This window comes from Rhinichthys klamathensis, unplaced genomic scaffold, assembly GCF_029890125.1.
Source record: "Rhinichthys klamathensis goyatoka isolate OS25496 unplaced genomic scaffold, OSU_Roscu_1.1 h1tg000436l_1, whole genome shotgun sequence".
NCBI classification, from domain to species: Eukaryota; Metazoa; Chordata; class Actinopteri; order Cypriniformes; family Leuciscidae; genus Rhinichthys; species Rhinichthys klamathensis.
The window spans coordinates 1,208,484-1,280,572 of NW_026606932.1; the positions used below are offsets into that span (position 1 = coordinate 1,208,484).

Consider the following 72,089-nt stretch of genomic DNA (forward strand, 5'->3'; position numbering starts at 1 on the left):
ATAAAAACGGTTAGTTCCAGTCCTTTATCCTGATTGGGCTGTGTTTTATTCACGATAAAACACGGCTATGACCACTTCCCCCTACGGTTCAATGTATCACTGGTGGTGGTTGGGGAGAGATCCCCTGATGAACAGTAGCTGCTAGTACTTATGGAAGCGCTAGGCCTCATTCATTCATTCATTCATTCATACACAACACCACTAGCAACCACTCTTAGCAACGTAAACATGTTTGTTCTCAATGATATTGTTCATTGAAGCTTATAGAGTAGAGTATTGTGCGAGATCGAGTAAGTGAATGTACCTTCATTAAGTAGATATAGCACTTTCCTTCAGGTCAGTCCTATATTCGTAATAAAAAAAATCTGTTTGAATGTCTGCTGCAATATACTGTATAGGGGTTTTCCGTTCCCTGACATGCTATCCACTTGTCAGTTGCGTCTTGCTTCTCCATGTTCACAATTTGTCCTTTCAATATAAAAGTCTTCTCTACTGACTGACTCACTCATAAATACAGTATTTGCCGCCATCTAATGGCGAACTAATGTAACTTCTGCTGCTGTTCATGGCTAGGGACTATTTTTTTCCAGCGGAAGGAAGGCTTTTAGTGATTTTACTTCATGAAAGTTGCACTAATACATATTTTTTGGCTTTAAAATTTGTATTGTGTGGTGACCGTTTTATAAAAGCAATAAGGTACTTGAGGCTCAGCCTCTCGTACCTTATTGCTTACTTATCTGCTCAACTTTCATATCGTGTGTTTGTTACTGTAGCTGTGTTGACGATCTTTCCTGCATGCTGAGTGACCACTCTCCCCTTGTTATATCTCTGTTATTACCTGACAAATTGAGATGCAAATATAGATCTCTAATCTCCTTAATCAGCTTGAATTTTGTATGTTCATTGAAGAACAAATTGATATTTTCACTCACACAAATAAACCTTCCTGTGCCAATAAATGTTTTTATGGGAAATCTTAAAAGTCTATCTAAGGGGACAGTACACTGCATACATCAAAGTGCCAGGAAACCAATGGAACACCAAACTGAAAGACATTGAATTTGAAATTTTGAGAAAATGTACCAGAAAAAACATCAAATGCCTTGTTGTCACGTGTCTGTCCTGTCTTGTATGGGCTATATGCACGCATAACTTCCGCGTTTGATGCAAGGATGCTCTTGCGTTTCCGGTTGGGGAGATTTAAAGCGGAGGAAAACCGAGGAAAACGGGATTATGGCAGAGTCTTCAAAATGTACTGTCCTCTCGTCTTTGAAACGAAACTTTAATACGTTTAGATGTAATTTTATATATAGTTATGTTTATTTAATATAATAAACAAAGAAGCATAAACAAAACGAGGGGTGTCTGTTTTGTCTGTTTTTGTGACTAACGTTTCTTTAGTATAGCAATAGAGTATAAAAACCAATATAAATTCTCGGTATAGCATTGGACTCTACGATCGGCGGAAGTAATCCAGCATCCTTAGACCTTCACCGGAAATACCGCCGTGCATAGAGCCCATTGCACTTGGGTGTCTTTGTTATGTTGGGCCATGTGCTCTCGTTATTGTTTGATCCCTCCCCCTTGTTACCTGATTAGTGTTTGAGTTTTTCCACCTGTTCCCTCTTGATTTGTTCCCTTTTTAAGTCTCCTCTTGTTTGCAGTCTTTGTCGGATCGTTGTCATATGTTTTCCCAGTCTCCGTGTGATGGTCTTCGTGTTCAGAGTCAGTGTTTGTTCTTCAAGTTCAGTTCAGTTTTGTTTAGTGATGGCAAGATGAGGCTTCCTGAACCACTGAGACCTCGCAGCCCATTGCTTCAACCAAAGGTTCATTACTCGAAGCTTCATTCAGCATTCCTCACTAGTGACACCTAGCTACTGTGCAAAGAAATTGCAGGCAAATTAATTCATTCTGAACCAATGACCCGCCCCCCTCCCGCAATGTTTTATTTATTTATCTTCTTCTAAATATGAGTTAATGTCTCTGTAACCTTTCATTTGCAATAATAAATAGATCTGTGCAGACATTTGTCCATTGCCTGGGTATGAAATAAAACGTGTAGGCCTATATTTCTCTGTCTGCATTTACTTGTACAGAGACAACTGTCACACACACAGTTAATTAATTATTCCAAAAAATATTGGATAGGGACAGTATGAACAAAAAAAGTGACTGTGTTGAGTGCAGTGCTTATGGTGGAGGGACTCGAGGAAGTGTAATAAAGTAAACTGCAGTAAACACCACAGATTGGGGTGGATGATGGAAGGATTGCAATAGATTTTTATTGAGAAAATTAATTTTTTGAAGTGTGTTGGGGTTTAGACAATTCCTCTTCTTGGACAAAACCTCACCAGCCTTGGAAAAATATCCTTTCACAAGGAACAGAGGAACATAAAATGTCAGTGCCAGCGGGTATAAATGAAAATATTGATGCTTCTGTTGAGCCCAGACAGGGGAGGATTTCCTCTTTCTTCCTGGCTCCATTACCATAAAAAAGGAAGATCTCATAAAAAGCAAACAAATCCAAAAGGGCAATCCAAATTAAAAAGCAGTCCAGTCCAGATCCAAAAATCTAAGCTACCAAAAATCCAAAGCAATCCAAATAATCTTATCTAATTAATATAACAAGACTATAATATAGCTACTATAATTAATAATAACAATTATTCATTATTATTAATAACTATTCTAACCTGATATAATGTAATAATATACAGCCCTAACACATATGACACAATAACAACAATGAGAGTTCTCTAACTCTGACTCTCTGACACGCTACAAGTGCTTACTACTCCTGCAACACCCACAAGGTGGTGCGAGTTTCGAACCCCCTTTATCCAGAAGCGACACTCAGACCGAACCGATGACGTATCCACACAAACCGAGGCCTCGTTTGTCATCAGTCACGTGATGTTCACGTTAACAACACAAGCCTCGAATCGCGGCTTCATCTGGCACGCCCATTTTTTCTCGACACAAGCTCCGATGCCTCGGTTCAAATGTCACATCACTAGTTTTGTTTAATGTCTCATTTATTGTGTTTTCCCCCTTGTGAGTTTTTGCTTTGTGTTTTGTTTTCTTTTGTTAATAAATCATCCGTTGCTGCATTTGAGTCCTCCTCTCCACTTTTTGTAACTGTAACGGGACACTTGTATAGAAATCTAATCAACAAGAAAAGGGATTATAACACACTACATATCAGGCAGAGAGGGCCATCATAAGATCAAAGCAACGTTACTATGACCTTGGGGAGAAAGCCTTAAAGGGATGCTCCACCCAAAAATGAAAATTCTGTCATAATTTACCCACCCTCAAGTTGTTGCAAACCTGTATGAGTTTCTTTCTTCTGCTGAACACAAAGGAAGATATTTTGAAGAATGATTGGAACCAAACGGTTATTTGGCACCATTGACTTCCATAGTAGAAAAAAATATAAGTCAATGGTGCCAAAGTTCCTATCGTTCTTCAAAATATCTTCCTTTGTGTTCAGCAGAAGAAAGAAACTCATACAGGTTTGCAACAACTTGAGGGTGAGTAAATTATGACAGAATTTTCATTTTTGTGTGGAGTATCCCTTTAAAGTGGACCAAAACAGGCAAATGATAAATTCCATAGATATTGGTAATAACATTTCCTATAACCCTATAGAGAGTTTTATAGAGAACTTTGCACATCCCAAGTGAGAGAAGATGTGTCCCAAATGGAAGCTCTTATCTCCTCTGTTGACATACCATTCTTATCTGAAGAAAATAGACATAGCTTGGATAAACCATTTTCTGTTTCCAAACTGAAATAAGCTATACAATTATTGCGTAATAAATCACATGGGGAGAATGGCTTTCCCCCTGAATTTTACAATAAATTTAGAGATTAGCTTAATCTCACTTCTCAATACGGACTATAAAATAGTAACTAAAATGATAGCTAGGAGACTAGAAAATGTCCGACCTATATTGGTGAAACCAGACCAAACAGGCTTCGTTAATAGGTTGTCCTCAGGCTTTTTAATATAATACATACTTATGATTTCCTGCATTTGTCTGCGATTTCGCAAAACCTGTTGGCGAGTGAAAATCGTGCAATGTGAACTCGGCATTACCTTGATCTTCAAATTCAAAAAGTTTTCCCCCCCCTCGGCTCTGATACTGTTATTCCAGATATACTGTGGTTATCAGAGGATAATAATTGTATTTAGAAAAGCTAACATACTGGTTAAGAAATAAAAGCAAAACATTTTACAGAGTTTGGGAACCCTTCCTTGTTTATATGGAAAAAATTTCTATAGACCAGATATAGCTAAGTTTTTTCAATACATTGACATTGCACTGTATTGTCTTTTTGTCTTATACCATTTTATTATTACCCTGTGTCATCTTGGCTATTTGCTTATAGATGCCACACCTTTGTAACACCTTTGTATTTTTATTTATCTATTTTCCTTTCTGTCTAGTCCTGTGTCTTTTTCTTTGCCTTGTTTAGTGTGATGTATAACCGTTCAGAGCAACAAAAAAAAAGGGGGGGGGGGGGAGAGGGGGGGGGGGTTTACACTGTATAAGGCACTGTGAAAATACCCATTTTTAACATTTTGTACTGTACCAATTTTTGTTTAATGGAACCATGAACTTGACATATTGGACAATACAGATGAATCCATAGCGAAGTCCTGCTATGAACCCTCAGCCCATTTCTTGCGTCTCTTGGTCTTGTTCAATTTGACACGGAGATGATGAAATGCAAAGTTTTAATAATGTTTTTACTGCATTCATTTTTGGTACAGGATGGCTCTTTCTGTACTGTCAAGTCTAAGGATCAATTGAAAATTTGATCATATTCAATGCACACTGAAAATGACAGAATCAGCACTGTATAGACACAATGCTATACAGACAGGTTAATGAAGCATCATGTCATTTAAGGTGGAATGAAAGGCTTGAATAGCTATAAGTAGCTGGATTAAGCCTTGTGAGAGCATGTGTTGAAAGGTCAATGTCAGCTTGAATCATGGAACGAAGTTCAACGAACACATGTTTGTTTTGACGTGCATCATAATCCACATCTGTGTTTGTTTTTTGACCTTTGATCACATTTCTCAAAAGACTTTTTCTCAATCCTACTGGAGGTCCCCATTCCTATACATTTTTATGTCTGCTATGACGTGAGCTTTTTTTAGATAGGAAAGAAATTCTCATTCATCTGTTATATTATATTATCAAAAAGTATATTCATTAAATAATAATATATATATTAACAAATATTTGCATAAACATGGTAACATTAGGAACTGTATCTAAAATGTATTGGCGGGTATATGAATTTAACACTGGAAAAAAATGACATTTATTTCTTTTAATTGATATTGTTTGCTGGAATCTGGCATGCACCAGTGACAGGGCGACACACAGGAAAATGCATAATTTAGATCAGTTTATTGTTGAATATCAGGTCCTCTCAAAGTAAATGTCAATTTGATCAAATACTGTATGTCTAAGGCTTTAATCACCATGAAATCAAAATTAAAAAATATATATATATATATGTAATATTGCAGTATGTATTATAAATTATTTATCTGTGCACATCTTTTTTTTTATTTAAATAATGTGCCTTTGTAAATTTTAATCAAAATAACTTCTCTTTTCTGATGAGATGTTTATGATGACATGAGATCACTGCAATAGCAAACCACAACCATCCAACGATCCACTAAATGTTTTCTTGCTTGAGAACCCTTTTCACTCGGATACATACATCACAATAGGGACTATAGAACAATAAGCTTAGGAGAATGTATTTTAACATAAAAGTCTTACAGACTTCACCTTTAATTTTATATGCAGGGTTACATTTGAACTTGATCACGTCTAATGGTGCAACACTTAAATATTTAGCATTTCATAAATTGAAGATTGCAGTCTCCCAGGAGAGAGGGTTTCTTCACCATGGCCTGAAATGGGTCTGTCAGATATGAAGATATAAAAATGCGCAGTTTTAGAGGAGCAGGGCTGTGAAACGCACTGTTTTAACCGATTCAAACAAATGCAAGGATTCAGGCAATACAGCATGTCGTTCATCCAGAAGATTAGATTTTTCCTTAAGCGGCAGATTTCTAGAGTTCAGGTGTCTTTGAGTGGATTTCTATGGCGGCCGCGGACACGTGAGTAAGTTGGAGCCAGCTGTGAAGTTTTGTAAAAATTAACTGCTGTTGTTTCCACTGTGCTCTTTCTTTAGCTCACCTGCTGTCATGCTTTCCAGAGCGGCCCCCATGGCTGGGGTCACTGCGCACAAGATCAGTAAACACATCACCTTCTTCGCCAGTGACGTCGATGGGACTCCTACGGCTAGCTTTTCACCTGGTCACCCTAAACCTATATTGCTGTTACTGCCGTGGCTGGGCTCCAGACCGCAAGCCATTGCCAAGTACTGTGAGATTTACTTTCGCACAGGCTTTGATGTACTCGTTGTGGAAAGCGAAGTGAGCCAGTTCTTGTGGCCCCGTTGGGGGTTGGAGTACAGTGGCCGTGTGCTGGAATTATTAGAAAGCGAGCGCTTCTCACAGCGCCCCCTACTGGTCCATGCTTTCTCCATAGGGGGATATACGTTTTCTCAGGTGCTTGTGCATGTGGCCAAAGATACCCAGCGTTACCAAGGCCTGACAAATAGGATCAGGGGTCATATCTACGACAGCCTGGTCACGGGATCACTGGACCATATGGCCAACGGTATGTACAGAGATTGCAATGTAAAGTATGTTCATATATAATCCTTTCAGTCTGCACTGCTAACACTTTGCGTTTGGGGTGGATGGTATGATCAGAATTAGGGCTGGGCGGTATGACGGTATATATCCTTACCGCGGTAGAAAATGTCAACCGTAACAGATTTTTTTAGTCCGTGTATACCGTGACATGTAAATAAGTGGGCGTGGTTAACTCCTGTGCAGCGTGCGTGAGACTGAAACACTGAGAATTGTCAAAGAAACATGGAGAAAGCAGATCAAGAGGATCCACAAAGGAATTACGTTTTCTAAAGCGTTGTTGTTAAGGTGATATTTTCGGGGGGAAAGGCGCAGCAGTCAACTAGAGCAGTGCAGCACCCGTAGAGTTTAGAGGAGTGCACGTTCCCAACGGGGAAAGCATGAAGCTTACTTGATAACAACATTTCATATATCAATATCGTAACGAATAACCTTAACTTAAATAACCTTAAATAATGTATAGTTATCTCCATCTTTCCATCTCTTATGTATAGTTACTTTTTAAACTCGAAAATCGCATTCAGCATGACATGCAAGCGGTTGCCGTGGTAATAAACAACCTGCTTGTTAAAGCGAATGTATAATCCTGTATCTGAGGCAAAATTACTAAATATGCAGCGAGTTATATATTTCTAACTCCAAACAATTGGCCACTGAACCAGCTGATAAAATCTTCCTTTGATTCGATCCGTGATTACAACTTGACACAAATTAACCGATCGCATTTTACTGATGCAAAAGATCAGCACTGCACTGAGAGGGAGCGCGGTGTTCACCTGGCTATGGTCAAATAATGACGCAGTTACAAGGTGTGTATAATTTAAACTCACTAACAATATATTTAACAATACTAAACAGTATAATTAGTCAACACTAACAGTAGCTGCTGTTCGGTTTCCATACTGCTGCTCTCCTTCTAGTCACTTCTGAACTTGATGAACTTGACACTTCTGAACTCCTCTTGATTAAAGCTCAGGGTGACGGGTTGCCAGATATCACAAAAAGAGCTAAACAAGCCCCATAAAAACGCAGTATAATAAGCAGACATGGCAAAAATGTACAGGGGAACAGGAACACATTTAAACATAACTAGTATTACTAATATCCTACAAAATTAAAAGGAAGTAACTAATTTATTATGAATAGAATAGTTCAATATAAAATATTCATATATTATAAACTGATTGATGAAGTAAAGCAATGCATGAGATTGAAAAATTATTCAGCAACACTTTATTTAAAGTTTAATTGCACCTATGAGTTGTATTTAATATCAATCAGTTGTGGGCAGTTCATTTAAAAGTTTATGAGTGTTTTGTTTACTATATTTAGCTATCAAAATAGTTAACCAAAGAAATAATTTACCAAATAAAAGAAAAAGAAAAATCAAACAAGGTGAAGTACTTCATTTCTAAAGTATTTGGGTTTATTTATTATACAAAGCCCTTTTTGTCGATTTTTCGAGAATAACTACATATACTGTATAAATAACTATATCGTGAAATATATCGTTACCGTGAAATAAAATTAATCATACCGTGAAACACAATTTTGGTCATACCGCCCACCCCTAATCAGAATCTTGCATCATGTTATGACTATTTTTATATTATGTATATTTTATATTATTTGTGCTGTAAATTCAAGTGGTAATGTTAAACATTCAAACTCTACAGTTGTACAAACAAATCTTTCACTTTTATTTCATGTATAATAAATGACATAATAGCTACATAAATGCATGGTATCTACTACAATATTACAGATGTGTAAGGAATCTGCTTGGGTCTGATCAATGGGGAATTTGCATGTCATAATTAATAATTAATAACTAATAATTATTCATACAGATTTGGATCAGCCCGGTCTTACCTGTTAATAAATCTCCCATTAAGGGAGGCTTTGTCATTTTACCTGCGCAGGTGTATCCCCACAATTAATCACAAATGAATTGTAACTAATTATACAAACCACGTTTTACAAGACAGGTAAAATTAATTAGCTCAATTAATTTATAGAGTTGTGAAAACAAATTCTGTGGCCACAAGAATTAGCTTTCTTGCTCTATAAAGTTTACACATACCCGTCTGAGGTATTTCTGTAAAGAGCACGTAACGTTATCGAAGCATATCAGTGACTTGGGTTATGAGCAACAGGCAATGAGTCAATCAAAAGGATATAATGTATTTAATGAAGCTGAACTACTTAAGCATTTTCTACAATGATACATGTATTTACAAACATTAAACACAAACTAAGACGACGCGGGGCGTTTAGACAATTGGTATGTAAACACGAGTTGGAGAGAGAGAGAGAAAGGGAGAAAGTTGGTGAGAGAGCGAGGGAGAGAGACAGAGCTGGTAAATTGTAAACCTCGACATCAACCTTCTGAAACAACACGAAAACACCATTGTAAGGCTTCTTAGAAGCTGTAACGGGAATGATACTTGCAAGGAATATGAGTTCTGTGTGTGTCGCGGGCTCCTTGCGCGGTCCGGTCGGCCCGCATGTTGAACGAAGGTCCTGTCCTGCTTGCGCGCGTCGTGTGGAGCGCAGCCGCAGCGTTTTTGCACGGCCCGTCCCGGCGCGTGCATGGTTGGCCGCTTGCGCGTGGCCCCTTTGTTCCATGGGGGATCACGTGGCGTTCGTTGGCATTCGGGGCGAGTGTTTGAAAGGCTTAAAGTCTTTGAGGTGACGTTACCCGAGGAAATAGTTCGGCAAAGTCCATTTCCTTTCCTGGGAGACGAACTCGGGAGTAAGTTAAAGAAGAGACGAACTTTAGACGAACAAAAGAAAAGATCCATGGTGGGATCAGATCTCCATGAGGAGATCGCTTGCATCACATGTTTCTCTGAGACGGTCAGACTGCAAGAGGACGTCCAGAGGGAGGTTCAGTCCTCTTTAGGGGAACTGGAGTCCACACCTCTGAGGTGCGAAATGGCCAATGACATTCAACAGAACTTTTGGCGGCCAAATTCTCTTTGTCTTGTCAAAGTTGAACTATGGCCGTGTCCGCCTCTTTTATGACCAGTCAGAATTTGTCAGAATCATTCCACAAGATGATAAAAACATAGAAAACATACATTTTACTGTAATCTTCTGTATCTGACCAAATCAGTTGGAACGAGATAGTTAAAACGGTACCAAACACAACATTTACACATAATTGGAATATGAAGATACATCTTAATACATAATACACACTCTCAAGAGTTTCACTGATACGCTAGGAGATCATTTCTAAACTACCATGGACTGGGAAACACACAGACATACAGGAATATATCGTATACAATTGGTAATGGCTCGTTTTATGCGTGTAATGTGTCAGAGTTCTGTTATCTCTCTTGCAGAGATGGGGGAAGGGCAAGGAATGTCTCAAGCATTTTATGACTCTGGCCATTCCTGAGACAGAGTGTGTGTGTGTGTGTGTTGCATTCAGTCTTTTTGGGTCTTTAGCAAGATGTATTTAGTTATTCAGATTCACCCTTTTTGCCCAGTCCTTACAGTCCCCCTTTTTGTCTGATGAAGTCCCTGTGTGGACTTAATCGGACAACAATCATCACAATGGACGGATGGCGGGTGAATCATGACTCATGCAGCAGGTGGTTATTAGGGCTGAGGATTCAGCTCTATGAGGTTCGAAGCTGCCTCTGGCCTGGTCTCTGACTTGGCACCCCCTTTTTGCGGGTTTCGTCCGAAACCTTTCGTGAGCTTGGCTGAAGATGTTTGTATCTCGTTGAGTCTCCTGTATAGGATGAAGGTCAAGCCCAGTGTCAGGGTGTGTCTGACTACCATAGAGGTACACCGTGCAGTGTCGGCTGCGGTCCAGGCTTGGACAACAGGTGGGGTAGTCAGAATGGGTAGTCGAGACACAGCTTGGAGAGCTGTGTCGATAGGAGCAATGTCAATTAGCTGGGATCACCCCCCCTTTCGCAAACCACAACTCCCGTTCTGGAGTTAGAGTGAGTGTGGTACCTGGAGAAGGATGGGATTTCCAGTTTTAATTTGTACTCTTTGCATGGAAGATGGTACCATGCCAGGTCGTCAAGGTGAAGGATGGCACTTTCCGGTGCTTGGATTCACAGGCTCTAGTGGAGCGAGGTGACACAGGTGTCGGTGTCATTCTGGTCGTAAGTGAGTGCAGCTGTGCGCACAGGAGTGTTAGCGAGCCGCCTGTCACTTACACTCTCTGCTTGGGTCTTGATGCCTTGAGTGCGTAGCTTGGCTTCGGCAGGGCAGCGGGTGTCGCTGATCTGCAGCCCGCAGCTTCCGTCAGTGTTGTCTCTGAGGAGAGGCTTGTTAGGGCAGAGATAGTGAATTTCTTTGGTCAATGTGCACACGTACGGGTTCGGAGCTTAGGACGGCTTTGTGTTGCCGTCGTTGCCGTCAACCCCGTCCGGCGTGTGGATCTTGATGTGAATGTTACTTTTCAAAATCTGACCTTGACAATGTTCTTGAGCCGGTAGATTCGGCTTGACTCTATGATGGGCAAGTTCAAGAGAAAACCCCCCAACTTCTCTGCTTGTAGTCGGCGCAGAGAGGGATGGCACTACCCAGAGAGTAGGAAAGGTGTATTTGTACTCGTGGCGTGGTGATGGCGGACGCCAGCACGGTTTTCACGAGGCTTAAGGGTATCAGGTGCGGTGGAATTCTACCCCTGACGAGGCTGTCGATGGAGGAGTTCACCCCCTGCAGCAGGTTTGTCATCAGGGCTGTTACCAGCTGAGTTTGAGCACAGTCATTCACAGTTCCCTTCAGTGTCTTGTCGATGGTCTGCAGGGATGCACTCTGTTGTGAGTGCTCGTGACAGTCATTTTCTCAAGTTGCTTGAGCATGTGTTCAACCACGGTCTCAGCGTGAGTGCGGGAGTCCTTTGTCCATCGGCACCTACCCAGCTGTATTGTGTTGTTACGCTGGGGTAGTGTGTTCTGTAGGCGTTGTAAGGATCAGGTGGCACATTCACTTTCTGAGTGCGGGTCCGGCAGAAAAGGAGTCCTGGTGCCAGACCTGGTGAGATGTCCGAGTGCGGTTGCCCTCTGGTTGGCTGGAGGCACAGCAGCATCCTGGTAAAAGTGAAAGGGAGAGAGAAAGAGAGAAAGGGAGGAAAAAGTGTCTTGCAAGTGTCTCTGGTGCTGCGGCGTGCAGCGGCATACATTGGCATTACCCCCCTTTTGCACTGTGGCATCACAAGCTGTGGCGCGGTGATGGCATCAGGTGCAGAACGCTGAATGTTGTTTAGTGCACGCAGCATGTGCTTGTCGACGCAGGTTGGCTGAAGGCACCGGTTGTCGGTGGGTGCAGACGGCGGTCGTGGGTGGTTGGAGGGGTAGAGAGGTGGTTGTCTCAAAGTTCATTTGGTTAGTCACAGTCTTTGGTGAGCTGAAAGGTGCAGGGTAGCAAGTTCACATCTCCATTTGGTGCTGAGGCTGTGCCTTTATGGCTGGCTGAGGGAGTTCTTGTGACCTCTGTGACCTGCCAGTTAGGTTCTCTTGACCTGTGTGACTGGAGGGGGAGGGGTTTTTGAACTTGAGCTCAGACATTCAGTTGTTTAGGGTCTATTAAAGGCTCAAAGCGATTTAACAGAACTTGGCCAATCGGAAGTGGGTACGTGATCGGTACACTGGGTGAACGGAAGCTACCTGTTTTGAGCCAAATGTTGTTTTGGCTGTAGGATTGCACGTTCAGCTCACATGTTTGGGACTTGAGAGTTCGTTTTGATGCTCAGCTGTAGCACTGAGTCTTTCAGAGAGTTGGGCTGACATTAGCGTGGTGTTCGAGCTAGTGTCTAGCAGGCCTTCAAGGCTCAAATCAATGTCTCTGGTGGTGGTTAGGTAGAGTTTTCGTGCCACCCTGGCACACTTGTTGTGAGTGATTAATGCGTGGCCCTAAAAGTTCAGAACTACTGCTTAATAGGTTCGTTAAGCATTTAGCATAAAGCTAAGTGTCTCTTGTGTCCTTATCTTAGCTGTGACTGTTAGGCTAAGTTTTGTGTGGTTCCGATGGTGCTTTCTTATTTAAATTCTGCTTATTGTCAATCCTCAGGACTCTAGTAGTGGTGTTGAAGGGTCACAAAACGAGTGCACTGGTTGAAATTAAGCCAAAATAACAAATAAGGGGGTCTGTTTCCTTTCTGGGCCCTATAGGAGATGGAACCACACTCGGACAAGAGAGGCCAAAAAAAAAATTAAATCATATAGATGACCTAATAGACCAGGGAATAGCTGCTTGCTATTATTATCAAGGTCAAAGGAATGAAATAATTAATGAGGAAAATAAAATAAAAATTAAAGCAAAATGGAATAAAATGATCAAACACAGGAATGATCTGAAGTCGAGAATAATCAGTGGCATTAGTGACTAAACTTTGGATTTGCTTTGATCGACACTTTATAGTGGGTTGTAGCGGTTGCATGTTCAAAACCACCTCGTGTGTGTCCCTCCAAAGGTTTAGTCAACATGCAGATGAAAATTCCTATGGTTATACAAATTCTTCTGTAGTTAGTTACGCAGTTTACATGTAGTTAAACTTAAGTTTAATTAACAGGGGCTCTGCGAAGTTGGTCTTCAACGGTTAGCAAGGAGTATTCCTAAACCAGTGAAGGTGAACTTTAGCTAATAAGAATTGCAAACACGGAAAGTGGATAATTAGAAACCCTAACTGGTGTTGAGGAAAGTATTCTAGAATACTTTGCCCTGTGGAACACAGGCGGTGATTAAGGGTTCAAGTAAATGATGCTAGCTGCTAACTGTGGAAGTTATTTCGCTTAGCCTATGCTGTGCGGGAGCTAGGTTAGGTTAGCTTAGCTTAAGTTTGCTTGATGCTAGGCTAGATTTAGCTTAGCCACCCAGGCTGGTTTGTTTACAAAAGTGACATTACGAGTTAACACTTCCTGTGGCAAGTTGTTGTCATGGGAACCAGAGCATGTCAGAACAATTCAACAGTACTTGAAGAATGTCTGTACATTTTACATGAATCACACACGTTTTAACGGGTTAACAGGAGGCGCCTATACTTTGTTTTTCAAGAACTTGATGTTCCATTTAGTAAACTGCAGATGTGTTTTGGCATTTGCTAATTGTACTAATGGAACTTTGCTCTTTACTTTACATGACTTATTCTATTTGTTTACAAAGTAAGGAAATAGAATTGCTGCAAGTCAACGCTTGTCTAAGCGCATGTAGTTACGTCCCTTCTCGTGCATAAATGCTGATTTTTCAGCACGTGACTTGGTTTGATCGCTTAGTAGCTTTCTGCTTGTAGATGCAGCCAAAATTTAGGTGAATTACATCAATCTAGCAACAAATTTTTTTTTCTTTTTTTTTTTTTTCTGAGGGCCTTTACATCGTAGAAAGGGGAGCATCACCCGGGTCTACATAGATAACACCGTTCTGAGTTTTCTTTGTCAGAAACAGGTTTTAGTCATACCGCGATTTGGATTTCCTTTTAACCAAAGCGGAATGGATATCGGTACAGATTACAAGCTGCTGAGATGATACCCTTTTCACACAGACTTACGCTTTAATGCTGAAGTTACTGATACCAGTTGAGAATCTAAGGCTCTTTTACTTGAAGTAGAGATGTCAATTCCCGCTATTGTTTTATCGGCATTTAGACAAGCCAGTGATCGAAACACGTATTGCACGTTTTGTTTTAGTTGGATCGCGATGATCAAGTGCACGCCCGTGGGTTAACGGTAGTTTAGAACTCAGGTGATTTTACTACACTCTGGCGTCAAGGTGACGTATACCCTATTTGGAGCTGGTGTTCTATGTAACTCTTCACTGTCACGGAACCTAATGTTTAGCGGTGCCGATTTACTCAACATCTAGAAACCGTTTGTTTCAAAAGAGTCGTGCATAGTCTGTCGGCCGTTGAGGCTTACATGTCCGTCTAAGATTCCTTTAAATCAGTAAAATTCTAATTTTACATGTGGAAGGCGGGCTTTTTCACCCCCCTTTTCAGCTCTTGTGCGTTGGCTGAAATGTGCGGACCGGTCAGGGGAAACTTGTGGTGTGTGTTTCCCCTTTTCAGGTCATGCTGCAGTCTATAAGAGTGTGGCAACTCTGTGTGATCGGTGCCAAGTTCGTGTTCGAGATCTTGTCTCTGTTGAACGGGCTTGTGGATGGTCGCACGGGCCTCTTTTGAGTTTTTCGCAGGCCGTGCGCTTTCGAGTCTCTTTCAGTTCGGTCTCTGCTCTTTGCAAGAGGCTTCACTTTGTCGGAGTTTCTCGTCGAGTTCCTCTCTGGTTCTTTTCTCTGACTATTCACTTCGGTCTGTGTCGATGAAGGTTAGCCAGGGCAGTTTGAAGTCTTTCCACTTCCTTTTGTAGCTCGGGGTCGTTGTCATCCTCGGCGTTGCAACCTTGTGCTCCAGGGCGATGCGGCTCCTTTGTGGAGGCGTGCTTGCGCGGTGAGCTGGAAAGCGAGGTTTTGACGTGTTTGGCCCAGTCTTTGTCGTGGGAGCTTTGGCCGGGTTGGTGCGACATTAGCGTGTCCACGTCTGCGTCCAGCTGCTCTTTGCTCGGGCTCTGTCACTGGCGGCCTTGGGCAGGAATGGAGGTGTCATGAATCTCAGCCATGTCTCCATGTTGTCCCAGCGGGTTGTGGGACTGTAAGTTCGTCTATGTCTAACGAGCTATAATACCGGCTATGCCGTGTATGAAAATTTTGGTTAACTGATGCAGACAGTTAAATCATTCGGTGGGACAATTTAGGTGGGTCGGTATGGGCCTGAATAAAATTTAACAGGGTGGTAGCTTAGGGGTCACCTGTCTATGCTAACGGCTTGGTTTGTCAAACTATTATTCAGCGTTCCTTGTGGTCTCAGATAGGTTCTGTCTTCTAGGTGAACTGAAAGGAACAGAGCACAACAGAAAAGAGCAGTGGCAAGATAGCGAAGTTTGAAGTAACATGCAACCATTAAAGATGGAAAGTTCTGTAATGAAATGGCGTCAATAGTACACAGGAAGTGTTACAAGGGAAGAGGCCTAAGCCTGCGGTTTGTGGCTCGGAGAGGAGAAGGGAGCCACACGCTTCAATGACCGGGGGAATTCATAGATTCTGTGGCCAATACTAAGTGGATGGGTTTAATACCTTTTTCTAGTTTGCCTGGGGTGAAATGAGGTCATTCCGCTCGAAGTCAGTATCGTGGCTGGTCCTTCTGTCGCCCCAAACACTTGACAGCAGTGTCCCGGGCCTTTCGGTGCACCTGTACCTAGGTGCGCCCTCGCAAGCAACTTGACCTGGAACACAACCGGCGGTGCCGCATTGGTAATGTCGTGTTGCGGGCCGCACGAAGGGAAAGATACAGGAAAGCCCGAGACCCGTGCTCAGTCAGTGCCGGTGACGCAGATCAGACGAACCAGCCCGCCGGACCCCGAGCAGAGCTGACTGTCAAATCGCCACAGCCCGAGAGAGATTTCTACCTACGAACACAAAACAGGATGAAGAACAATTGAACCTCAACGTGAATTAAAGCTCTTTTATCTAAATCAAATTGAGTGTCTTTTTTTTTTTTTTTTTTTTAGAAAAATCAAAGGCAACGGCTTTACTAAAATTATGGTAAAAACAAAGGGAATTATGACAATGTTAACCCCTTGAGCCGCAGGGATCACTGGTGATCCCAAATTTTACATTGTTTACATTGATCGCGTGTTTACAATATCATTTTGTCAAGTAATAAGGTTAACCAATACATTGTTTGAAAGATACGACACTGTATATTCGTCTCGTTATAAGCATTATACAATCAAGATAACTTTGCAACCGGTTTTTGTTATTCTTTATCAACATAAACAATGTGATACAACTATGAAGAGGAGGGGGGGGGGCTTACCTTTTTTGTGTTGTTGAAAAGTAATGCTTGGCAGAATAATGATGACATCGATCTTTTTACCATGGGAAGAGTCCAGTATATGATGTCCATGGTAACGATTTGTCCAAAAATATGCAAACTGTTAAAAATATCCATATAACTTCTATTGTTTACATCCTGAAATTTGCTAATCACGAGGGCGTTGTCCCGTTTATTCGACGAACTATCCACATCTAGCGCATTATTCAATGAAACATAACATATCAGTGTTTTTAGTAGAGTGTCTGGAAATGAATGATATCGGCCCAGAAGATGTCCGATGAAAACTGGCCATGTAATTTTAGAAAGAAGTGAAGGATGTCAGACGCTTTTGGTGACGTATGATCATGCATAATGCAAATATGTGTGGTAAAAAATAAACCAATAGCAATGGAAACTGTTGTGTTGTCATCCAAAGTGAAAGCCTATGCCATGACGAATACGCACATGTGCTGATTTGCATAATCTCGCGTTTATAACATGTTCCTTTGTGAGCGCAACCATTTGCTTCTCTGGAAATTTACGCACACGTGACAGTCATGACGCACAGAGGTCACCTGCTCGCGCTAGCACAGTAGCACTCGCTCTGTGTACATTAGCCTGCTGCAATGCGTTCACGGCGGGGAAAGAAGTTATTTTCTCCTGCTGCTGCATTGGAGGAATTTCTGCGAAGCAGTGATGAAGAAAGCGTGGAATATTCAGAAGAGAGTGCTGTAACGTTATCCAGCGTCGAATTTGAAGAAGAGGATATGTTTTTGGAAGGTCTCGATCAGTTTCAGATCGGTAAGTGTCTAATCATTTTAGTGAGTTTGTATAATATTGCTTTTTCGTTTTGATTTTCTGCACTATTGCGGCTTATAAGTACATTGAAAACAGTGAAAATTCGTTGTGATTCAAGCGCTAAATTAGAAGAAACCCTATACAACATTGAACATATTACTCTATGTAATGTTAGCTATAGGCTATTGTTTTGCGTGTAAGTTAGAACGCAAGACGAAGTTTACAAAACCAAACTTTTCAGAGAAGAAAATTTAATTATATGTGTGTAAGGTAATCAGTTGTGTTAGGTGTATTTCTAATCCTTTTTGTGTAATTCAACAGTGACGAAACTTCAGATGATGCGAGGGTACCAGAGGCCTCTGGACAACAAGCGTCCGTGTGTGGCTGCAGCATCTTCAGCTGCATCCAGAAGTTCAAGAGGAAAGAACGGAAGAAAGAGACAGCCCAGCACTTTGTGGTAAGCAAATAACGTGAAGCAAGTAAAGTAATGTTTAGTGAGATTTAAAAAATAGCATTTGAGGGCATTATTATTGTCTGATTACAGTCTGCATTATTAGCTGGTAGTGTAAATGTGCAATCAGAGCAACAATAGTATGGAGGAGAATTGCTGTATGTGAATTATTTTTGAATATAAAATCTGTAAGCTGGTAGTGTAAATGTGCAATCAGGGCAACAATAGAGTGGGTATGGAGGAGAATTGCTGTATGTGAATTATTTTTGAATATAAAATCTGTAAGCTGGTAGTGTAAATGTGCAATCAGGGCAACAATAGAGTGGGTATGGAGGAGAATTGCTGTAAGCGAATGATCTTTTGAATAAAAAAATCTGTTAGCTGGTAGTGTAAATGTGCAATCAGGGCAACAATAGAGTGGGTATGGAGGAGAATTGCTTTATGTGAATTATTTTTGAATATAAAATCTGTAAGCTGGTAGTGTAAATGTGCAATCAGGGCAACAATAGAGTGGGTGTAGAGGTAGATTGCTGTATGTGAATGATTGTTTGAATTTCAGATTTGAAAAGGCAATAATATTCATTTATGTGTAAGATAATCAGTTATGTTAGGTGTATTTCTAATCCTTTTTGTGTAATTCAACAGTGACGAAACTTCAGATGATGCGAGGGTACCAGAGGCCTCTGGACAACATGAAAGCGTCCGTGTGTGGCTGCAACATCTTCAGCTGCCTCCAGAAGTTCAAGAGGAAAGAACGGAAGAAAGAGACGAGAGCTGACTGGACATCCCACCAAAAGCAAGGTTTTTGACCCTCCTTCTCATACTTTTTGTGGGTGTCACAGTCCTGTGCACATCACCAACGACAGCAGGGCAGGTAGACGCAAATGTAAGGTGTGCCACTGGAATTCTCCTGTGAAGTGTCACAACTGTGATGTAGCTTTCTGCTACCTCCCTAAAAGGAACTGCTTTATGGATTATCATGCACAGAACAACCTCCTAGTGTGACTTCATATTTAGTCCAAAGAATGATAGCACTTTTGCAATAGGGACTGTGAGAGTATATGTACAGGGTGGACGAGTGGGCTTGACAAACCGTCCTTACCTGTGGTAAAACTCTCCTCTATGTGTGCTGGACACTTCTAGTGTGAATGACAACCTCCTGTGACTTTTTAGTCCAGTGCAGAATGGCTAATTTGCAATAGGGATTGTGAGAGTATATGTACCAGGTGAACGAACTACCAGCTAATTGACAAACCATCAACAGAACAGCACTGCCAAACTGTGCAATACTTTGTAAATAGTACATTTGTTTTATTTATTAAAAAAAAAGTTGGGGGGGCTTTTGAGAAATGTGTATCACTGTTGATTGCACTGAACTAAGAAACAGTTGTTTGTAACTATATACAGATGTATAAATAAAAAAAGTTTTATTTGCTAAATAATGTGTCATTCTTAACCATTAAATGGATGGTAGTGAACAAATAAAAGACTTTGTTATATATACTTTTTATAAGCAAGTTGCCAAATGTCACTTTAGGGTCCTTTTGGAGCCTTTTCCAAAAATGCACATAACTGCATTTTTATAAACATTTAGGATGTAAACAATACACCAGAGAAAGTATATAAGTTGTGCTTTGTCGTATTGTAATAAGAAAATATATTGAAATGATCAAAAAAACTTGTTATAGCTCATGGTAAAAGTTGGTTACCAAGTGTCCCTTTGGAGTCTCCAAGTGGCCTTTTTGGGTAGGTGCCCTGACATGCGCTGAAATAAATGCTTGTAAAAAAATCATTTTTGCTTGTATAAACTTCAAATTTGAAACATACATTGTTAAGACCTATGGCTTTAGTTTGCTTGTGTTTCCAGGCCCGTATATTTTTGCCTTAAGCATTTTTCTTTTTCATAAATATTTATTATACAAAAACAAATTCTCGTCCATTGTTTTTGAGCTTATTTATCTCTCTATTAGTAATTGCTCAGAGCAATTTTAAGTCTTTCATAGTAAACTGTCAAGTGTCAGCTTTTAAATGATACCTTGGTTTTGTGTGTAGCCAGAAGGACTAGTTAGCAACAACCATTTTATTATGGGTATGTCATTTTGCACTCGATTGCCAAAACGTGGGGCGAGTAGTAAGGGGTTAATTATCAGAATAACCTAGTCTCCCTTCGGAGGAGAGTTTTAGAGCCGCAGGAAGAGCACAGGAGGAAGCAGGCTGTAGTGGCGCGTTTGGGCCACAAAGGGGTTTGGGCCACTTCCTCTTAGTGGTCAAGCTGGCTGACAGAGAACTTGATTTAAATTGCATTCAAACTCGTTTAAATACGATTCAAATCAAGCGTATTCATAGATGTTAAGTAACTTCTAGAACAGCAAGGAGACAGTTGTAATAAAATCAAATCAGAATTATTAAAAATAATTTGAAAAGGGAAATTTAGAAAAAGCCATAAAACAATTCCCAACGGGCAAGGAGACTTAATTCAAATTAACCTTGAAATCTGTTTGTTTCAAACCAAATTTGAATAAGTGTAGGAAATTAAGGGTTGGCCTTATATTTGATGATCACGACCACAGTGAGGTGTCAGTGGTAGTATCCAACATAAGATCAACTGGGAGAAAGCCATTTCAACACAGAGCGGTCATCAGAAACTGCTAAGACATAATTTTTGAATTTTTAAGTTCAAATGTGGTTTGAACCAAAATCCAAACAAGTGCACACAGTCAAGGCAGGGAAAATCATGTTAGTGAACGAGGCTGTAAATTGCCATGCATTGAAAGTTAGACACACGAGTTCAAAATCTCACTGGTAAACTTTGAAGTTGTGGGAAGAGAAAATTGAAGAAAAGACGCTTTACCGCTAGTGTCCACACGATGGCGCTATTGCGCTCATGGAGGGCGTGGAGGCAATCTGATACTGGAAAACTCAAGGGCGCACCCTAGCGTTTGGCAGTAGTATGGCAACCAGCCCGCTTTCGATTGTCTCGGGGGACATGCGCTGTCTCATTTAAATCTTGACGGATTTCTTTCCGGTGCTATACTTATTTTAAACACATTGGCAGGTTTTCTTCGCTGCGTCGTGCAAAAGGAAACAGGAATTATTCATCTGTTTTTCAACTCCAAATAACATTTATCAAATGGCATTGATTAAAAATGTTTTCAGTTTTGGATTTTTCTATGCTATATTTCACACAAGTGTGTGGCAGGATTTCTTCGCTGCACTACACGTAAATTGTGGACAACAGGAATTAGGCATCTGTTTTTCGGATCCAAATAACATTTATCAAATATTTTCAGTGTTGGATTTTTTTTTTTTTTTTTTTTTGGTGCTATGTTTTACAAGCACATCTAGCAGGATTCGTCGCTGCGTTGTGCGAGAGAAAACAGGAATTATTCATCTGTTTTTCGACTCCCATAACATATATCAAATAGCACCTATGATTAAATATGCTTTAGGTTTTTACAATTGAGTAGCTACGTCAATGTTTTAACCCGGAGTTTATCGTTAATGTAACGATTATAAAATAAGGCCTTTTTAAGAATAGTGAAAGAGCATCGATTCACTAAATCTTGTCTTCACCCTGACAGAAGAACATCGTTCGGACAGGGGAGTTTAACATTAAAAATGTCGTCGTTCAAAAGAGGTTTCTTCGTCTTTTGTGGGACAAATTTAATACTATGAACTGCAGTTTACTTTTAGCGATTAAAAGTGACTAAGATGTTTGAACATTTAGCAGCTTGTTAAATCAGATCGGGAGTTCGCAAGCGTTCACTCCGATGCGCACGTGTAATATTAAATATTACATAAACAATATTAAATAACAATATACACATTAGATTGAATCTGAATTGCTCATAAACAAGTTTGAAATGCCCCAGCCTTCTCCACCATAATATCTGTAAGGAATCTGCTTGGGTCTGATCAATGGGGAATTTGCATGTCATAATTAATAATTAATAACTAATAATTATTCATACAGATTTGGATCAGCCCGGTCTTACCTGTTAATAAATCTCCCATTAAGGGAGGCTTTGTCATTTTACCTGCGCAGGTGTATCCCCACAATTAATCACAAATGAATTGTAACTAATTATACAGACCACGTTTTACAAGACAGGTAAAATTAATTAGCTCAATTAATTTATAGAGTTGTGAAAACAAATTCTGTGGCCACAAGAATTAGCTTTCTTGCTCTATAAAGTTTACACATACCCGTCTGAGGTATTTCTGTAAAGAGCACGTAACGTTATCGAAGCATATCAGTGACTTGGGTTATGAGCAACAGGCAATGAGTCAATCAAAAGGATATAATGTATTTAATGAAGCTGAACTACTTAAGCATTTTCTACAATGATACATGTATTTACAAACATTAAACACAAACTAAGACGACGCGGGGCGTTTAGACAATTGGTATGTAAACACGAGTTGGAGAGAGAGAGAGAAAGGGAGAAAGTTGGTGAGAGAGCGAGGGAGAGAGACAGAGCTGGTAAATTGTAAACCTCGACATCAACCTTCTAAAACAACACGAAAACACCATTGTAAGGCTTCTTAGAAGCTGTAACGGGAATGATACTTGCAAGGAATATGAGTTCTGTGTGTGTCGCGGGCTCCTTGCGCGGTCCGGTCGGCCCGCATGTTGAACGAAGGTCCTGTCCTGCTTGCGCGCGTCGTGTGGAGCGCAGCCGCAGCGTTTTTGCACGGCCCGTCCCGGCGCGTGCATGGTTGGCCGCTTGCGCGTGGCCCCTTTGTTCCATGGGGGATCACGTGGCGTTCGTTGGCATTCGGCGCGAGTGTTTGAAAGGCTTAAAGTCTTTGAGGTGACGTTACCCGAGGAAATAGTTCGGCAAAGTCCATTTCCTTTCCTGGGAGACGAACTCGGGAGTAAGTTAAAGAAGAGACGAACTTTAGACGAACAAAAGAAAAGATCCATGGTGGGATCAGATCTCCATGAGGAGATCGCTTGCATCACATGTTTCTCTGAGACGGTCAGACTGCAAGAGGACGTCCAGAGGGAGGTTCAGTCCTCTTTAGGGGAACTGGAGTCCACACCTCTGAGGTGCGAAATGGCCAATGACATTCAACAGAACTTTTGGCGGCCAAATTCTCTTTGTCTTGTCAAAGTTGAACTATGGCCGTGTCCGCCTCTTTTATGACCAGTCAGAATTTGTCAGAATCATTCCACAAGATGATAAAAACATAGAAAACATACATTTTACTGTAATCTTCTGTATCTGACCAAATCAGTTGGAACGAGATAGTTAAAACGGTACCAAACACAACATTTACACATAATTGGAATATGAAGATACATCTTAATACATAATACACACTCTCAAGAGTTTCACTGATACGCTAGGAGATCATTTCTAAACTACCATGGACTGGGAAACACACAGACATACAGGAATATATCGTATACAATTGGTAATGGCTCGTTTTATGCGTGTAATGTGTCAGAGTTCTGTTATCTCTCTTGCAGAGATGGGGGAAGGGCAAGGAATGTCTCAAGCATTTTATGACTCTGGCCATTCCTGAGACAGAGTGTGTGTGTGTGTGTGTTGCATTCAGTCTTTTTGGGTCTTTAGCAAGATGTATTTAGTTATTCAGATTCACCCTTTTTGCCCAGTCCTTACAGATGTATTACAATTTAAAATAACTGTTTTCTATTTGAATTTATTTTAAAATGTCATTTATTCCTGTGATGGTAAAGCTGAATTTTCAGCATCATTACTCCAGTCTTCAGTGTCACATGATCCTTCAGAAATCATTCTAATGCTGCATTTGAATGAGCTGATTTGCGCAAGATATATTTCTTATTATCAGTTTAAAAAAGTTGTGCTGCTTAATATTCTTTTTATGAATAGAAAGTTCAAAAGAACAGCATTTATTTGAAATCGAAATCTTTTGTAACATTATAACTGTTAGTTTCATGCATTCTTGTTGAATAAAAGTATTAATTGCTTAAAAAAAATACACCATCACACCGCCCAGCCCTATTAGTACACTGTAAATGTGTTGTTTTTCACCCTTCACTTCTTTGTGATTTAATACGTCTGTGTAGGATTGTTGTTCCTGTAGAGCAACTCCCATAACAGATGGTTAACGTACTGGAGAATTAAAGTTGGCACTATGACCAAATGTGGGGTCATGGACTATATAAATCAGTCAACCTCTGCTTATTGTCATGATGCAGCAAGGACGAAGCAGAGAGAGAATCCAAATGCAGCTAGTTTAATAAAATAACAGGTGAAACAAAGGAACACGGAACTCAGGACAGGAACAGTGAAGCAACAACAACGACCGACAAACCACAACTGAAATACAGTGGTATAAATAGACAGGCAAACAAGCTAAACAAGATAACAAGGGGGCGTGGCTAATCAGAAACACATGGGAACAATGATCAGACAATTAACAAGACACATGGCAAACAGGGAATCACATGCCAGACAAGAACAAGGAACAAGACACAAAACCCACACCGTGACATAGCCCCTCCCCTATAGGCGGCTCCCGACGCCCCTTAGTTCAAAAAAAAAATAGTTCAGGAGGGTGGTGAAGCGGAGGTGGTCTTGGGGGAGGGAAGGAGGGTCAAGTCTGTGCAGGGGGCAAGGCAGTTCAGGGGGCCAGGGCGGTGACAGTCTATCGGGCGGCCAGGGCGGAGACGACGACTCCTCGGGCGGCCAGGGCGGAGACGACGACTCCTCGGGCGGCCAGGGCGGAGACGACGACTCCTCGGGCGGCCAGGGCGGAGACGACGACTCCTCGGGCGGCCAGGGCGGAGACGACGACTCCTCGGGCGGCCAGGGCGGAGACGACGACTCCTCGGGCGGCCAGGGCGGAGACGACGACTCCTCGGGCGGCCAGGGCGGAGACGACGACTCCTCGGGCGGCCAGGGCGGCGAAGACACCGGCTCAGGAACAGACGACACCGGCTCAGGAACAGACGACACCGGCTCAGGAACAGACGACACACTCACTGGCTCAGGGGAAGTGACGTGAACAGTCTCCGGATCAGCCATCTTGTCCGTAGACCCTGGCTCGGAGGAAGTGACGTGGACAGTCTCTGGCTGTGCAGACGTGACGTGGACAGCCTCTGGCTCGGCAGGCGTGACGTGAAGGTCTGGCTCGCCAGGCGTGACGTGAAGCGAGGGCTCTGGACTGTACAGAACCAGTGATGAAGGCGGTTCTGTACTGGACTGGACCAATGGCGAAGAGGGCTTTGAGCTGGACAGGTCCCGCGGCGAAGACGGCTCTGGACTGGATAGGACCAGCGGCGAGGGCTCTGGGCTGGACGAGACCAGGGGTGAAGAGGCCTTGGTGCTGGACGGAACCAGCGGCGAAGAAGGCTTGGTGCTGGACGGAACCAGCGGTGAAAAGGGCTTTGCGCTGGACGGAACCAGCGGTGAAGACTTTAAGCTGGGCGGGACCAGCGGCAAAGAAGGCTCTTGCCTGGACGGGACCAGTGGCAAAGAGGGCTTTGGGCTGGACGGGACCAGCGGCGAAGAAGGCTCTTGCCTGGACGGGACCAGTGGCGAAGAGGGCTTTGGACTGGACGGGACCAGCGGCGAAGAGAGCTTTGGACTGGACGAATGGGCCATGATCGCTGTGTGTGTAGCCCACACACACAAGATCGCCGTAATTAGCACTGTATCTTCCAGAGCTGGCTGGACGGTCTCGGGCTGGACGTGGCCGACGTGAAGCTCTGGCTGGACGTGGCTGACGTGAAGCTCTGGCTGGACGTGGCTGGACGGAACCAGTGGCGAATGGGGCCCTGAGCTGGACATCACCAACCCAGGGTCGAAGAGGGGCCAGAGTGGAGAGTGGTGTCGGAACTCCTCTTGACCACCTCCTCTACTGCCGCCTCCACGGGTCCCGCGAAATTTTACCAACCGGGTCCCCTTAAAAGATTGTCCTCTCTCCCGCTCGGTGGCTGGGGAAGAGACACTGGCGAACATACTGCTGGATTCAGTGTTGGTCGGTCGTTTTGTCATGATGCAGCAAGGACGAAGCAGAGAGAGAATCCAAATGCAGCTAGTTTAATAAAATAACAGGTGAAACAAAGTAACACGGAACTCAGGACAGGAACAGTGAAGCAACAACAACGACCGACAAACCACAACTTAAACACAGTGGTATAAATAGACAGGCAAACAAGCTAAACAAGATAACAAGGGGGCGTGGTTAATCAGAAACACATGGGAACAATGATCAGACAATTAACAAGACACATGGCAAACAGGGAATCACATGACAGACAAGAACAAGGAATAAGACACAAAACCCACACCGTGACACTTATAATTATAGGTTACATGACAGTATCATGTTTTTTTGTCAGGTTTGATATCAAACTTGATTAAAAGCAATATACCATCTCATATAAATAAAACTTTACATATCCCTAAAGTTATGATGTAGAAATATCATGCTTGTAAAATAAAAGTTTGGTACTACCTCATCGAAAATATATATTTTTTTACATAATTGTTTATAAAAACCTGCTTGTAAAAACCTTAAAACATTTTGACTCAATCTGGAGATAAACGGTACTTTTTAAAAATGTAAAGTTGGTATGATTTTTTAAATGTTTTTGAAAGAAGCCTCTTATACTCACCAAGGCTAAATTTTTTTGGTCAAAAATACAGTAAAAACTGTAATATTGTGAACAATTCTTACAATTTAAAATAAATGCTCTTTTATGATAAAATGTAATTTATTCCTGTGATGGTAAAGCTGAATTTTCAGCATCATTACTCCAGTCTTCAGTGTCACATGATCCTTGTTGTTTGTTTTCCAGGTCTGGGTAAAACCATATTTCCCCGGCTTGAGGGTCTCGTGAGAACGGCTGGCCTTCTGTACTTCCGTGTCTTTAAACACCAGACGGTTGACTACTTCAACTCGGCTATCAGTATTTTCTGGAACACTCCTGTGATGGCACCTGCTCTCTTCTTTTACGCTGAGAACGATGCAATGTGCGATTACAAGAGCTTGGAGAAGAAGGTGGAGTTATGGAGGAATCGAGGCCTATCTGTCGAAATCAAGAAGTGGAAAGAGTCTATTCATGCAGGTCATCTGCGCACACATCCTCAGGAATACCTGGCCACCCTAGAGAACTTTGTGATGTCTCTCAACATGGTGCCTCTAAAGGCCAAAATGTGAACTCTGAACTGCCATCACCTGCCTCATTAAACATCAGAAATAGCCTGAAGTGCCTGGTTTGACTGTTATATAGACATTCTCTTTAGTTTAAGGTAACAAAATTTGCTTGTTTCTCAAACCTCTTCAGTCTGTTGAAATATTTATGTGACTACATTTAATGAAGACCATAACACTGGCATGTTGAGGATGTGTAATACCACATGCAATCTATTGATATGTGACCAATTTGGTTTGTTGTAATACAATGTGAAGCTCCTGTACTTCGGACCTCAAAATTATTATCTTGAAATACACAACTGTATATCATTATTTTGCTGTAGATATTTATGATAAACAGTAAAAGGTTTAAGAGACCTTTTGCATGTAATGAGTCGTAGCTTATATGACAACTTGACTGAACTTTTAACATCTATAGTATGTTTATTTGAATACACTGACTGTCCATCTTGGATCATTGATCTGTTTGCTTCAAAGGGAAACAGCCTGCTCTTTCAGTTTTCTTTGACTAATTATTTGTTTTCAAATAAAAAAATGACCTAGCTATATCAAATTTGCTACTAAATCTGAATTGAGTGTATATATCATTTGACACAATCCTGGTAAACCTATGCATTGTTGTTTTTTCTAGCAAAGACGCGTGAATAATATAAAGGTTGTGTTCAGGTACCTATACTGAAAATACGGTGAATACAAGTAAAGTCGGACACTTAGGTTTTTGTGTTACATATTTCTGTACTTTTACTCTGTATAGTGTAATGGAGATATTTACCTTTTTAAAATGATATTGTGTGCATGCCTAAGCCATTTGGTATATTTTAAAGCAACGTCCATGACAAATCATCAAAATGTCCTGTTTTACCTGTATTCGCCTTGTTTATCAGTGCAATAATGAAAGTTTTTACTTTTTTTGTTTAAAATCAAATAAATAAATCATTCTGATTAATAATGTATTTTTTTTGTTTGGTGTAGAAGTCTCACAAAAGGGTTGTTTAAGCTGAAACATAATACACAGGCTGCATCCGAAAGCACATACTTCCCTACTATATACAGAGCTGAAAAACAGTATGTGACAAAAGTTGCGCAGTAATTCACAGTACTCAATCTCTGGTGAGTTTATGAAGTGTGCATATGATGGAGACTTTACTATCCCATGAGCCCATGGAAGAGGATTTATGAATAGCATTGAAGATGATCATTTCTGACTAGTTAGAGCAGGGGTGTCCAATCCCAAACCCCAATTAAACACACCTGAACCTTAATCAAGGTCACAGGTGTGTTGAGGCATGTTGGAGCTAAACTCTGCAGGACAGTGACCCTCCAGGACCATGTTTGGACACTCCTAAATTAGAGAACCCATCTGGGCCACTAGCCCCGTCCGTTTCATTCATGCTAATAGCCATTTTCACTTTATGAATTAAAATGTTAGATTTGCAAGTTACCCATCACATTTTTTTCCTGTAATTTCCCATAACAAAATAACCTCATGACCATTTCCTCTAACAATGTTTTCCTATGTCCCATTAAAAGATAAAATATATGTAAAATAACTCGCTTTGTGCTGCTTCGGCCAGAGGCATGAGTGAATGTTATGCATCTGGAGAAATGTGAAAGGCCTTTCAGGCCTGATCATGAGTGCAGGAGGTTGGGTGGTTCAGAGATGATCCGCTCCTCATGACCAGAATCCCTCTCAGTCCCACCAGCAACATGGATGACTTCAGCACGCGCACCAATGGCGCAGACAACACGCTGTTTGGAGAGACTTTAACATGGGTGAGAGAAGCAGCTTTACTTGTTTAAAGTTCTGGTTGGCATGTTTTATTTTGTATATTCAAGAAAAAGTTGTTCCTTCGTTTTAAGTGTTTTTTTTAGCAGCGGTGAAGAAACATGATTTTTTAAAAGATAGGTTTTAATTGCTTTCTTGCTTAAGTTAGACAATCACATGAGCAGGTGTTACATTATGCAGCAGAATTAAAGGGATAAATGAGTATGCACAATATGAACAGGCCTATATGGAAAGATGTAGTAAAAATAAACTAGTTAAATTGACAACTTAAGCGCCTGTATTTGTTCATGTCAACTTTTGTTTTCTTTAAGCACACAGTTCTTAACCTGGCTATAGGTGGACTCGCTTCTCTGTTAGTCCTAGTGAGTATTGATGACTACACACAGACACACACACATGCGTTTGTATGGCTATCTTTGTGAGGACATTCATGCAATCCCTAGCCCTAACCTTCACAACTAAGTGCCTAACCTTAATTCTATCCTTAACCCTAAAACTAGCCCTTTAAAGGGGTGTCAGAACTCAGGAAGTGAAGACTGGCCAAACACTCACACTCCCTTATGTGGACTTTCCATAGACTTAATGGTTTTTATACAAACTGTATTCGATCTCCTAACCATATTCCTGCCCCATCACAGAAAACTTTCTGCATTTTTATAAGCTGTTCTCCTTGTGGGGACTAAAAAAAATGTCCAGCACATTTTGTATCCACAACGTAGGGTTTAACTAACACACACACACACAAAATCTGTTGCTCAATCAATGTTAAAAAACCCATTTTTTTCTTCTGCAATATTACACTATGGGAGTAGTGAAAAGCACATTTTCCTTAAGGTGTGCCTTTAGCCTCGTTGTAACACACACACACACACAGACTTTTCAGTAGTGTTTTGGCTATCTAAATCTTACATAATTAACTAAAGGACCCTTTTATTTATTTTTAAATGTTTTTATGGTGTTGGCCCTACATTTGCATCCAACTGCTAGTTGTACTCTATTTTTTCCTCTTTTTCAGGTAACTATCATCAGTTCATTTGTCTTCCCTACTCCTCCTCCAACAGCATTAAATATCTTCTTTGTTGTCTGCATCATCATGATCTGTACCTCTGTATTGGTGCTGGTAAGTTTATATATACAGTGTGTGTGTGTGTGTATATATGTGTATGTGTACATTATATTAATGTGTATTAATATGTGTATATAATTTATTAAAAATAAGTTTCTGTTTGTTGCAGATTTTCTGGTATCGTCAAGGTGATCTGGATGCAAAGTTCCGTGGTCTGATTTATTATTCCATTGGTCTCATTATCCTCCTCTGTCTGTGTGCCAATCTGTACTTCCATGATGTTGGAAGATGATATGATTCAGGCACACCACTCATACTGAGCACCTTCTTAATTCTCTCAAGCACAAAAGTTGTCAAATGAATATAAAAGGTAGTTTATCATGTCAGAAGGGATTGTTTTGATTGTGTACATAGGTGATCAGATGCATGTTCAAACATATCAGTTTATTTAAACAGTGCACCTTGTATTTTTATGCTGCATATTTGTGTTTATTATTTTCTGTTGCTGTCAAGAGTCATGCTAAATGCTGCAGTATTTCAGTATTAGGCCAACAATAAGTAGAATTTACTCAATTTTTATAAGGCAAGTTTTTGCACTGATATTTTTCAAGTAAATTTCACATTTATGGAAATTAAGTAAATCTACTTAACTAAGCCGAGAAAAATTAATAAAGTGAAAAAGTACATATAACTTGACCTGTTAAATTATATTGAGTAATTTTTACTTACAAATCTGATGTAATTAATATAATTAAGTAAAACTATTTGATATTTTAAATACATTTTACTTGTTTTATGCAGTGCTGGTAATTATTTTAAATTAAATGTTACTCTTATAATGTGACAAAATAATACAGTGACAATGTGCAGTTTAGAGTAATTTATTAAGAAATAAGCATCTAAAAGATCACTTTGGGCACACAATTCAGCTTGTTCGGTCTCTCTCTTTGTCCCTCTCAACCGGTTTACAGCAACGAAGGCACAAAGGACTGAATGCATTTGAGAAATATCCTGAAATTAAGAAAAGAGAAAAAATAAACAATAATCAGTAAACAAACAGCAAATACTTTTAAATTAAAAGTTAATCCATTTGCATTCACATTATTCATTTCACTCATGCCAAATCAAATTAAAAACATTCTGCATGACCTCACTCTCCTAGCCATTTCTTCACATTAATGCACACAGCATGCAGATACATTTATTTATCATGGCTACGAATTAGGAAACTTATGCCTAAGTTTCTAATTTTTCACTTGTCTTGATTTAAATAAGTTTTTTTTTTTACAACTAATTATTGTTATTTACAACGTGGTCACCATTTAGTAAAAGCAGGGATAATTTAATAGATAGTATGCACGATTTAGTAAATGAATGAGGGAATGAATATTGTGCACGAAGGGAACGAAAACCTGCTCACTTTTATGGTGTCTTTTACGCATCTACGGTTGAACATTCCGCTCGAGTTCAAATTTTTCAACTTGCGCGGAAGACGTTCGCGGCAAACGCGTCGCCCAATTTGCGATGCCCGGCGCGAATGATGCGTCTATTTGCGTCTTTGCATTGACTTTGTATGTAATCTAACGTTACTCGCTTAGCGTTCGGCCTATTGTTAATTCGTAGCCACGATATTTCTCATCTATAAAGAAAATTCCACACAAAATAACAAATTAAACGAAAAGATCATGATTTAAGTAACATATTCATGGTTTTTAGGCGTAATTTACTTGTGTAAAACGTAAAGTTTAAAACTGAGGAAAAAATAGGCCTATGGCAGGCTAACGCGTCCAAAGCTAACTTGTCATTAAGAACATTAAACTTTTCAAATGTATAGAATTAAGTGATGAAAACACAATGGCTGATCGTAGTTACATTTACTGAATAAATTACATCTAAAAATCCGTAATATAGGCCTACTGCAGTTTTTAACTGTTGCTTACCTGAGAGCAGATGGAGTGGAGATTGGAAATCCAAATTCCTCAATAACGTTTTCTTCTTTCCGCGCATGCGCAGATTCCTTTCTTCAATGACGTAAATTTTACTTGATTTTTTAAAAATTTGCTTCAAGTACTTAATTAATGCGTGTAAATATGCCAGAGAGTCAGAAGTCAAATTTACTTGTCTGTTGGATGTATAATATTTACAAGTAAAAATTGAGTATATAATTAGGATTTACTTAATATTCTAAAGGTTTCATTTTTACACAATTATTCTTAGCAAAGATACATGATTTTTCCTGTTTTATTTACTTTGCCATAAAATCATTTTTTACAGTGTATAAAATATTGTGATTTTTGTTCTGTGAACAGGTACTAAAGGACGTAGCCCTGACAATGAATAAAATATACACATGTACCATGAATGTTTTGTGGGTTGGAGTGGAGACCATGATTGACATGAGTCTGGTTTTGCTCTTCAAGAAGACCAACTGTTGAATGATTATGCAAAACCACTTTGAACCATCAAACCAAAGTTAGCATGCAATAATACAATTTATACCTACATTTTTGGACTTTTTCAACATCGGGATTTAAAGTAAATAATTATTTGATCGTTTAAGATAAAGTATATATTTTAGGTGCTGTGACAAGTTGTTAATTTTAGGTTTTCAACAATTTATAGCTGTTAAAATAAATACTCGGGTGTTATTCCTCATAGGCTAGTCTTAATTAATAGGCTATAAGATCATGGAAATGATATGCATAATTATACAAGACTTATTAGAAAATGCCGTTTAAAATCCTTTTAGATGCAGCATATCCCACATTACAGAACACCATTCCTAATTTCTTTAAAACGACTGCCATCTAGCGGTGTGCAGATAACAATTGCAAACTCTTTTAATTATTATTAGTGAATGTAAAAGTAACTTTTTGAATATTCATCTTGTTATCCGAGTTACAGATATTTTTATTATTGCATTTATACGATTATATGGTGTGCGAATTATACAATGAATTTGATGGTCACCCTCAAAGTACAGCTACAACCAGAGGTGTAGTGGTAAAAAAAGAGGTGGGTAAACTATAAATTCTGGTGGACCACGACGTTGACACCCGGTAAGGTGGGCCACTGCCTACCGGTGTATGCATAGGTGTATGTGTATCCTGATGACATTGCTATACGGAGGGCTCGACATTAAGCCTTTTCACTTGTAAAAATTGCTCGTCCGGATTTTTTTTTGTGTGTGTGTGTGTTAATTTATTCTGAAACAATATTCTCATTTATTCTGATTATTCTCATCAGTATTCAATCAGCTTTGATATTTAAATCGGGATATTGTAATATCTACACCTTTAAAGGGCATCCCCTCCCCCAATATTATTAAATGTATGCTTCATCTTTCATTTTAAATTCATAAATTTGATCAATACATTCAATTATTTAGAAAAATTCAGACATTATAGGGCTGTTACCCTAGGGGCTGATCAAATTAAACCATTTACACTGAAAAATTACAATTGCATAAAATAATGTTATGAAATTGATTTAAATTTACATATAAGAAACATTGGAAAGAAATTGAATGATCTACTGTTAAACATAACACTAAACCGCCAGTAGGTGGCGGCAGGCGACCATCATAATGAGATGTGTTGAAACAACGTTATATAACGTTTAATGCTAAATGGTTGAAAACCAACCGGTACATGACCCACCTTCAACGTTGAAATATGGTTGAAATAATTACAGTTGTTGTTTCAATGTTGAAACTACGTTGAAATAATGTTTAATGCTAAATGGTTGAAAATGGGTAAAAAAAAACCCACTCATAAATCAACTTTGATTTTTTTGTACAAGATCTAAATGTTGAATCAATTAATGTATGTACAGAATAAATAATTTCTGCCTTTTAAATTATCAATAAGATCATTATTATTATTTTATTATCATTTTACATTTTTATCATGAACCTTCTGATATAAATATTAGGCTTGTTTGAGATGCGCCTTGCCTCGCCTCGCCTGAAATGTAGTCGAGAGTAGGCGGCTGCAGTGAGAGGAGGAGTGAAAAAAGCGCAGGCAAGCCGGACAGATCGCTCTTCTCGCAGTGGATCTGACACCTGTGAGATCAAATAAGGCGGATATCGCGGGATTCACGGGATTCACACTCGTGCACGGTGTTGCTAATAAACTGGATGTATTTTAAGTTTTGTTGCTTGAATATGAAAATAAATATAATGAATAAGACACTCAAAGTACTTATTTAATTCCATTTTAAATAGGCCTATATGTTTATGAATCATTTTTTTTCTTTACAGATATGTGTTTTTATTTTTAATAAAAAAAAAAAAAATTACATCAAATAGATCGCACTGTCTGAGAGTTTGGGGATATCCACACATAATCTATACACATAAAACATGATATCAGAGTTTTAAAATCAAACATTTTAAAAGAGAACAATACATCACGGTTGTTTAAACCAATGAGCATTAAGCTGTGTCGTCAGCAAGTCGTTTCCCATCATGCTTTTGATCAGCGCAGTCGGTGGAGAGCAACTGCGCACGACTGCTGAATCCGACACGTGCGCCTTGCGGTCGCGAGACTTTTTTGACTCACGTCAGCATGACATCAGAGCAAGGCGGACCGCACTCGGACACATTTCTAACCGACATGCATCTCGCGCTGATCACCGGTGATCGGTTCTGCGCAGATTTTGCTCATCTCAAACAAGCCTAGTATAAAACATTGCGCTGCTTTACCTCACTGAAACAATTCCTATTGGTTATTTAACCTTATTTGCTTTGATCATGATTGGTTAATCTGTCTGTCATTCATGAAACTGGCCAATGAAACTGTGCGCGCCATTTTTAAGTTTGAAAATATGACCGTAGACGGGCTTTGATATGACCGTTATCCTGACCGTCTTAAGATCGCGAGAGACTGGCCAAGGGAAGAGCACGAAGGAAAGTGGTCTGCGAGGGCGCGGGATCAAAAAGGTAAGTCTGATTTCACAAATATACGCAAGGTCATGAGTTAAACGCATTATACACTCAATGTGAATTGTGCTAAAATACCTTATCTTCTCTGAAAAGTGTTCCGCACATTCAGCTGACATACTTTAAATAAACGAAAAACTATCCAAAACTATCTTGGGCAATGACAGAATTTTCATTTTTGGGTGAACTATCACTTTAAAGGAACACTCCGACTTTTGGGGACTTTAGCCTATTCACCTTATCCCCCAGAGTTAGATAAACTAAGGCGAAGCACTGCTACTTGGGCGGAGTGATAACCGCAGCACCCGAGACGCGCTCTCTCTCTGCTCCTCACCACGGCTCGTCTCAGGTGCTGCGGTTATCACTCCGCCCAAGTAGCAGTGCTTCGCCTTCAGAGAATATAGTTCCCAGTATTTATACGGTTAAAATATGTCTGTGTCTCATGTGACTTTGTTTTTTGTACACTCTGTGACTATACAAACCACAACATGTAAATAGGAAAATGTTTCCGTTATTTTGTCACTTATTTGGATTAGTATGCTAGCTGCAACCATTTACATCCAGTCTTTGTGCTAAGCTAGGCTAGCGGTGGGTGCGTCAAACAGACTTCTAGCACGCACGGAGATGAGAAAGGTATGTATGGACTTATCTAACTCTGGGGGATAAGGTGAATAGGCTAAAGTCCCAAAAAGTCGGAGTGTTCCTTTAACTACACAACCTGAGTCTGTTCAATAGGTGTTTAAATCACAGCATCAGAGTAGGGATCGACCGATATGGATTTTTTAGTGCCGATACCGATACCGATTTTTTCCCCATCAGCCTTAGCCGATGACCGATACGGGCTGCCGATTTTCTTGAGCCGATATTTGGAGCCGATACATTTTGCTCCCTCAATTTACATCATAAAAATGACATGATGTTAACAAATGTTACAGGTCTCAATTTAATAAAAGTAACATTTATTTAACGTAAAAAAAACAATATTTAACAAATAGTAAAAACATGTGAGGTAGAACAAAAAATAAATACTTAAGCATAAATAAAATAATTATACTATTGCACACAGTAGCAACCAGCATAATAAAGTGCACAGTGCACACTGTACTTCATTTTAAAAGTAACGAACTATTTACTGCCATGGTTTAAATTGTTCTACATAAAATAAAATGAGCATGTCTAGTCTCTAATATCACTGCGATGGCGAGGGAGACACACACCACACGCGTCCAAACCTCAGCCAGGTGGTCGCTGAATAAATCTCCCACAAAAAGCACGGAACAACGTTGGTATTACTTAATCCTATGACCAGTGTTCGTAACAGCTACCGTACGCATACTAGGGCTGTCAAAATTGCTCAAATGGCGTTTTTTTATTCCCTCTAAAAAAACATATTTGAGCATATCGTCGTGCATTTGGTCAATGACGCGCATTACGTCAATAACAGGACAAATTAATACAAAGAGACATAACTACTAGTATTAAGTAGCTTATTTGAGTTTAAACATATTTGACAACGTATTACTACTAAAAAAAACGAGTAAATCAACTAATGGCCAAGACCGCAGAGCTCACTCTGGCTCGCCCGGACTCGCAGGCGCACTCTCTCTCTCTCTCTCTCTCTCTCTCTCTCTCTCTCTCTCTCTCTCTCTCTCTCTCTCTCTCTCTCTCTCTCTCTCTCTCTCTCTCTCTCTCTCTCTCTCTCTCTCTCTCTCTCTCTCTCTCTCTCTCTCTCTCTCTCTCTCTCTCTCTCTCTCTCTCTCACTCACCCTCACGCTCTCCGCGCATACCGGTTTAAATGAACAACAACAAACAAATGCTGAGTGCTGATCAAGAGTTTTGTGCAAGCAATTTAAGGTATATAGCAGGCTTCATTCAGTGATTGAAACAAATACATTCATTGAAGTTTCACAGTACATAGAACCGACACTGAGCGCTCCGAGCGAGCTGTGCTGTGGTAACGTTAGTCTGCTACCGCGGGCGTGTTTTTCCACATTCGAATATTAATTTTCACCTTCAAAATTCAGTTTTTTTTAAACTATTCGAATATATATTCGTATTTAGAATATTCATTGACAGCCCTAATGCATACTGAACGGATAGCCTACAGCTATTTGCAGCTCCCTAAATACAATGGCAAGCAAGCAGTTTTATAGACGAGTCATTCGCGTTTTCCATTTGGACCCACAAACTTGCTTAGCTATATAGTTGCAACCACATAACAGTTATAGAGCAACGTGTTTCCATTTTCAAAGTGTTTGACAATATTTCAGCAGTCAAACAGTTAAAAGATGCTTTGAAAGTTTAAAAGTTACCGTTATCTTGAAGCGCAGGTTGCACTCTGCTAGTGGGGGAGGGACAGTGCAGGGTCTGCACGTGAACTGCAGCGTCTCCAGCAGCACAGAGCTGCCTGTGGACGCCTGTCTATAAATAATGCCGGGAAAAAACTATCGGCGAACGCAGCAGCCGCGTATCGGCCGATTCCGATACACGTAAAAACCGCAAATATCGGCCCGATATATCGGCCAGCCGATATATCGGTCGATCACTACATCAGAGCCGTTGAAAAACTCTCTATATGGCTCTGCACAGCATGATTTCCCTGTCACTTTAAAGTTGCTGTAGGTAACTTTTGAAAAAATGTATTTGCTAATACTGTCATTATGTCCTGACAGTAGAATATGACAGATAATCTGTGTAAAAATCAAGCTCCTCTGGCTTCTCCCAGTGGTCCTATAGATAGGTTTCCGATGACGTCAAATTTCTAAACAGCTGAGTTCCTTTAATTCTACGTTGTTTTATTTTCATGATTATCATGCACATTACGATGATTGTGTTAGCCTAGCCATTGATCACATGGCTCCTTGTCAGTGCAAAAACACACTAGCGACTACAGTACGCCCAGAGAAGAGTACACACACAAATACATTAAATGCATGCAAGCCATACGCACATGTTGTCAATTTAAAACGACTATATAGTTCTATATTTTATTACAGTGATAAATTGGCTTAAAGCTATGGTATACGATTTTGAAAATCGGTCGAGAAAGCCTGAATTTTTTTAAAAACTCATCCCACCCTTCCACACACACCCCCCTCCCCTCTGTGCTACCTGATCCCTCCCACCGGGAAACGAACTGAACTAAGTCACTCAGTCAAACTGTGATCACCGGTAGTAAACATCGGAACTGAGATGTAATGTCAGTTCATGTAATGTTCAATCTAATGACCTCGCTAATGACGCATCATATGTAAAATTGCCTTTAGACACTTGAACTTAGTTGCTTCATCAACAATTCAATGTCACGTTTGAGTTCACGTCAACGCAAGATTAGCAACACATGAAATGTTCTAAACTCCCCACCACCATTAGTATAATACTACTGGTATTGCTAAGGTTTTCAGTAATTGTTATTGCAGCACACATCGCATCTTGTTCAAATTTCGATCGGCTCGAACAGAAACCCGCTGACTTAGGCAAACTGAAATATATTCAAGGACTTCAAGAAATATAATTACTTTGACCCGTGATAGGCGATGCTAAACGGCTAACATTCCAATGCCGACCGCAAGTTGTCAAACTGGTAAAAAGCTATTTTTGTAACACGTCCATAAAAGTATAAATAAATGTTTACCTGCTCAACAAAAAGTCAGCCGTGTCAGCGTCGGTCTTTAGTCCCAGATCTTCCTGAAGCTTCCTCCAACGGTCAATGGTGGACCCTATATTTATCCTACTCAAAGTTCGGCGTTCTTCACATTTTTTTTTTAATCTCTGCTCGTTCCTCTAATGACTTTCTCTTTCGTCCTTACTTTACTGTAGGGGCAAGCAGGGGACGCTTGCTGCTGTCTTTTTTTTTATCCATTGCTGATATGCTACTTAGCTAGCTACCATAGACTGTCAGCTGCTTACTCGCGCAATTTCATGACGCAGGAGGGGGACGGGTGCGGTGGAGACGCGAGCGCCAGGCGGAGTTTCAGTGGAGCTGGTGATTGGATGAGAGCAGTTGACCAATGTAAGCTGTCCGGCCGGTCAACTTCTCTGCGGCTGTACAGCCAATAGAGTGAATGGATTTTTTTCATTCTTTTTTCTATTCATATTGTTAGGATTGTACTATATAACCATAACCAGCATCTAAACGAGGATATTAATAATGAAGAATCTTTGAAACCGTATACCCTAGCTTTAATAATGAATGACTGTGTTTCTGGGTGAACAAAGATATTCCCAGCACCTCTTCTCCCACACTAAAAGGAACATAGGGGTGCACGATTCAGAAAATGTCACGATTCGATTCGATACCGATTTTTTGTCTCAAGATTCGATTCAAAATCGATTTTCGATTCAAAAACGATTCTCGATTCAAAAAACGATTCGCAGTATATAAATGTAGTTTACTTTTTCCATGTGATTGATTGCAGTAGACACAATTTAAAAGAAAAAAAACCACAACAAATTAAATGTAGTTTGATATTACTTTATATGTTTTCTAGGGGTGGTTAATCTGTCTGATTTCCCGATTCGATTCGATTACGATTATTGAAGTCCCGATTCGATTACTGTCGATTTTCGATTATTAACGATTCTCGATTAGCGATTATTGATTTTCCATTTCACAACAGTAAATGAAAAAACACTACAAAGTGATTGCAGTATTAAAATTAAAGCTGCAAGCAGCATTTAGCGGTGTTCAAGCAGTTAAGGCCTTTAAGGCCGTTAAGCACATAAGCATTTAAGACATTAAGTTTTATTTAGCATACATTTAACCACTGACATAATAGATGGAAAACACCATTTACAGCCAATATAGGCAATTTACCATAGGAAATGGATGGTTTTAAAGCTTTTTAACAGTTATAGCGCCACCTATATTTTTGCTCAAATCAAGAATCCGAGATATACATCTTGTCCGTCTTGAGCCAAGGAACACAGTGGTGCAAAGAGCTTGATTCCAAGTCAAACGGTCTAGGAGTTATGAGCAATTTAGTACTTTTGGTTGCTGTAGCGCCACCTATGGGCCAATCGGGGTCATACTCTGATAGGTTCTCCCCAAACTGAGGCCCTAGCACCTGGCCAGGTTTCAAGTCTCTAGGCCTTACGGTTTGGGCTGCACGATGCGTTTTAGGTTTTTTTTTTTTTTCAAATAGCAATTACAATAGGTTTTCAGCACTTCGTGCTTGAACACCTAAAAAGTCAGCTGCTGAATTACTTAACTCCTTTATTGAGTAACAACAACTCAAAGCACTTTCTGTGTCGTGTAGTTATAACTTCAGAATTATTTGTATATAGCTTATGTTCTGTAGAACACAGAAATGAATACATCACATTGTGTTGTGACTCATCAAGTTGAACGAAACAATAACAAATAAATGAAAGGCTTATTTCCTTTAGGAAGTAGATCAGAACCAACATACTGTAGAAATTGGACAATTTTCTTCTAGAAAGACAAGGTGTTGTTCAGGTGGAGGAAGACTGCAGGTTGCAGTCGAAACATGTCAAGGTAAATAAAAAGTTTATAATGCAAAAAAATGTTTGCATTATATGCGGTTAGAACAGCTGTCAGCAGCGCGTCCTCATCCATATCAAGCGCCTCGTTCCCTGAGGCGGCGGCAGCGCGGGCGGGAGCCGGCGGCTGCGAGTCCGGGAGAGGGGGCGGAGAAGGAGAGATAGACGCTCGAGGGAGTCATTCCGGCGAGCATTTGCATCAGAAAACGACGGCAGTGCAGCCCGCAGGGTCGACATCGGAAGTGCGTCGCTGAGCTCACAAACCCCTGAGGGCAAGAGCTGCGTGTTCCTGGCCCAGGCAGAAGGCGCAGATCACATGGCGGTCTCCGTCGCTGTGCGGGGCTCTGCACGCGCCGCAGGAAGGGCAAGGCATCTTGAAAAAGACGCTCGCTGCTCTTTTAGACAGTAAGTTTTGCAAGAAAGGATCCGTCGCCGGATAGCGTAGCTCGCACGGATGGCTGAAGGTGGCGAAGACGGCCGGCTTCTTCAGGCGCTGTCTTGTCGCTTCCTCGACGGCGGCGGCGGCTTCTCTTTAGATCCAGCGATGCGGCAATAATAATAACGCAAGTTTTTTTTTTAAATAATAAAAAATCGATTTTTGAAAATTTAATAATCGATTCATAATCGTCCATAACATACTCGCGATTAATCAATAATCGATTTTTTTAACCACCCCTAATGTTTTCATACAAAAATAAAAACTTTTGCAACTAAAAAGTGCAAAGTGCCAAGCTTTGGCCAGCTTTCAAATACATTTAATTCAAGTTTAAAATAAAACTTAAATAAAAAGCTTTTACATTTAGGTTTAAAGTGCTGTAGTCAGATCAAACAATGTGGTTTAAGGACTACTTCAGCTACCAGCTGACTGTTGAAATGTGAACTCGACTGGGCACATTGAACTTCCTAAAAATATATACTAATGTCATAGAACCCTTGCAGAATTATTTTAAAAAGCCACCGCTACTGGTAACATCTATGGTTAGATTGATTTGTTTAGATCCAGTGAAGTCGATCATAGGCGTAATTTGCGGGTATCTCCAGTTAACTAGCAGAGCATTCATTTAGTTCGCTATTAAATAAGAGATCTGTTGTTTTTGAAATCAAGCTGCGCGCTCGTTTTCCGCTGCTATCAGTGTCATGGATACAGTGTTCTCTGTGGCTCGCGCAGTCTTCACTCGGACACGCGCTTCAATCTATCGCCGTTGTGGAGACTCCGGTGCAATCACAAAATAAAATGCACACAAACGTGATGAACATATTGGGTTTTGATGAGAGAGAGAGAAAAAACTATACGAGTGCGGTTTAGAACCCGTAACCTCTGACACGCTTGGCAAAAGATCTACAGAACTCAAACATAAGATCTGCGGATCGATGCATTTATTCACGGGTTGAGCAGAGAGGCTGCAGTTTGACCAGCGGGCGGCAAGAACTTGCAATGTAACTGTTTATCAGACCGGCCCTCGCGGCCTCGAAACACTACCGGACCACCGGTAAAAGTCCCGACTCACCCGATTCCCACTCCGCCCGTGCACGCCATAAAAAAAAATATATATGAATCGATTTTTGGAATTCTATGAATCGATTCTGAATCGGGAAAGATTGAATCGCGATTCAAATGTGAATCGATTTTTTTGCACACCCCTAGAACATACAAAGTTAAACTGTAAATATTCACTCTCTTGTGTACATTATAATAAAATATGAAAAAAAATGTGTATTGTATGTTAGTTATAGATGTTGCACAGACGTATTGTGAAGTTTTGTACATTTGGATTAAAAATATATCAAATTGGTACAGTGTGTGCTCTAAAAAAACATTTCATACAATACATTTGATTCAAGTTTAAATATTAAGTTTAAGACTAACTTTCCACGAGGGAGTGAGAGCAAGACAGTGCTTAGTTTGGAGATGCACAGTGAAGTCTTTTTTACACTTTCGCCTGGCTCCGAAGAGAGAGGGAGTGCGCGCGACCGGCTCTCTCTCTTTCTGCTCGTTCTTTCAGTTAAACATGCATCCTGTCACAAGCGCAGCAGTTCATCTACATTACTCACCGATCAAATAAGACTTTGGCGGGACAAACATTTTATTGAACGAATAACACACGGATTTAAAACACATACAAAAAAATTACATGACCAGTCCTCTTCCGACATTGTGTAAGTATCCTTTCCATCGATATAACTCAATTTCTCATCATATCTTGCCTTGCAAACATCGTCTAATGTGTCCCTGTAAATAACCTTCACCTTGTCGCCAGGTTTGGAGGAATTTGTCATCGTTATCTCAACACAAAAGAGTCAAAAATACTAAATGAATAGGCGGTAAACATGAGCATGACAGCTTTGACACACAACATGGCGGCGCGCCGCAGAGGATAATGAGTAATTAGAGAAATGGAAACCCATCTATTGCCATTTGCAAGAAGTACACGCTTCCGGTCAGAAACAACCAATCAGAGCCAGGAGGAATGTCTTAGCAGTGTCAATCACCCTCGTGTACGCGCTGATCACACCCCTCTCTTGCAGAGCGCGAGCCGTCGTTCAAACTCAGGATTGCCGGCGTGCTGCAGCTGTGCTTATGACGGAGTAGGGCTGTCAACGAATATTCTAAATTCGAATATGTATTCAATAGTTTTAAAAAACAGAAATTCGAAGGTGAAAATTAATATTCGAATCATGTGGAAAAACACGCCCGCGGTAGCAGAGGCGCGGCTGTCTGCTTTGCGAGTGGCAAAATTCTGAAGCTTAAAATGTAAAACGCATTTTCCAGCTGCACAGACACAGTGAGTGTCTGGCTCACTCATTGGCTGTGCTGTGTCAACTGCACATCCAATGGCACGGGCGCCTCTCCAACGTGTGCGCCAATGAGCTAGCATTACATCAGACACGTCAGAGCCCGCCAATGGGGGGGTGGCCAGACGCCCTCGAAATAGCCATAGTAGCAGGCTAGCAGCAGTTTACCACAGCACAGCTCGCTCGGAGCGTTCAATGTCGGTTCTATATACTGTAAAACTTCAATTAATGTTAATAATATTTGTTTCAATCACCGAATGAAGCCTGCTTTATTTAGGACAAGAGTCGCGACCTTAAATTGCTTGCACAAAACTCTTGATCAGCACTCAACATTTGTTTATTGTTGTTCATTTAAACCGTTATGTTGCAGAGAGCGTGAGGGCGAGAGAGAGGGAGAGAAAGAGAGAGAGTGCCTGCGAGTGCGAGCGAGAGTAAGGTCTGCGGTCTTGGCCATTAGTTGATTTACTTGGTTTTGTGTAAGTTAATACGTTGTCAAATATGTTTAAACTTAAATAAACTACCTATACAAGTAGTTGTGTCTCTTTGTATTAATTTGTCCTGTTATTAACGTAATGCGCGTCATTGACAAAATGCGCAACCAGATATTCGAATAGTTCGAATATATGTGTTTTTTTTTAGAGGGAATATTCGAACGTCATTTTTGAGCAATTTTGACAGCCCTATGACGGAGAAACAACCTAAACTGCCAATTCTCGAGTGACACCTGCTCATAAAACAAAGAGGTAAAAGGAAAAAGACTGATGACGATAAACAAGCGAAAAAGAAAGAATTACACAGAGCCAATTGATTCGGTGTCAAAACTCTAGCTGCATAACATGTAGATAAAATGTCACGCACTCTGCTAAGCAACAATTGAAACCTGCTAATTCACTGGCTTGTCATGTTGCTGAAATAGCCTAATGTACTAGGACACCTTATCTAGCATTATATATCGCTAGAATAATTACTTACATACTGTAACATTAGTTACCGTTATATTAACGTTATCTTACTAGCTATTTATAACTTATAGAAAGAGTGCAACGTTATAAAGTTACATGTAGGCTATTGCAAAATACATAATGATTTGAGGACCAAGTTTGTAGTCAAAGTATGGGCTGGCCATAGTCAATGTAAAGCATATTATTGACGTTTAGTCCCTATTAGTGAATGTGCCATATAATTTTTATCCGCTGTTATCGGTGACCCTGTTTACTAGCCTGCGCGTTCACGACAGCCTCCGCTGTGGAGGACGAGCTGTGGAGGGAGGGCTGTAAACTTTAAATAAGATTATTTTCATCCTACTAAGAGAAACGATGTGAAGTTGATCGTTTAGTTGTCAGTGGCTTGATTTACTGATGCATAAATATTAAAAATTTGGAGAGAAAGATAATCTGTCTGAACTTGAGTAACTACATCAGAAATCACAGATCAGGCATTAGAATAAACATGATTATGCTACTTACATGTTTGTGGCAAAGCCTGCGCCGAAATTTACCAAATAATCCACAGTGAAATGCACCGAATACAAGCAAAAAAATAATGCACTGCTGAGACATTCACATTGTTGAAAAAAGGGAAACCCCACTATCCCAGCATTAGGGTTATCGAGATATCTGGAAGATAATGGTATTGATCCGTCGATCTTTCCTCTACGCTCCAGTGGGCGGGGCCAAAGACGCAGTGATGTGACGTAGGCGTTGACCACAGCTGTCTTTCGCTGCCCTGTGACGTCACAAGCAGGGTCCGAAATTAACTTTTTGACTCACCTGCCACGGGGACTGGTAGATGAAAAAATCCACCAGCCAAGCATATTTTTTACCGGCCAAAATAATAAACCGCCTTTTTGTGTCACATATACATTAATTTATGTATAGGTATATTTAAACAGTTTTGTCATTATATTTCTGGTCTATTATTTTCCATTTTTACTTTTATTTACACACATATTACACAATTTACACACATTAAAATAATATTTTTGTGGTGGTGCCTATGAAAATAGTTCTGTACAAATGAAATGTATTAATTGTATATTTAATAAAATATATGCAATAATATATTATAATTATTTCAACAACAAAAAAAATAAGTTTTGCTCTCATTAAAATGAATCGGTTCAAAGGAGTCATTAGTTCGCGAATCGGACGTGTCATTATCGGATGTGTTCGCGTTGTGTGATTATCCCGGCAGCTAGGACATCCCACAAGATTTGTGTCAACACAGAAAACATTTAATCACTGGATAGTTTTTTTCGTTTATTTAAAGTGTGGTTTATGTCAGCTGAATGAGCGGAACGCTTTTCAGAGAAGATAAGGTATTTTAGCACAATTCACACCCAGCGGTAAGTCAAAAAAAAAAAAAAAAAATCCGAATGCTCCACATGAAACTATGGTCTTCCGACCTTTTACCATCGTGTCGATTTATTTTGATTAATATGTGCCAGGGAGAGAGAGCAAGACAGCGCTTAGGAGACGGTGAAGCCTTGTTTATACTTTCGCCTGGCTCCGAAGAGAAAGAGTGCACGCGCGCGACCGGGGCTCTCTCTCTCTGCTCGTTCTTCAGTTGCGCCCTGTCACACGCACAGCAGTTCAATTCCCAAGCCCTACTGGCAAACACAACAAATCCGAGCCCTCATGCCAGATATTTTATAACATTACAAAATGCAATTGTAATAAACATTTTATTACATTACTATTTTGGTATGAATATTCACCCGCCAGCAGGGTTCCAGACTGCGACCAAATTTGTCGCATTTGCGACCATTTTTTGAGAATGTGCGAGTTAAAATGTTATGTGGTCGCATTTGTGCGAGAGGACGCTTGACCAACAGAACGCCGTTGTATCAGCTGCTGCAGTCCGTAACTTATGTTCAAAATGAACGAGTAGGCTACATCATGAATCCATTTTCCAAACCGTGTTTTTGACTTATTCTGAATCACTACGGTACGCCTATAATAAGTGTTTATATTCGGACTATTTTATCCCGGGGTCGTCTCGGCTGCGGAGTAGCCCAGTGCCTGCGTGACTCGCCATTAGGGATGTCAATTTTCACAAATTCCCATGATCGATCGTCGTTTAAATTAACGATCAATTAATCGATTAATCGTTAGCCTTAATACTGCAATATGCGTCTGCTGCAGTGCATATTGCCAACAGCATGACAGCGTCTGCAAATGCTGCTCAAACCGCTATGTTCCTCACCAAATTAATGAGAATGGTTTTAATCTAAATAAAGGGCTAGTAGGATTGTAAAATGTTTCGATGTGATTGATAATTAAATTAAATATTTAATAATCAAATATGACGACTAATACAACGTGTCACCAACGCCGCCTCAGATGCGCTTGTCAGAATGTGTGACTTGTGGACGCGTGCTCTTCCTGGAACAACGCACTTAAAACGGCAACTAAACCTAATGAATTCGCACCGATTTAATAAAATAGTGTTCTCATGTTATGTAATATGACAGTCCCAAATTAATCCTCGTTATTAGTCGTGCATTCTGCTTGAGCGGCGCGCGCTGAATGAATAACTTAGCTAACCGTTGAGCACTTTGCTAGCACGTTATTTAACTCAAAGAAACGCATCCTATGAGATTAATCAGATATATACAAAATAAACATAATATTACAAATTATAGCTGCACAAAATGACGTGAATGCACAAGTGAACTTGAACTAAGTTACGTGCCATTCAGAATGACTCATGTTGTGGACGCGCTCTTCCTGGAACAACGCGACACGGCAACTAAACCCAAATAATTCACAATGTTTTATTACAATATTGTTCTCTTTATAATGTTATATAATATGACAGCCCCAATAGTCGTTATTAGTCGTGCATTGCCATTTGAGCTGCGCGCGCTAAAGATCACGCTGCGTCAATTCTTAACCAAATGCATCCAATATGAGATAAATCAGATATATATAGGCACACACAAAATAAACTATTACAACTTACATTTGCACAAAACAAAAGGCAGCGAATGCACACGCAAACTTATAGTCATGATGAAGGTGTAAAATAGTCCCAAACATAACTCCGGCGCGCTCGCTTACGTTTCGCGGTTGAGCAGCACGCACGCGCATGAACCTGCTTAATCGATGATCGATAAGGTTTATCGATTAAACGTGTTATCGACAATTAATCAATCGTCGATTAATCGTTGACATCCCTACTCGCCATAGATATTAACGGAGAGAAGTTCCGTCTACAATGTTCTTCCGCAAGACACGTGCAGTTTATTTATTGACGAACGTAGACGTCACACGCATTGCACACTGATGGTGAAACGCACGAATTCACGAATTAAGGCATATAAAAATGGTCTCACGAAACACAGAGCCCCTTCCTCCTACGTCTTTTCAGCGGTTATATTTTCCTCTGTCGAGCGATTACTCTCATGATCGCTCGACAGAGGAAAAGGAAATTATTATAAAATGCAGAAGGTAAGGAGAGTGAGATCAGTTTATTATAATACTCTAATCTTTTAAAATGTAATGCATACATTTGAATGTTTAATGATTTTTAAAAGATAGAAAGATGATAATAGATAGATAGATAGATAGATAGATAGATAGATAGATAGATAGATAGATAGAATATGATTCAAATGTAAATAGATTGTATATAATTCAAATGTAAAATGCTTAAAATTACAGATTAAAATTACTGTCCAAAATCCATGAAAATCCTGAAATTTGGCAATGATAATTATTATATTACAGGTATTTCTGCTGCAACCCAGAAAGCCTTTGCTAGCCTTGGTCCATTAAAACCACTATTCATCAGCATTGATTAATCCCATGGCAAGTAGAAAAAAAAAAAAAGGTGCGACCAAATCATATGCTGGTGCGACCAACTGAGAAAGTTGGTAGCACCAGTGCAACCAGTGGAAAAGTTAGTCTGGAGCCCTGCCCGCCAGTGTGGCGGATAGCCTTTTGAGATTTACTCGCCAAACGGAAAATCTACCCGCATTTGGCGCTTGGCGGGTGTTAATTTCGGACCCTGGTCACAAGCCTCCACTGTTTAGAACTCCGCTGTGTTTTCTAGCCTTGGTTTCAAACGTTTTTGGAATAACAAGGAAGGTTTGAATTTTGAAACTTGCAGGGTGTTTATATTTTTATAACGAACTCTGAAATGTCAAAAGATCAAGGAAAGAAGAACCAGACCTACCAGCCTCTGAAACCTGCAGCTAACTGGCTCCTGCAGCAGAAATGGGACCAGTCCAGTTACGAGATCCACCGAGACAAGGTCTGACTCTGACGGGTTATGGTTGTCTGCTTTTTGTAGTAACGTTATGTTTAGAGCCCGACCGATATGGATTTTTGGGGGCCGATACCGATAAAATAAAGCCAGATACCGATATATCGGCCGATATTATTTATGTGTATATTATAATACAGTAGCAATATTATGTATGTGTATTATAGTACAGTACCAGTCAAAAGTTTGGACATACTTTCCTATTGGTGTGTACAAACTTTTGATGGGTACTGTATATAGAATAAATATATACACGTTTTGCAATGATCACTCAAATGTGGTGATCAAACACTTGTGTGACAAAGATATGTAATGGAGACAGGCTGAATGATAGAATGAGAATGATACATTTGAGCTGTAACCAAACTAGTTTGCATTGCATGTTATATTATATTGTATTATAAATACTGTTGCATAATCTTCAATAACGACTTTGTCTTTTAATTTAGTCACATTATATAAAACAAAGCCTAACTTGTATCAATAAATATATCAAAAGTGTCACTGACAAAACCTTATTATCTTCTATTTTTAGTCTTAATTCCTCTAATCTCTACCAGTGGAGGAAGAACTCAGATCTTTTTACTAAATTAAAATTAAGAATATAATAAAAACGTTTTTAATTACATACCGTATGTACAGTAGCCTACTTTATACTATTTTTAAATAAGTAGTAAGCAAAATGTAGTACTAAACGTAGGGCTGTCGCGGTGAAAGAATTTCCCTTGCGGTAATTTAGAGTGGCTCAATAGCGCGATATGCGGTATTACCGCCATTTATTTATTTATATTTATTTGTTGCTATAAATACGTGTTATGACATGGTCAGCATACACAAAAACAATGTAACCGAAACTAAACCGCGTCTCTGCGGATTGAAAGACTGTCACTCAGCGCGCAGTTACATTGTTATGCCAACGGACTGTCTTTGAGTGAGTCATTAAACCGTTCATTCAACGAAAACGTTCAAAAAAGCTGATTCCTTAAATGATAGATGTAATGAAACAAGGCGTTAATTATTTTTTTAAAATTTGAGCTCCACTTTTCAAGGCTCAGCTGGCCAGCAATGCTTCACTTTTGGGCAAAGCTGAAGCAATGCTTCACTTAATAGAGACCAATGCGTGACTCGCTGCTTTCCCCCCACGGCTTCCTCGCGCTGTGTAATGCTGACCAGCGCTGACGCCATTTATGGTAAATTACCCTTACACGTTAAAAGGATGATACGACAAATATTTCGCTTTCCTTGGAAACGGCAACCTTTTCACGAATATACATGACTTGACTTCAAAGACAGACGGAGGTAATCGCACGCGCTCAGGCGATCTCATTCACTGTCTGTTTAGGCTTAAGTCCAAATCCACGAAGCCTCTGTACAAATCACCATGATAAACAGTCTAGTTATCATTATTAACTTATTTAACATTCAATACACATGGTACGAACTACAAAGGGTGGCCTTATGAAAAAAGAAAACGCGGTTTGGTGGTTGCTGCGGTTACTTGCATTCCTCTGCGGTTGGCCTGTCAGTAGCGCGGTATCGCAATATTGCGGTTATCGCGACAGCCCTAACTAAACGTGAAACATAGTGTTATAATTATATAAATTATTGCTTGTGTAACGTAGCGTTATAGGTAGAATGAGCTTTAACACTGTCTACACTGGACTCGGCCGTTATTGCTCGCGTCGCAACAGCTGATTACAAAAAGCGCCCGTTACAAAGCAGAATGGGGCATCAGTTTACTGTCGGAGATTTGTCGCTCGCGCAACGCATTTTAATCAATGTTTCATCAACCAATTGCCTGGATTTAATAAATAAGTAAATATAGCAGACAATATAATCAGGACTTCTCAGCTGCGCGCTTTCCCTAGTCATCACAAGCTTACACAATACGTGACAGAGGCTGGTAGCAGAGAAATCAATTCTGTCAATTACACTGCGCAAATCAAAAGTAATAGGCTACTACCAACCGGATGAAGAAGGGTTGGCTCTCAACAGAACATAAAATATTTATTTTATTTTTATTTTTCGTGTTCGCATTTATGAGGAAAAAACAATGTTACGGACGTGAGAAGCTCTGAAAGCGGCACTAAAGTGCTTTAAAACTGCAGAGACCTCGCTCAAACAGAAAGCACAAAGCCTTTCATTAAAGTGAATTTCGTTTTGTATTAATTGTATGTTAATTTTAATCAATGTTTCATCAACCGATTGCCTGGATTTAATAAATAAGAAATAAATATAGGCTAGCGGACAATAGATAATCTCGACACGGAGGCGCCTGCGTGAACTGCAACTCGTCTCATAAATGAACCGAAACTCAGCGTATAGACCTGAGAAATATATTGAAATGTCTATTTTTAAACCGAACAATTCAAAACGAAAGACAGACTGCTCTCTGCTGTAATCAGTATGAAATGTGCATTTCTCTCTGGCGTGTTCACTGAAGATCCCGAGTCAGCGTCGTCAACTTTGCAGCGACACTGACTGAAAACACTTGTTTATTAATAAACAATTAAAATGTCTCCTTGCTATATTTGATGTATTCACAATCATTACGTTTGCCAGTTCTTTGTGACAGCTTTAATGTGCTTTATTGGCATCGCCACCCTTACATAAATCACCGCACCCGCATTCAAAAAAAAAAATTCATTTATCGGCCAATATAAATGCCGATACCGATAGTTAGGAAAATGCCTAATATCGGCCCGCCGATATATCGGTCGGGCTCTGTTTAATATTGCGTGAAATTTAACTAACTAGTGCAAAGTGCCCGTACAAAATCAGTTTTTGAGCTGCGACGACAGTGTAACCTGAGGGAGGGGCGTGGCCTCACAATTACAGGAATGATTGACATATTACGCCATATTAATTTATAATTAATAAACCGTTATTTTTGCTGAAATAATAATACGTTGAACTGCTTAGACGGTGTATTTTAATAAACCATGTTAAATGTGGAAAAAAAAAACACGATTAGCAGTTGTAAATCGTTTATTTATGAAACGGGTACCATTTTCTATTTATCTGTTTATTTATTCATTTTTAATTTCTGCAGGTTTCGTCCTCTACAACGCAGAAGTCTACATCAGCTCTGTTACCGATGAAGAAATGGGACGAGCTGCGTAAACAGGCCATCTACGAGATGCACCGAAACAAGGTCTGACTCTGGCGGGTTATGGTTGTCTGCTTTTTTTAGTAACGTTATGTTTAATATTGCGTGACATAAAGATCCACCGAGACAAGGTCTGACTCTGACGGGTTATGGTTGTCTGCTTTTTTTAGTAACGTTATGTTTAATATTGCGTGAAATTTAACTAACTAGTGCAAAGTGCCCGTACAAAATCAGTTTTTGAGCTGCGACGACAGTGTAACCTGAGGGAGGGGCGTGGCCTCACAATTACAGGAATGATTGACATATTACGCCATATTAATTTATAATTAATAAACCGTTATTTTTGCTGAAATAATAATACGTTGAACTGCTTAGATGGTGTATTTTAATAAACCATGTTAAATGTGGAAAAAACAACACGATTAGCAGTTGTAAATCGTTTATTTATTAAACGGGTACCATTTATCTGTTTATTTATTCATTTTTAATTTCTGCAGGTTTCGCCTCCACAACGCAAAAGTCTACATCAGCTCTGTTACCGATGAAGAAATGGGACGAGCCATCTGAGACAGGCCATCTACGAGATGCACCGAAACAAGGTCTGACTCTGGCGGGTTATGGTTGTCTGCTTTTTTTAGTAACGTTATGTTTAATAGTGCGTGAAATTTAACTAACTAGTGCAAAGTGCCCGTGCAAAATCAGTTTTTGGGTGTTTTTAGTAATTGTTGGTTTTGTGTGTTTGAGTGCTCATTGTTACAATAACACAGCAAAAGTTCAGTGACATTTTTATTTGTGCATGGTAGAAAGCAAATACTGATACTGACATAATGGCATACAATAAATATGGAAAATTGAACTACACGATTCAGGGAGCAGCGACACAGTGAACTCTGAGAAAACACTACGCTTGAGCAAACAATTTGTGAATAGGCTAAACTACAAATGATGGCCATGAATAAAATATAATATTCAGAAGTAAACATGTAGCTGACTTAATGTTTAGCTGACCGTGTTTATGTCAGAATGATTATTTTTGAACCACTTCTTATATATATTTACTGATATATTTTGCATTTCTAATCCAAACAACGTCAAACTTGGCACTGCACTCACTCGTGCCCGTAGCAGACACCCGTCAAGTCTGAAATCCATCGGACTAACGGTTCGAGAGATATGCGAATAACACACACACACACACAGACGTTCCTGTAATTTATAGATATATTTGGGCCGCTCAGTTTGAATTATTTTAGGACAGTCACTAACTTAACTAAGTGAAAATTAGAAATGTTGGCAACCATAGCTGAAATGGAATAAGTTTGTTTAATTTTATTTCAGTTGATGCTTATGGTTTAATTAACTATAATAATCCTGCTTTGTGTGTGTGAGTGTCTCTGTGTGTGTGAGAGAGAGAGTGTGTGTGATTGTATGTGTGAGAGAGAGTGTGTCTGAGTGTGAGTGTGTGTGAGAGAGATAGTGTGTGTGATTGTGTATTATGTTGATGTTCTGTCTCTGTCTCAGGTGAGAGAGGCCAAACCTGTAGTCGACACCAAGGGCATCGAAACACCGGCGCATATTAAACACGATTTGAAGAAAGTCCAGGGGCCTCATGTATCAACACTGCGTATGCACAAAAACACGGCGTACGTCAGCTTTCACGTTCACGGCCAGATGTGCTAACAGTGAAATTAACGTAAGAATGTGCGTTCCTCCAAGTAAACTTCATGTCTGGCGTACGTACATTTGTCGTGATTTTTGTCCGTTGGCGACTCATAGAGGCAATAAAGTGAAGTGGGAAACATTACACTACGAATTGTTCTATCGCACCACCAGCTGTCAGATATTGCTTATAATTTGTAATTGATAAATTATTTGACATATTATTGTCACACGAGTCTTATTAAAATATTCTATTATGCAAGTAAGAACATATATAAAGCATGTGCAAATTGATACAACCCGTCTAGCAATGGCAGTGTTGGCTTAACTAGAAATAAAAAATAAACTTCATTAATTCGGTCAGTGGTAAAGATAAAAAAGAAAGTAATATTTTCAAGGACACATTGAATTTGTTTAAAAGTGAGAGTAAATGCATTTATAATGTTACAAAAGATTATAAGATTTCTATATCTGTTTGATTTAAGTTTTTATTCATTAAAGAATCCTGAAAATACTATATCACGGTTTTCACGAAAATATGAAGCAGAAGCACACCTGTTTTCAACACTGATAATACCCCAAAATGTTTCTTGATCATCAAATCATCATATTAGAGTGATTTCTGAAGGATCATGTGACACTGAAGACTTGAGAAATGATGCTGAAAATTCAGCTTTGATCACAGGAATAAATTACACTTTCACACAGAAGGCATTTTCAGTGAAATTTCGTTTCTTGCTTGCTTTAGCCATGTTCTTGCAGGTTTCTTTTGCCAAATTGGACTAATTACCATATTTAAATTAATTTAATTGGGGGAGGAGACTGGGTGGGGCGTTGTGCTCGTGCATGTGCGCTCAATTTTACGTTAATTGGGATGTACAAAGAGAATATGCGTGGGATCCTTCGTACGCAGAGATTCATACATCTGCTTTTTTTTTGTACGTACGCACATTTACAGCTTTGTCCGTACGCAATGTTTTAGTATGAATTCAACGCAAGTCTTTGTACATGAGGCTAGGGCTGTGTTGAAAAAATCGATTCACCAATTCTGAATTGATTTTCATATTAATTTCTAAAGATCGATCCGTAACTCAGAGGATCGATTTAATAATAATAAACTTTATTTTATATAGTGCCTTTAAAAGTAGTATTCTCAAAGCACTTTACATAAAAATAATGAAAATAGAAAGATACACAACAGTCTAGGCAGTAAAAACAAACAAGCAATAAAAATAGAAGGGCGATATAATAACAAACACAGCAATCACACGAATCACATAAAAGCCACCCTAAAAAAGTATGTTTTAAGGGACGATTTAAAAACTCTGAGGGATACTGCATTCCTAACAGAGATGGGGGACTCGAGTCACATGACTTGACTCGAGTCAGACTCGAGTCGCAAATTTAAGGACTTGAGACTTGCTTGACTAAATTAAGAAAATGACTCGACTTGACTTTGACTTGAGATCCAATGACTTGAGACTTGACTTGACTTGAACTGTATGACTCGAGAATGACTTGATATACATTTTTATATAAATCATCGCAACATCCATTGATAAACAAAATGAAAACAACGGAACCATTGACGTCAGTCATCAGATTCTGCGCGATTGCGTGACGCTGCACAAGCTCAGAAATAGCCTACATCGCGGTGAGCGCGCTAAATACAAAAACATCTCCCTGCATCGAATCTTTTTGGATATAAACACTAGAAAATGACCATATTCATGCAAGAAGATTTGTTGTACGCATAATAACTGGCAGGGATATCGGACGACCATCAACCTCGAACAGTCGAACTTCATTCACCACGTCTAAAAGTAAGCTATGGCTTGTTTAACCTGTTTGTTATAGTTAATTTGACTATCTTTAAATCTAGAGAGAATAATATTGGTCAAAACAGCATGCCTCTTTATACACAATTATGTTTTCAAATGTAGCTTTTTAATGTTGTCAATATTCAAATGATAATTAATGATGGTATATCTTTTGTATAACATTTGCCACATTTCTTTTTAAATCATGCTTTAAAGCCAAAAAGGTTGTTCTTTCCAATGACGAAAAACAATATAGAAAACTGTTAGTTTTGTCGTTTATGTTTCTCTTAATGTTATCAGGGGGTTGGTGGCAAAAAAATGCCAGCAGAATTTATGCACCCAAAATTCAAAATGTGGTGGAAAAATGGCCCTAGTATGAGTTATTTTCATAATTATAACATATATAAAAAAATATTTCCAGATTATTGGCGCGATTGCAAATGTGATGATGATTTTATAAAACAGTTCAGTAAACAAAGAGTGAATATTGTGATGTGACATTTTAGACATAATATTCCAAATATTTTCTGTTTTTGCTCTATTTCTCCAATGACAATAGTTCCAAACAAGCCACAGAAAGAGTTATGCGTATTTGTGATTCAGTGACCTAGTTGCTTAGTTCCAGAACGAATCTGTCATTTTGAACAAATCAGTTGACTGCTTCTATGACTCGTACATTAAGACGGTGATTTGGCGCCACCTATTGGCGGTTTTAACTTCATAATAGGCTAAATGCCAACGGCTGTTATATAACTTCAATAAAGGGGATGCCAGTTTGAAGAATGCCATTTGGGGGCATAGGAACCATTATACTTGAATTGTCAATTGTTTCATACCTTTTAATGGTCTTCTGCAATGTTTGAGGCATATTTATTTTTTCATGCTTTAATGTTGGCCTAATTTCAGTTACATTTACATTTTAGGCTATGTAGTTTGAAATTGTATTTATTTTTTTAATTTTTATTGTAGTAACCACCCAGCTGTATGTGGAAATGCATATTTAAAAAAATATGTTGCAAATAAAACCATAGTCCACAACTTATGTAGTTTTAACTTATTTTAATATATAAATTCAGTGAAATCATCAAACGTTTGTATGACTTGCCAGTGACTTGTGACCCAAGCTACGACTTGACTTGACTTGCTTGACATAAGGCAGTGACTTGATTTGACTTGCTTGCTTTTATAAAAAATTGACTTGGACTTGCTTGAGACTCGAAGGTTAAGACTTGAGACTTGCTTGTGACTTGCACATGTGTGACTTACTCCCACCTCTGATTCCTAATCTCAGAGGGCAGGGAATTCCACAATTTAGGAGCCAAAGAAGAAAAAGCCCGATCACCCATAGTTTTTAACCGTGTTGTTTGGACAGTTAAAAGACCAGCTTCAGAAGATCGTAAAGCACGTGTAGGAGTGTAGGGGGTTAAGAGCTCACACAAATATTGAGGGGCCAAGTTATTCAAGGCCTTACAGGTGATTTGTGACCTGATCCAGCAAAATGAGTCACAGTGACCCAAATTAAAAAATTGAGATTTTGGTATTAATGGAAAGAGGAGACCATAAGCTTTCAATTGATATCCTAGTCAAAGTCATACCTTGAATGGTTGTAAAGATATACACATTTGAATTATGGTCGTCTGCCCTCTTTTTCCAATTGAAAACCTGAGAAAATCGCTTTTAAAGTTTTTTTTGCCCGTTTTTTGTTGATATCTTTCAAAATCCATTACATTTAAAGGGATAAACTATATTTTACAGCTTAATTTGACCAAAGACATTTATATATAAATGCTATTAAACCAGGCTGAAGCTCAAATTATTTTAAAAGTTTTTATTTGAATAAATAATTTAACAGTAGGCCTACCTTTTACAAAAATGTACTAAAATCAGAAAGATTGAACAGAGGTGCTACATTTTTGCTTGAGGGAGAGGGTGTGTGTGTCTGTGTGTCTGTGTGTGTGTGTGTGTGTGCGTGTGTGTGTGTGTGTAAGAGAAAGTGAGAGGCAGAGAGACAAGGAAACAGAGATCAAATAATGCTAGTCTATGCAATCATATCTTAGTGTAGGCTAGTTGACAATAACAGCGTAACAAATTCATAACGGAGATACCAACAGTTAAATATGGGGTTAATCAAACACATTGTAATGGATTCTGCTTGCAGATAAATAGCTACACTCATTCACATTTGTCAATCACGTTATGTCAATCACGCGTGCACACTACAAAACTTTCATCCGTTATATAAAAACAATCGTAAGTTTTTCGCATCCGTAGCAAGCAGTTTGAATGGTGTTTTGACAATTCGGAGCCACCGAATCAATACGAAAAAACGCATACGAAAAAAACGCGGACTCAGTGTGCAATGGCCAGGGGGCTTGATGACGCTTTGGCAACTTTGCTCACTTTTGACAGCGACATTTCTCAAATTAATAATATTGAATGTTTCTGAGGAGATCTGCTAGCTTGATTATTACACAGAGCGCTCGCTGCGAGTCTGACAGGAGGGTGGCTGGACCAATCGCGTGCCGGTCAGTCGAAACGGCTTCCCATCGACAAATGATCAGCATTTGTGTACATTTCTAAGCTTTTTGATTGGTTCTATACAACGTGTAACACCATTTAAAGAGCAGAGATAGTGACGTTTCAGGGGATACCCGGGAAATGCTCAGAGGTGACGAGAGGAGTTGAGAAAAGCAATGTTCATTTCCAGCGAATTTAGTAAAACTTTGCACACTTTAATAGTAATTTAAATACCTTTACTCAATTATCTGGACTACGAAACTTTGGGAGATTATTTTTGAATGTCTGTTCTTTGAAATTAGCACAAAAAAAAAAATCTATTATTTCATTGTTTTTCCACATAATCGGCCCATATCTTAAAATAGAACGTTGCGACTTCCGACTCATTTCGCCAGATCGGGTCACATTTAATAATAGGCTTACATTTTCCCCGTGAACTTTAACTTGCCGCGACTGGAGATCCCTGTATGCGCATTGAAAGGCTTTCACTCAGCGCGCACATTGTAACAACGGGCTTTGAGTGAGTCATTAAACCGTTCATTCAACGAACACGTTCAAACAAGCTGATTCATTAAAAGAGATGTAATGAAACAAGATGTTAATTATTTTTAACTTTGAGTTCCACTTTTCAAGGTTTAGCTGAGCAGCAATGCGTCGCATGGGTAACGCTGAAGCTGATGCTTCACTTATTAGTAGGGGTGTGACGAGATCTCGTGCCACGAGATCTCGCGAGACTAAAACATGACGAGATTTCTCGTCGAGTGAAAAGCTGTCTCGCGATATCGCCATGACTGAGCATGAGGGTGAGATTACCATAGAATATTCCACCGCTACACTCACATTCGCCTAAACTATCGTTTTGCTGTTTTTATAAAAAAAATAAAAACCATTATAAAATAATGTAAAAGTCTGCTCTGCTCATCCAGCACGAGTTGCCGTTGCAATCAGTGCAGCACGAATCACAGTTCACTGATCGCATGAGGATGGCGGAGGATTCGTTGCGCAACATAGACGTGTTCACACCGAACGCGAATTTAATTATTTGCGCGAGTAGATTACATACAAAGTCAATGCAAAGACGCGAATAGACGCATCATTCGCGGCCGGGCGTTGCGAATGACGCAAATTGGGCGACGCATTTGCCGTGAATGTCTTCCGCGCAAGTTGAAAAATTTGAACTCGAGTGAATGTTCAAGCGTCTAACTAGACGCGTATTTGATGCTCTATTCGCGTTCGGTGTGAAAACACCATAACGTCTGATAAATGTATTATTGTAGAATGCGCGCTCAGCACCGCTGCTTCCTATACACAGAGTATGCGCGATCACGAAAGTGAAAGTAAAACGCAAGCTCCCTGATGTGCATTGCGCACAAATTAGGCCGCGAACAATAGTCCCGTCTCCTAATACCCATCTCTGGACTGTTTATTTGTGGCTATGGTCTCAGTTTGCACTTCGAATATATTGAGAGAGTGCTGTAATGTCTTAAGGACAACAGACAAGGGAGGCTCTGTTTCTGAACTTATAATCGGAACGCAAGAACAACTGTAGAGACAAACACACCAGCCTCGTTTCTCTCTACCCGGCCTTTTCCGAACTCACCGCATTAACCCTATAACCGCCGATGCAAAATAAAACAGCAATTTGAGAACAATTATAAAGAGTCTGTGTGCTAACTTTGATTATGGTTGCACTTGCACTTATTGTTTGCGCTTAATAAGACTTCAAGGAGTTCAGTTAGGAGGTCACACACAGCCTCAATCAGAAGTTCTGAAAGCTCTTAAATGTACAGTAAGGGCTGAAGAGACTAATGTGAAATCATACAGAGAAAAGCCAGTCAATAAAAACCTTTTACAGTGCTTGTATATTGTTTTCTTTCAATGCATTTGATAATTCATACTCATAATGCATGTCATTTCAGGTCTACTTTATAAGATTATTAGTTAAACATTGCAAAATGCACCTGCATACTATTTTTCCAGTCATGAATTTAGTCATTGAGGATTTCTGAAAAATTGTGCAAAAATCTCGTCTCGTTCTCGTGAACCCAATCTCGTGTCTCGTGAGATAGCGTCTCGTCACACCCCTACTTATTAGAGACCAATATGGCATTGATTCAATGCGTGACTCGCTGATTTTATTTCCCCGCTGCTTCCTCGCGCTGTGGAATGCTGACCATCGCTGGTGCTGACGCGCATTTATGGCAAATACCCGTGACGTGAACGTTAAAAGGATGATACGACAAATATTTCGCTTTCCTTTGACATCAGCAGTGTCTCCCAACGACCTGTTTTCAGAATGCTGTTTTAGTGACGTCACTGAGTACAGGCCCCACCCACGAGTGTTGACAGACACTGCCGTTCTAACATAGCCCCGCCCTGATCGAGTTCACAGCTGCTGCACTGACGAGAATGTCTCCCAGCGTTGTAGGTGTTGTCTCCCAGCGTTGTAGGTGTTGTGTGGCTGGATGTATTAATCCACATAGCTCTCTCTATTTACTCCCGAAATCTGAGGCAGCCGCTGAAGACGAGGTGGAATTATTTTGTTTTTAAAGAAAATGCTCTCTCAACTCTACCGAAATTCGTTTATGTACTTGCGCACTTCTTATATCTTACTGTTTACTCAGCTCTTACGGTGAGTTTCTGAAGTAAAACTGACGCTTCATCTTTTGTGTTATGTACAATAAACTTTATTAAACTCATCAGTACACTGTAAATTTTTTTTTTCGTAAAATAACGGTAAAAAGTCTGGCAGCAAAGTTGGCAACCACTTTTCCGTCAAATTAAAGTAAAAAAATTAAATTATTTTACAGAAAAATATTGTTTTTTGAAAACGGATATTTACCGTAAACATTTTCTGTATTTTTAGTCAAACTGCTGTAGAAAGAAAGAAAAAATCTCATAAAAAAACGTCTGTTGAATGTTAAACGAATGTATAAATCTGTATAAAAACTTACAAATATTGCAGAAATACCTTAAAATTACATAATTAAAACAAAGACTTCTGTTTTAACCCTCTGGGGTCCAAGGTGTTTTTGGGGTCCTTGAGATGTTTTGACATACTCAGACATTTGTGCTTTTTTAAGTTGCTTATAAACAAATTACTGGCAAAGGTGTAATTACACTCTATTTAGCACAAACAGGGCTACCATAATATGTTATCAACATGTATGTACATGTTTGTATTTTTGAGAGAATATTGTTTATGCGTGGTTATTGAAAAAACTAAAACTTAAAAGTTTCTGAAATAAGGCCACAAAACACATACTAAATATGTGTCCACAAGACTTTTGACTAATGGATGTTGTCGCCTAGAGTTTTTTCTTCAAAATGATCTTAAAATCATCCTGCCTTATCATTCACATAAAACAATAGATTGGTTTAAATTTAAAAATGACACTTTTTGTTTGGAAAGGCAATATGCGCAGGGGTGTGACCTGCTGTGATTCACACCTGAGAAGACAATGGGCCCGCATAATGAGCGCATAATGGGGCTGCATACTAATGAGCCTTTCATTCAGGTGTGTCACTGAGCCACAAGAATACAATGACTATATATATCAGTGGTGGGCCGTCAGGGCCAGCAAGGCCTTCTCTGCTGGCCTAAACACTATCAGAATCACTGACTTGCACTTTAATATATTTTATTGTATGAATGAGTATTAAATTATTTCCAATAGTCCATTCTCTTAAATAACTTTTCTCTTGGTTGCGCTGCTTCCAGTGTATATTTATTTTAGCGCTTTTATCCAATCATATTTCAGCCATCATGTGTTGCCAGGGTCAAATAAATCTGCCTTCAGGCCTTCAGAATTGACAGTGCGGGCGCCTGTAACTTAAAATGAATGGCAATGAAACTGTTGCTTTAACCAATCAGATAATCAGTCAGATTTAATCAGCCAATCAGATTTCGAGTTGACTGCACCGGGGCCATCTAGCATGCGTACAATGACGTCGGCATTCTCACGTCCTTTGATTGGATGGTCAGACCGTGTACTACTATTACTGGTAGTCAGAGCTAGCTAACCACATCTGTAACGAACTAAACTAAAATATATTCCTGTAGATTTAATAGTTTTTCAACCCACAAATGAATGTTTCTTTCATTCCTCGACCACCAGCAGGTTCAAACCTACCGGAAAAAATCCCTTATTCAGCTTTAATACGCAGAGTCACGGAACTTTATCGATCTGTCCGGGGTAAGAACAGAACTGACTGTAAATGCCAGGACTGATTTTAAAGGCAAAAGTCCCGCTGATCTCATTGATATCGTTAAAAAATCTGTGTGAGTGCTTGTGTCAGCTGTAACGTCGTCATGTTTTGAGGTGTTTTCCCTGTTTAACTTACTGCTTCTGTCGAGCAGACACTCTCAGCACTAAAGCGAATTAAAACTTATGCCAGAAATACGACGGGACAGATTCGACTTTCAGCACATTAGCCTCGATGGCGATAGAAAAGGTTGTTGGGACTGAAACGCACAGACAACCTGTACAACCAAGTAATTTAAGTCTTTTTGAGGAAAGAAATTAGGATGGATTTGTGTAAAAAAAAAAAAAATCAGTAGTTTTGGAGAGTATAATGCATTTTTTGCCCCCGTTTTTGTCCGTGGTGAATATGATTTTCATCCTAATTTTTCTTGTAAATTTATGATCGAAGCAACTTCTTTTTTCAAACATTAATACTATTGTAACCATTTAAGGATAAGAAAAGGGAGGATCCGTTTCTGAATTTATAAACGGAACGCAAGAACCATTGTACACTAACACAAAAGCCGAACTCACTCGCTCATTTCTCTCTACCCGGCCTTTCCCGTACTCACCGCAATTAACCCTATAACTGCCGGTGCAAAATAAAAACAGGAATTCACAACAATTATAGAGAGTATGTGCGTGCGCTGCTACACTATTAAAAGTTATTAATTCAGGTTGGACATCACTGAAGGCCTAGGTGTGAAATGCACGGCCCGCCACTGATATATATATATATATATATATATATATATATATATAGGCCTATATAATACAAAATTGGTTCACAGTTCCAATTATTTATTTATTTTTTAAATTGTGCTTGCAAATTGTATAATATCAAATGTAAACATTTCTAGTAATTGTGCAGTTAATTCTCATACTGTTTTTACAGAAAGTTTGGGAATATATCCCAAATGTGTCACTAATAAAACACAATACAAATAATTTAAAGAGGCTTATATTGAGCTTTTAAGATTTACCTAAGATTTATTTATATGTAGCCTACATATATTTTTGCTATTTTAATAAAAAGGTTACAATTACAACAATTAAAATTAACTATATTTCAAATGTAATCTTTCTTTGTATATAGTAAAGTATACATTTTATCATACATATTTCACAGTTGCGGATTAATTAGTTTGAATATAGCCTACAATCGAACAAACACTATAATAACATCTTAGCAAACAAGCTTATTTGATGTGGCAGTATTTTACAGTAAAAACGAAATCTTGTCTTTCATATGTAACATATCGTTTTTATGATTAGGACATATAAATGTTAATTTGCAGTTTAATACGTTGCTTATACAAAAATATTTTATTTCAACATATTTCAGTCGATTTTTACTCATCTCAGTATTGGAATATAGTTAGGTAAAAGCTGTTCATTCATTCACACACAAAAACACGATTCATATTCAAACAGTCTTTTTGTTTACAGACACTATTTCATATCGCGATTAGAACAAAGCACTTGAAAATAAAGAATGTAACTTACCTATTCCTCACTTGGATCCGTTGCTCCTCCAAATGAAACTACCTGCACTTCTGAGGTAATTTTTTCTAGGATTATTATTAAGATAGTATTATTCCTCACAGCGTCGTAAATATGAGTCTCTTTCGGTGGGTTATCCAGCTGACGTGGGCGTGGATCGCCTCAGAGCATTTGTGTTTGAATAGAGCGCGCGCTCCGTGGTCGTGGTCAAATTAACTTTAATGACCTGAGACGAGAACGACTATCATCTCTCTCTTTTCGTACAGATTACATAAAATGAGAAAATTTGTTTTTTATATAAATTACTTCATTTAAAAGAAGATAATTCAGGCTTCATGCCATTTTTCGGACGTGTTTCAGAATGGACTTCACTGACAGAGAGAACGCAGAACGCGCATCATGTTTATTTTTCTTTATTAGGCGAAAAGCACAACACTTTGTTTTTATTGTGAGGTTCCACAAAAAAAATACAAACTTAACAGGATCGAATGATGTACAACACTTATATGTAAGATCAAAATCAACAGAGTAATTTGAGTCTCTTTTGCACTGATAAGGAAAAAAGTGAGCTGGTATCGCCGGTGAGACCGCCGACCCCAGAGGGTTAATACAGTATTATTTGGTATATTTTTAGGATAATCCAATCCATCTACAAGAACTCCTTGTCAAAGTAAAGACTTTTCTATGTAAAACACACAGAAAATGTTGTATAATTACCTTCAGATATCCTAATTTAAAGCCCAATACCAGTATATTGATCGATTTAAACTTTTATTTTATGTCATTATTCAATCTATTTACAGTAAATTCCTGTTAAATATTGGTTTTATCCTGTACAAAAAAACAAGATCTTGTGATATTAAGTTTCAGAAACATATTTTTAATAGTTATTGCTTTATAAAAACATTATTTGACAGTAATTACAGACACATCTCCAATACATTTACAAGCTTTTACCATTAATGTATGCAGGTTTACTTTATATAAACATTATTTGACAGTAATAAGGCCATCCTTAAATATTTTGGTTTGCAGTAACAGCAAAAAAAAAAAAAGGGTAGGTAGTTTGGTCTAAATTTTTTTTTTCAAGATTCAATGTAAAAAAAAAAAGGATAATTTTGGTCATGGTGATTACGTTGGTATGAATTTAAACAAATTTGCATATGGTGACGTCACTGACTGGGTCTTCAACCCATGCCTTCGGGCGCACCATTGCGAATCTCATTCTGATACAGGTTATAGACCACAAACAATTTGAAATCTTTGTAAAAAAAAAACACATTTATTGCATTAATTCCAGCTGCATTCATTTGGAAAAAAAATAGGCAGAATAAAAAAGAAAAAGAAAAAAAGGAGCCACTAGATTTCAATGAAAGTGAATTTTCAGAGGGAAACAAATAAATTAAAATGACTAATCTCACCAGCGCCGCGCCGACCAATAAAACAGCGCGTTTGGCACCATTCGTTTACATTTGACCCATACTGTTACAAGCCCCCTTTCTGGTCTAGGGGCAGGAAAGGAGGGTAACAAAAAGTTGCAGGGAGAGAGTGAGAGATTTGACCCATAAACATCTGCTATTATTAACAGAAATCAGTGAGGTCAAATGGCTAGGCGCATTGTAGGAAACTATAGGCCGATTAAGTAGTCCTGACATATTATGGAATGGTCGATTTTTTCTTTTGTGCAATTTAGTACATTTCGGTATGGGATGTGCTGTTTTATTGGTCAGCGCGGCGCTGGTGAGATTAGTTCGCGCCGCTCTGACCATTGGCTGGCGCAAGCAAACACTTCTCCCGGCGCTTTCGAGTCTGTTGCGACTCGGTCCATTGAGCCGCGCAGATTACAAGTCAGCGCAGCGCGAACTCTGTAACACGCCGCGCCGTTTCGTCACCCTTTCGGTGTGTTTGTGTGTTTGTTTGTCAGAGCCTGCAGTTGCTGTGTGACGCGCGTTCGCGGTCGGCATATCGTGACGAGCTGGACGCGCTCCGAGAAAAGGCCGTTAACATCGATTCCCTATTCTCCTATTCCCTATTTGACCATTAAAGGGGTCATATAATGGTACATGCACTTTTACAAGTTGATTGTACTGAAATGTGTGTTGGCAGTGTCTGTACACAACCATCATATAATGATAAAAATCCATCCAGTGGTTTTGTTTTAATCTCCTTATATGTTTTCCCCTGCCTCAAATCGAGCCGTTCGAGCCTGTGACGTCACAGGCTCAAACGCCCCTCCCGCGATTGTTGAATGACAGCCGGGTTTCAACACAGACCCGCCCTCGCTCGTGAGAGCTGTCAATCATAGTCTGCGCGGACCGGCGCGGTCATTGTTGATATGCTGGAGCACTGTCTATGAGCAGAATGGCGTCTAAGCGATTGTGGTGTTCTGTTCTTGGGTGTAATAACGAACACAGCAGTCATTTTAATGTTCCTAAATCCGAACCGCCGAAGACGCAGTGGCTGTGTTTGTTTTCGAAGGGAATATTCCCCACGAGCAACGTCAATGCTCTCATGTGCGAATCATTTCACACACCAGACTGCTTTATAAATGAGGATCAGTATAAAGCTGGATTTGCTAAGAAGCTGCTCCTGAAAAAAGATCGGTACCAGGTATTCGTGTTCCTGCTGAACCTCTAGAACAACTGAAGTGAGTGTAAGGTTTTATTAAACTTTATATTAATATTTATATTAATCCTTGTAAATCGCTAGCTGCACGCTTCACAATGAATGCGTCTAAGTTTACACTCAGGGTACATTACGGCATGTTTTTTATGTATGACGTTCTCAATATAATGCATAATCCCACGTTTATACTGAACAACGTGTTATGGTTATCGTGTTACAAACGGTGTACGCCAGAGCCGGCTCTGGTGTACACAGAACAGAGGGGCGGGGTGAGCAAAGCTCATGATCATTTAAAGTCATATACACTGAAACGGCGTGCTGAAAACAGCTGTTTTTTACCAGGTAAAATAAGTGTTTTCATAAAATACTAATGAGAATTTTTAATTAAAGTATATTACAAACTTTTAATTTAGACCCTAAAGAATCATATTAGCTTGTACAAAAATGGCATTATATGACCCCTTTAAGAATTTTGAATAATGAGCGACTAAATGTAGGCTCATACAGACGTATTTCACAAGCAGCCGCGCCGCAGCCATCATCACCGAGCGCGAACCATTGACAGTGAATGAAACGAAGCGAACGCACAGGCCATAGTGTGACATGCGTAAACCAATGGTGTAAACATAATCATAATAGATGACGCCACAGGTTTTTATTTAAAAGAAAGAACGTAGCCTACGCAATTTATATTCACAATACTTACTATAATAAATTTATATTATTTTATTGCATTTGTATTAGTTGTTTGAAGAGTAAAAAAATAATCGGTCGGTCTTAATGCAAGTTTACAACCGGCAAGTCGGTCGGAATAAAAAAAAAATAAAAAAATAATTGGGTCGGTCCTAATTTGACAGGGTCGGTCGGGTTACGGCAAACAAGAATATTTTTAAGGATGGCCTAACAAGCAACTCTCCAATATTTCTACATATTTTTATCATTTAAATACAGTGTGCTACTTTATATAAAGATTATTTGACAGTAATAACAAGCAACTCTCCAATATTTCTACATGTTTACCATTTAAATAAGGGGGTTTACTTTATATAAACATTATTTGACAATTATTACAGGCAACTCTCCAATATTTCTACATATTTGTACCTTTAATGTATGGGGCTTTACCTTTTATATACTTTTAACATCAATGTATGAGGTATACTTTATATAAACATTGCTTTATACTAATTAAAATCAACTTTCCAATATATCAACATGACATTTACTCAATGTATGGTTTCACTTTATATAAACATTAATAGACAGTAATTACAAGCATTTCTCCAATATATGTAAAAAAATACACATGTTTATTTTATGTAAACAATATTTGATAGCAATTACAAGCAACTGTCCTATATATGTACATACTTTTTCCATTACGGCATGGGGTTTACTTTAAAATGCACATAGGCTAAAATGCGCACAGGCTTAAAACACGGTAAAAGAAAAAGTCCTTCAGTCAAAAAGTTCTTTGTTCTTAGTTCAGAAGCTAAGTTCTTTCCAGTAACAAACAAAGTTAATATATAATCAGTATTAATATACACTCACCGGCCACTTTATTAGGTACACCTGTCCAACTGCTCGTTAACACTTAATTTCTAAGCAGCCAATCACATGGCGGCAACTACGTGCATTTAGGCATGTAGACATGGTCAAGACAATCTCCTGCAGTTCAAACCGAGCATCAGTATGGGGAAGAAAGGTGATTTGAGTGACTTTGAACGTGGCATGATTGTTGGTGCCAGAAGGGCTGGTCTGAGTATTTCAGAAACTGCTAATCTACTGGGATTTTCACGCACAACCATCTCTAGGGTTTACAGAGAATGGTCCGAAAAAGAAAAAACATCCAGTGAGCGGCAGTTCTGTGGGCGGAAATGCCTTGTTGATGCCAGAGGTCAGAGGAGAATGGCCAGACTGGTTCGAGCTGATAGAAGGGCAACAGTGACTGAAATAACCACTCGTTACAACCGAGGTATGCAGCAAAGCATTTGTGAAGCCACAACACGCACAACCTTGAGGCGGATGGGCTACAACAGCAGAAGACTCCACCGGGTACCACTCATCTCCACTACAAATAGGAAAAAGTGGCTACAATTTGCAAGAGCTCACCAAAATTGAACAGTTGAAGACTGGAAAAATGTTGCCTGGTCTGATGAGTCTCGATTTCTGTTGAGACATTCAGATGTTAGAGTCAGAATTTGGCGTAAACAGAATGAGAACATGGAACCATCATGCCTTGTTACCACTGTGCAGGCTGGTGGTGGTGGTGTAATGGTGTGGGGGATGTTTTCCTGGCACACTTTAGGCCCCTTAGTGCCAATTGGGCATCGTTTAAATGCCACGGCCTACCTGAGCATTGTTTCTGACCATGTCCATCCCTTTATGGCCACCATGTACCCATCCTCTGATGGCTACTTCCACCATGTCACAAAGCTCTAATCATTTCAAATTGGTTTCTTGAACATGACAATGAGTTCACTGTACTAAAATGGCCTCCACAGTCACCAGATCTCAACCCAATAGAGCATCTTTGGGATGTGGTGGAACGGGAGATTCGCATCATGGATGTGCAGCCGACAAATCTGCGGCAACTGTGTGATGCCATCATGTCAATATGGACCAAACTCCCCGAGGAATGCTTCCAGCACCTTGTTGAATCTATGCCACGAAGAATTGAGGCAGTTCTGAAGGCAAAAGGGGGTCCAACCCGTTACTAGCATGGGGTACCTAATAAAGTGGCCGGTGAGTGTACAGATGTGAATGTGCATGCTAAAAAAGTTAATTTGGCAGATTGATATTCACCCACGTCCTTTCAAAATTCCAACGATGGCTCTGTAGTGGCTCTCACCAGGCATTGTCCTGAAAAATAGATAAGATGTATCATGCTTGTAAAAATCGCCAGAGCAGAGCCATTAGGTTGCCCCTTAACAATAATTGCAGTTTGGAGCTTGAATGAAAATTAAACTGTATGTGTTGCGACGTTCGTCTGTTTTAGGACAACTTAGTTCGAATAAACGAGCAGACCCTGATTAGCTACTTGCCCTACGTTTATTTAAAATTAACAGCAAGACGACTAGAAGTGAATGTGCTTTCCATTAAATGAATGGAAAGATGTGATTTATTTAAAACAAAGCACGTTCATTGCACAGTAGACCAAACCTTAACAAAAAAAAACTTTGCAATGAAGTCGTTCATCCTCGGATGCAGCGCGGTGCGCACTGTTACAAAAAAACCCGTGCACACAGCCAAGCGAAATGGGGTCTTGCGCACCCAACGCGTCATTTTTGCAAGGTGCGTGCGGACCATAGACAGTAAAAGCGTTCACTTTTCGAAAATCAGTGCAGAATCTAAAGGTGCCATCCGGTTTAGGAACGAGAAGACACGGAGAACTCCAGGGACTACAACTAGGTCTGGCTAAATCATTCTCAAGCAGATAATTCACTTCTTGACGCATAATAGACTTCTTAACTGCATTTACACGGTAAGCATGCTGCTTAATAGGACGAGCATCATTCACAATAATATCATGCTGCAAAACATTTGTTTGTTTAGGAACATCGCTAAACAGACAGTTAAAATCAGATATTACATTAATAATGTCAGCTTCTTGGTTCACAGTCAAATGACCAAGACAAGAGTGAAGATCTTTTAAATTCTCTGAGTTGGCTAACCTTGCGCACTGCTGAGGAGCATTGCGGAGCACCACACCATCCTCGTCAGCCCCCGAAATATCAGCAGGTTTTAACAGATCCACGGCTAGTGCGACAGACGAGACAGCGGGCCCTGCAGTCTCCTCTGAAGTTTTCACCTCAGGCATCTCCCTGTCATGGTAAGCTTTTATCATGTTTATGTGACAAACTCGGGTTTGACGTTTTCTGTCAGGTGTGTAAAGCACATAATCAGTTTCACTCATTTTCTGTTTCACCACATAAGGACCAAAGAAACGGGCAGACAAAGATGATCCTGGAACAGGTAAAAGCACTAACACTTTATCACCGGATGAAAACAAATGCGCAACTGCTCTCTGATCATACTTGCGCTTCATGCCTTTCTGACCATTTCCTAGAGATTCTTCAGCTAGTGACCAAGCAGTATGCAAGCGATCTCGAAACTTACTTACGTAATCCAGTACATTAGTTTTAGGACTCGAAACAGTGGTTAAAATGTGCTCTTTAAGAACTTTCAAAGGTCCTCTCATCTGATGTCCGAATACGAGTTCAGCTGGACTAAAACCAAGAGATTCTTGTACAGTCTCTCTTACCGCGAATAATACTAAGGGAACCCCCTCATCCCAGTCTCTAGCAGTGTCCATGCAGTACTTCTTAAGCATCGACTTAAGTGTCTGGTGAAAGCGTTCAAGTGCGCCCTGGCTTTGTGGATGGTACGCACTTGAAACTCTGTGAGAAATTTCTAAAGACTCCAGCACTTGTTTAAAAAGTCTTGATAAAAAATTTGTGCCCTGATCGCTTTGTACTATTTTTGGAAGACCGAAAGTGGAAAAGAACTTTACTAACGCTTTAATGATAACGGGCGCGGTGATTTTTCTCAGTGGAATTGCTTCCGGAAACCTAGTAGACATGCACATTATGGTTAACAAAAACTGGTTACCAGATTTTGTTTTAGGCAATGGTCCAACACAGTCTATTATCACATGGTCGAACGGCTCCCCAATAGCTGGTATAGGAAACAGTGGAGCAGGACGAATCACCTGGTTCGGCTTCCCAACAGTTTGACATGTGTGACAAGTACGGCAGTACTGAGCAACATCCTTCTTTAAGCCTGGCCAAAAGAAGTGCCGTAAAATCCTATCATACGTCTTCGTAATTCCTAAGTGACCGGCAAGCTGATGATCATGCGCTAAACATGACACATGTTGACGATAAGGAGAAGGAACGACCACCTGATACACAACATTCCAATCTGAATCGTGTGTGTTAGAACACCACTTTCTCATCAATAACTCATTCTCACAAAAATAAGCAACTTTCTGATCTTTAGCTAAATCAATAGAGACAGCAGAATTAAAAGCAGCAAGGAGAGACTTATCTTCTTTCTGTGCAGAAATAATTTTCTCTCGTGACACGGACATTTTTAATTCTGGTGCGTCAGACACATCTTCTCTCATGTTCTCTGATTGTGATTTATCTAGTTTGGATGACGTAACAGTACACAATGATTCGTCACCAGCAAGAAGAGAGATAAAAACAGAGTCAGACAAATCCACCATATCACCCACTTTACGCGACTGAGCGCGAGTGACAGCGCATGCGGAAAAAACTTCAGGGTAAGTATGTGACACATCATCTGATTGACTACACACATCTGTTTTTTCAACAACTTCTAACACAGGCAAGATTTTTCCTCCGGCTAGATCATTTCCAAGGATAAAATCAACGCCCTGAACAGGAAGAGAAGGACGTACCACCACTCTTACAAATCCTGTACATAACTCACTCTGCAAATGTATACGATGTAATGGCACAGTTATACAACTCATGTCAATACCCTGAACTATCACACTTGAGCCACAGAAAGTGTCCTCAGTCAATGGTAATCTATCTGCCACAATAAAAGATTGCATTGCACCGGTGTCTCTGAGCATTCTTATTTCTTTCTGATCATCGCAATTTCCTTTTAAAGAAATTAACCCTTTCAAAATAAAAGGTTGGTAACTGTCATCGATTTTCTCCATATTTGGTACTATATGAACAGACGGCTTAACAGCTTTCACAAACCCTACGCTTTTAGGCTGTTGTTTGCGTTTTAACGTCAAACAATCTGCGATCACATGTCCTTGTTTATGACAATAAAAACATTCTCGATCCTTTCTAGCACGAGGTGGACTGTTTTTAGAACGAAACGTTTGGTTTTGCACAGGAACAGGCTGTGACCTCTCTGAACATGCAAGTGAAAAAACATTTTTGTGAGTTAAAACAAACTCATCCGCTAACACGGCTGCGTGAGACAACGAAGTTACTTTCTGTTCATTTAGATAGACCACAACACGATCAGGCAAACACCCTTTGAACTCTTCGAGCAGTACAAGTTCTCTTAACTCATTAAAGTCACTCACTTTGCTAGCTGTGCACCACTTGTCGAACAAAATTCCTTTGTCTCTAGCCAATTCCACAAATGTCTGAGCCGAATTTTTTTTATGTCCTCGAAACTTCTGCCGATATGCCTCTGGAACTAATTCATAAGCACGAAGTATAGCAGACTTCATAGACTCATACTTTAAACTTTCTTCTAAAG

The 72,089-nt window shown here is 39.6% G+C and overlaps 2 protein-coding genes across 2 annotated transcripts; both read left to right on the forward strand.

The window, feature by feature from the left end:
• Positions 1-5,966: 5,966 nt before the first annotated feature.
• Positions 5,967-27,179, forward strand: LOC130071268 (transmembrane protein 53-like). The gene is made up of 2 exons (XM_056235965.1): positions 5,967-6,722; positions 26,642-27,179. The coding sequence occupies exons 1-2, from the start codon at positions 6,245-6,247 to the stop codon at positions 27,001-27,003; spliced, it is 840 nt and encodes a 279-aa protein (XP_056091940.1). The 5' UTR covers positions 5,967-6,244; the 3' UTR covers positions 27,004-27,179.
• A 1,224-nt stretch (positions 27,180-28,403) lies between these two features.
• tmem243a (transmembrane protein 243, mitochondrial a) lies at positions 28,404-30,144 on the forward strand. Its single transcript, XM_056235966.1, has 4 exons — positions 28,404-28,773; positions 29,098-29,148; positions 29,802-29,906; positions 30,022-30,144. The coding sequence occupies exons 1-4, from the start codon at positions 28,675-28,677 to the stop codon at positions 30,142-30,144; spliced, it is 378 nt and encodes a 125-aa protein (XP_056091941.1). The 5' UTR covers positions 28,404-28,674.
• The last annotated feature ends 41,945 nt before the right edge of the window (positions 30,145-72,089 follow it).

What these genes read in the sequence shown, in the direction of transcription:
- LOC130071268 (XM_056235965.1), top strand. Translation starts at nt 6,245, where the DNA reads ATGCTTTCCAGAGCGGCCCCCATGGCTGGGGTCACTGCGCACAAGATC. An exon ending in ACTGGACCATATGGCCAACG is followed by an intron (nt 6,723 to 26,641) that starts GTATGTACAGAG and finishes TTTGTTTTCCAG; the next exon opens with GTCTGGGTAAAACCATATTT.
- tmem243a (XM_056235966.1), top strand. Translation starts at nt 28,675, where the DNA reads ATGACCAGAATCCCTCTCAGTCCCACCAGCAACATGGATGACTTCAGC. An exon ending in TTGGAGAGACTTTAACATGG is followed by an intron (nt 28,774 to 29,097) that starts GTGAGAGAAGCA and finishes GTTTTCTTTAAG; the next exon opens with CACACAGTTCTTAACCTGGC. An exon ending in TCGCTTCTCTGTTAGTCCTA is followed by an intron (nt 29,149 to 29,801) that starts GTGAGTATTGAT and finishes CCTCTTTTTCAG; the next exon opens with GTAACTATCATCAGTTCATT.